General features: G+C 27.9%; 3 protein-coding genes across 22 annotated transcripts in view; all 3 read left to right on the forward strand.

Annotated features, from left to right (window-relative positions):
• Positions 1–21,842: 21,842 nt before the first annotated feature.
• LOC107164297 (Meiotic central spindle) lies at positions 21,843–28,085 on the forward strand. 13 transcript variants are annotated; one of them, XM_015512052.2, is made up of 6 exons: positions 21,844–22,133; positions 22,339–22,416; positions 22,525–22,614; positions 22,847–22,995; positions 25,672–25,773; positions 25,866–28,085. In XM_015512052.2, exon 6 carries the CDS (start codon positions 25,920–25,922, stop codon positions 27,198–27,200), a length of 1,281 nt encoding a protein of 426 aa, XP_015367538.2. In that variant the 5' UTR covers positions 21,844–22,133; positions 22,339–22,416; positions 22,525–22,614; positions 22,847–22,995; positions 25,672–25,773; positions 25,866–25,919; the 3' UTR covers positions 27,201–28,085. The 13 variants fall into 13 exon arrangements, with proteins under 13 accessions (XP_015367539.2, XP_015367538.2, XP_015367537.2 ...); XM_015512053.2 differs by having other exon boundaries at positions 21,843–22,133; positions 22,339–22,614; positions 25,672–25,800; XM_015512051.2 differs by having other exon boundaries at positions 22,339–22,614.
• On the forward strand, positions 27,061–48,286 carry RtGEF (Rho-type guanine nucleotide exchange factor). Of its 7 annotated transcripts, XM_089217080.1 has the most exons (12): positions 38,877–39,079; positions 39,768–39,861; positions 40,246–40,372; positions 40,432–40,603; positions 40,672–40,890; positions 40,963–41,161; positions 41,641–41,862; positions 42,763–42,841; positions 42,930–43,051; positions 45,032–45,140; positions 47,474–47,560; positions 48,012–48,286. In XM_089217080.1, the coding sequence occupies exons 2-12, from the start codon at positions 39,796–39,798 to the stop codon at positions 48,017–48,019; spliced, it is 1,410 nt and encodes a 469-aa protein (XP_089073206.1). In that variant the 5' UTR covers positions 38,877–39,079; positions 39,768–39,795; the 3' UTR covers positions 48,020–48,286. The 7 variants fall into 7 exon arrangements, with proteins under 7 accessions (XP_089073194.1, XP_089073202.1, XP_089073190.1 ...); XM_089217068.1 differs by lacking the exon at positions 38,877–39,079 and adding an exon at positions 27,061–27,202 and having other exon boundaries at positions 47,474–48,286; XM_089217076.1 differs by lacking the exon at positions 38,877–39,079 and adding an exon at positions 32,319–32,339 and having other exon boundaries at positions 47,474–48,286.
• Positions 48,287–66,343: 18,057 nt separating this feature from the next.
• LOC107172301 (ornithine decarboxylase 1-like) overlaps positions 66,344–72,089 on the forward strand; it is a 5,950-nt gene continuing 204 nt past the window's right edge. The window contains exons 1-8 of one of the 2 annotated variants that reach the window (XM_089215942.1): positions 66,344–66,567; positions 68,708–68,878; positions 68,960–69,056; positions 70,767–70,843; positions 70,923–71,095; positions 71,163–71,463; positions 71,531–71,773; positions 71,833–72,047. In XM_089215942.1, the coding sequence (XP_089072068.1) occupies positions 68,789–68,878; positions 68,960–69,056; positions 70,767–70,843; positions 70,923–71,095; positions 71,163–71,463; positions 71,531–71,773; positions 71,833–72,047 (1,196 nt within the window). In that variant the 5' untranslated portion in view covers positions 66,344–66,567; positions 68,708–68,788. Of the gene's footprint in view, positions 66,568–68,707; positions 68,879–68,959; positions 69,057–70,421; positions 70,617–70,766; positions 70,844–70,922; positions 71,096–71,162; positions 71,464–71,530; positions 71,774–71,832; positions 72,048–72,089 lie in introns of those variants that run through there. The other variant, XM_089215944.1, reaches the window with a different exon arrangement.

Below are 72,089 nucleotides of genomic sequence, written 5' to 3' on the forward strand. Positions count from 1 at the left end.
CTTGGGGGACCAGCGTGTAATACAGGAAGTCCAGTAACAAGTAGACCTGTTATAACGTTAACTAGGTACGATGCGTTTAAGACGTTTAAGTTAAACGGTGTTCCTCGTTAAATTTTCCTTTGACTATTCGAAAAAAAAAATATTCAATTTATTGCGTAAAATAATAAATTTATAATTATTTTTGGGGCATACTGCATGTATTGTTTTATATTATATACTATTCACATGATAAAAATGAAAAATATTCTTAATTTAAATAGAAACTGACATAATAATTTTTAGATAAAATATATTAATTTAAAAATCAAAATACTCAATTAGACAATGTTTTAAAGATTTACTATGTACAGTATACAGGATATATATATATACAGACATCCCGTAATAAGGATTAATCAATGGATTTTCACGGACAGGGCTGTTTCGTGGAAACATAACTATAATAACATTTAAAGGGAATATCATATTATTGTATTACTGCACATATCATGTATTCTTCATTACCTAGATGGTGAAATTAATGAATGAGTGAAAAAACAGCGAAATTTCAAAACAGTGTAAATGACGTTAACGCTGGGCGTGCGTGCAATTAACTTTTCACAAATTTTTCGTTACGTTTAATGTCGTGCGAATGTGCTATTATCAGATATAATATAATTATTATTTTTTGATTTATAAATATTAGTAAAAAAAAATCATTCACCATCGGTCAACACCTACATTATTAAATCACAAATATACGGTAAACAGATAATATTAACAACAGATACCTATTATAAAAAAATAAATGTAATTCTATAAATAAATAACATTTAAATTAACAATAATAACACGACGATGATGATTTTAAAATGGATAAGATATATTAAAAGCTCCATTTTTAAAGTGGACAATTTAGATGATGTTGAAAATAATGCTTAATATTGCAAGTTATAAGCTGTTAACACATTTTAAAAGGAATTTAAATGATGAATAATATTAAACAAAATATTCAATATTACCTATACAAGATAGATAGCGATAAAAATTAAAAATTAAAACTTATCCAATTAACTTAAATGATTCGGGAATAGGATGTTAGATGAAATACAAAACTACTTTAAAAACATCTTTTCATAAGAAGTCTCAATTAAAAAATAACGTTTTAATTAATAATTTATTAATTTATTATATAATTGCATTTAAACACGCATAATATTTATTTTGTTTGTGTAATCAGAATCACAAATATCAGTCTATGGAAATAATTATACGAGTAAATGCACTACTTGTATCATGCAGATATAACATTAAAAGTAATGCATAATTATATTTATATACTATAGTAAATATTATAATATTCCAGTATATAAAAAAGAAGGTAATCAATTAATTATCAATTCATGTTAATATTATTTGTGACATAAAACTTTTCCTCCACTTAACCACCTAACCTAGCTGGTTATGATACAACACATCTTTATGTTCCGATTCCATTTCATTTAAAAATTCTATAAATTGTCTATGTTTTAATCCGTACAATCTAATAAAGTTGACTGCTTTTGTAACAATATTCATCACATGTTCCAAATTCATAATTTTACCACACAGAGATTGTTCATGAATAATATAATGTGAAAATATAGGCATTGCAATCATTTTTGAAGTTGTTAACTCATCTATCCTTCAAACTAATCCGTTATTTCGACCAACCATATTTGGAGTTCCATCTGTTATGATACTATAAAGTTTTTCTCAGGTCAGTCCTAAATTTTCAATACAACAATTCACTTTTTCAAATTTCAAAAATATCAGCTCCTTTTGTAGTAGGTACCAGAAATACTTTCTAATGAAACAAGTGCTTCTGTTATATTATATTCTGTATCTATTCCTCGTATAAATATTAACAACTGTGCAGTATCTGACAAATCAGTGCTTTCGTCTAAAGCTAAAGAAAAAAATATAAACGCTTTCGATTTTATTTGTAACTGCGTCATTAAATTACCTCTAATGTCTTCTACATGCCTAGTAATAGTGTTTCGAGAAAAACTTATAATCTCGAATACAGACATTTTTTTCTGGAATAATTTCTTTTACACTTGCTAAGATACATTTTTTAACGAATTCACCATCACTAAAACTTTTATTTTCGTGAGATATCAGATTAGCTACTTCATAACTTGCTCGAATGATATCCTTCTTACCTCTGATATGTTTTTCAAATACATTTCTAACTCGTTCACTTTTGAAATTTTGTTTGAATTTTTCTAACAGAGAAATTCTAAGATTCCCTAAAAATATAAATTTAAGCATTTATTTCTACATTTACTTAGCGATATACCTAAATATCTCCTTCAAAAAAATAAAACAATTATGATAAATATATGTACCTTTACAACTGACGTATTTGCTTTGATGTTTACTTTCATAATGCCTTTTAATATTAAATTCTTTAAAGACCGTGAAAGTTTCGTAGCATAACAAGCACATGGGTTTAATACGATGCTTAATAAAAAAACAGCTGAGACTCCAAATATCATTGAAAACAAAGCATTCGGAATCAATTTTGCGCTTTTTATTTTGAGATATTTTAATAATTAAAATGTAATTTATTTTTTTTTTTGCAAACAAAAAAATGAACCTTTAATTTCTAATGACGAAAACGAACTAGCAACTAGCGTGGAAATATTCATTGCTTTAAACACATACAATTAGAGTCATAAATTTGATAAGTGAAAAAATATAATAATATCCCATAAAATGTACAATAAATATACCGAATGTCCTAATAATATAGCATTAACGAGAATATTATATGATTAGGAACTGGCCCCAAACGTTTTAATTGTGTTTGATTATTTATTGCGCTCAAATTGTTTGGCTTAACACATTAAAAAAATAGCTGCAATGAAGAATAATATTCTATCATTATTGTATTGGTATTTATATGCTCACTTGCCGCCTACTGCAGTCTACCTAACGCATTATAAAGATTGCTCGTTTGAGATGCGTTAAAAATCTGACAAGCATAATATTATTATTACCATTCATTTATAATTCGCTTTCGCCACTATCATAATAAAAGGTCAATAATCTTTAAATATTATATTATGTTCATACGATATAACATTATATACTTATTAGTTATTACCTATAATATATATAACTAATAAAACTATCGTAACCACGGGATTATAATAGAAAATATATTTTATGATTCGTATTACTATTCATTGTATTTACATTTATATTATAATACCTAAATGTATTCATAATTATATAGGACATATTTAAAACGTATATTTTAACTTCAAAAATCGTAGTTTTTACATTTTTAATTTATATAATGTATAATAATTAAGAATGTACAACATTTTATAAAAGTAAATTGAAATATCAAATGTTATGACTTATAAGTTATAAGGCTGAAAATCTATGAAATAAATCGTCTGAGTTGACTAAATTATTTGACAAATTTTAAATCACATGTTATAATATCATTTTTATAATGATATAGCCGGTATAGGTAAGCATGTATAAAACATGCGAGTAATTAATATGTAAAGAGTTTTTCAGTGCTTATCATAATGAAAATAAAATATGTAATATTTCATAGAAATTCAATTCTTGCGGGTCACATTCGAAATTTATATTTATACTGCGAACCGTATATACATATTACATATACATATATATTCGCGGTTTTATTTTTTTGTTCATTTCGATAAAATGTGCAGTAGATATATCATAACCGTCTACACGATGTAAGAATCAATGAGATTTAATATTTAATACCTATAAAATGGCGTACATTCATACATTTTTAGTAAGTTCCTATCTACTTATTACCACGTATATAAGGTTTTTTGTATGTCTACATTACATCAATATTCTTATACGGAGTATGTACGGTCGCGTCCGTTGACATTGATATAACTATTATTATAATTATTGGGTTTGGGACTCCCGAAAATTCCCAGGAACGATCCAGCGAATGTCAAAAACTGTCAAAAATCACATTTTTTTTTCAGCTATGAACTTTTGTTACTGTAAGCAGGCTCGTCTCTTGATTTATGTATTAGATAATATATTATTTACATCATAAGTGCAACTATATTTTTTATATATTTTAATTTATTTTGAAATGTATTTTAAAATTATACATACCTGCTACCATGGTAGTATAGAATACAGTGACGTACTTTGGATTTGGTTGCCCTGAGTACACTTTTTATTTAATGTCCTTTTCTTCCCTACATTTTGTTTTTTATGGTGGCAATTTTTTTCGACCATAAAAAAACTTATACAACACATGTGTACAATTAGCTGCCTGGGGAATTATTGTTTCTCGTGCCCCTCTTAAATACGCCACTTACATTATATCTAAGAGTTGGTAATTATTATTCATCATTTGGTACAGATAATATTTTTTAGCATTAAAATAGAGCACCTAAGTTGGTACCTAATTTTTTCTGAGTAAGTAAGGTACCTATTGTGATTTGTGACTATTACATAATATACTACTCAATTAGATACTGATGAAAAATTTTCAAATATTTTTTTACATTCTGAGAGGAATGAAGAAAAAAATTAAAAGAGATCACAAATTTTTTGTTGATTATTCATTATTATTATTACTTATAGTAACTTTATAGGAACGCCACCAAAATATTTACAAGACGTATAATTATTTAGTACCATAGGCACATCATTTATTTTCATTATTTTCTAGTTAAAAGATTTCATATATGGACGAATCTATTATGTCTTAACTCTTAAGGTGTCCAATCCGAGACGTGTCCCGAAAATCTTTATTGGGATTTTTACATGTCTAAGAAGCATTATTTTTTATTAAAAATTTGTACAGCATAATTTGATAAATTATATTACTTTTCTGCGGTATCACCAGTTTTTTTCCATAACTATTTATTTAACAATGAGATTTTGATTGTTAAAATTCTTTAAAATATTAAGAAATAAAAAAAGATTTATTTGTTTTATAAAATGTATTAAATTTAAATTTAATTATTATTAACAGTTATAAAAGATTACATGGGTTAAGTTGTTATATTGTACCTACCTACAATGTTAATATTGTTTGTTATAATATTTTTTTGTTTTTATAAAATAGAATATCAGTGAATTGTAATGGGACCCAATGAACCAATTTAGTTTACCAGTACAGGTACCTACATATTAACGTGGATCGCGGATAATTCACCGCGTTAAATATAGGTATTATTATATAAATTATTAAATATTATATGAATATATATTTTTATATTATTATATAATATATATTAATACTGAAACCCAATTAAAATTTTTAAGCAGTATAAGTGCTTTTAAAAGGAAAATTTAGCAAAAAACTTGAATATTTAAATGAAATACGCCAATGCGCCATTATTATTAGTCATGTGATGGCTATGATTCAGCAATATCTGTATAATGCATGCAAATTCCCACACGTTTCCAGGAATTGTCCATCCGTATATCTATATATATATATATATATATTAATATCTATGCTTGATGAAGTATAAAAATTAAAATGTTTCTATGTGATAATAGCCGTCTGAACTACAAAAAGAGCAATATTAAATATATAGTAGGTATAGCCGGTATAGGCTATTATTCGTAAAAAGTTAATGAATTTATCAATTATTTATTAGGTAATATATTTTGTATATTATTATTATTTAATTTTCTAATTAGGATAACGAACTTGAATATTATTGGATTTCAGATTTTAGATTATTATTTTTTCAGAAATATTCATCCAATAATAAAATTGTATTAATTAATCTATCGGAAACCATGAACCTTATAATCGGTAATTAAAATATAAAAAAACTCGTCGAAAACAATTAGTGGTTGTCTCACGGCGGTTGTTCGCTCTAGTATATTATGCTAGTATGTAACCACACGCCATCCTCTTTATTTATACTTCATAACATAATGTATGTGACTATATATAAATACCTAATTTATGGAAATTAGTATATTAAGATTTAAAAATAGTTACAAAATTGTAGATTTGTTTTAACTTGAAGATAATATGCTGCTGACAAAATCTATAAATATTTAATTATGTATGGACCACAAAACACTTTCAAAATTTTATAAGTGTACCTACATCTTTTTTATACGGTTATAATTAAAAATAATAATAATTAGGAATACTGCTGTTATTGACGGTTATAACTTACAAACACAGTGAGACACAGAGACACTGTGTATATTTTTATCAGGTTATGTAAGTTTTGGTGTCGCAAATTCTTTTCGTGTTAACTCCTATTAAGTTACGTCTGTATATGCGTGTACTCTTCGCAGTTGTCATAATATGGTTTTAGTTGTTAACATAATTTTAATTAGAAAAGGAAAATTAAAACTTTTTAAATCAATAAAAATTCTTTAAGTCTAAAGTATTAATTTATATATTTCCTTTTTGCTTTTAACATTTATAACTTTTTGTATATCTCTATTAACCCCGGCTTTTGTGAAATACGTTTGATAGAGACCTTATAAGATATAAGATCGTTTCAAGTGAAATTCTTTTGATAAAAATCGTTATAAATAATCAAATAATTGTATTTTACACAAATAAGAAAATAATAAATTTTTTAACCGTTGTATCTACGAAAAGTTTAAAAAAAACTACATTATCATTATACAGAAATAAGAATCTATAGTTGTAATCACGTATTTGTTTAGTATTTTAAATTTCAGTTTATTCAAACTTCATATAATTAAATAGATTATAGATGACATAATATTTTGTTACTTTAACCAGGGTCCATGAACAAAATGTTTAGAGCTTGTTTAGATTGTGTCTAAAAAATTTGTCCGAATAAAATATCAGACGATTTTTATTTGACCAAAATCCAAAATCCATTATTAGAGAAAGCTTGTATGTGTAGTTTGTAACCAAAGTCTTAAAATTAAAAATTAAAAATGTTGACTACCTACCTATATTGTAACTTGTAAATATAGTTACTAAAACTAAGTTATATGAGTTTAAATTCAATATATTTTTTTTTCGATTTCCATATTTAAGCGTAACTTGTAGGTGCGTGAAGCTAACGGGATCGTGAAAAGCTCTAATTCTCGGTATACTCGTACTGCCAATTTTTAGTGCTCAATTATATAGTGTTTGAAGGATATACAAAAATAAAAATTAATGCTCCATCCTAACATCGAATATTCACGGTTATAAAAACGTTCGACTAACTTCACGTTACGGGATCATGAAAAGCACTAATTTATATATTTTTGTATACTCTTTAGCACTAATTGAGGACTAAAATTTGGTAGTATAGCAGGAATTAGTGCTTTTCGTGATACCGCCAGGTTGAAAAACGAGGATTGCGATAATTCTGGTTTGGAGAAAACACTAATTTTTATTTTTGTATATTATTTAACAACTAATTTAGCACTAAACGTTAGTAGTATAGCGGAATTAGTGCTTTTCATGATCCCGATAACTTCATGCACCTGTAACTTGTGCCTTGTACAGCTGCGGTACACAAAGAGTTTAATAAGTATTAATACATACCTACAATAATTGTATGTAATGCGTAAGTTGGCGATAGCAGGATACAAAGCATATTTTATAGGTAACAATTAATTAAAATATATAATTTAATATTTATAACTTGGATCCAAGGCAATAGTAAGAAAAAAATAATATATTAATTAATACTTTAATAAAAAACAAGACAAAACATTTACCGATAAAGCGATAACAAATCTAATTATTAGGTATAGGTGGTAGAGCGAAAATATGAATTTTATGTTAGGTACCTAATACAATATACATTATAACATAAAACATATGTGTAAAATATAGTATTATATAAAAGCTTTTTATATTTATAATAATTATTCACGTAGTATAAAATAATTTTTTACAATGGTAAATTACCATAATATTACCTATTACAGAGGTTATTCTTATGTGCATTGTTTTGGATTAATTGATTTTTATTTGATTTGTAATTTATCGACGGGAATTATACTTAAAAAGATGTTGCAAATGTTATGTTTTAAATTCGTGACGGTTTCGTTTCTTTCAGATTTTTTTAAAAAACTATAATACATCACGCCATCTAGTTTGCCGTCCCACCGCGGCGGTCGAGTAGACAATAATATAATAGGTATAATTTCCAACTTCTCAATGATTGTGAAAATGATTTTGTTATGGTGAGGAGACTGATTTGTCAACATGCATTTTAATCACTAAAACACAATTTAAGAACTATAGATAAATCTATTTGTAAAAAACATAAATTAAAAAAAATAATAAATTAATAGGTCTAAATTAGTTAATTATAATATTCTTTGGTGCCGGTTTATCTAATATTTTACTTGAAGTTATATTTACATCTCAGGCTACAATGAATAGATATTGTAACCAATAAGTTATTAAGACGATTCTAGTATACAACATGATAATTACACAATGTATAAGTATTAAAGTTTGAAATTAAAATTTTAAACCTAAGAAAAAAATAAGAAATATTTAATAAGTTATAGAGAACACTTTACGATTGTATAAATGATTTATATTTGAATACTGTTTATTTAATACTTATTTTATTCACACATTTTTTTTTTTGCGTAAAACATATTTTAATAAATACATAGGGATAGTATTTACCTATATAGGCTATATATCTCTGTCTTGTATTAAAAATCATAATTTTGTTATGAAAAATTGTAATTTGTCAGATTATACCTTTAAGAAATTATTATTATTCATATATTATTTATAATTCACTTAATATAAATATTGAAAAATTATCAAGTGAATAAAATATATGTGTAACATATTCATATATAACATATACCATTTTAAATATAAATGATACGTGATACACAAGTAAATACCGTATACACCTACATGGGCGGATATGCCTACCGGGCAACCGGGCATTTCCCGGTGAGCCCCCTTTCGTATTTTGGTAATGGGGCCCTTTAATATCATGCATTATTAAATATTTTTTCATATGGGAGCCCTATTTTAAAATTTTCCGGTGAGCCAAAAATGGCCTATCCACCCATGTACACCTATATACAATATTGAATGTATGAATGTTGAATGTATTTAACTATAACGACGTAAAATAAAAATATTTAATAATTTTAACAAAAACAAACAGATTTAAGTACATCAACTATAATATATTTCATAGTATATCTGTACTCTGCAATTCCTAAGACAGAGTTATGTATATATTAGTATTTTTACTATCTACGTAAGACGTAACATTTCAATTTTACCACTGCAGTATAGGAACTAAAATATATATTTCAAGAATACCTACGAAGGAAATATAATATATATATATATATATATATATATATACAGGGTGATTCTTTTATCAAACAACACTTATATGGTATTCGTGTGTAAATACCACCTAACATACACCTATAACACACAAACACCACCCAAAACCACTCAACTTTGGGAGGCTATATCTTGTAAACGGATTAACGAAAATTGAAAATTTATACGTGAAAATTCATTGAAAAATGGCCTTTTTAGTTTATGACATTTTAAGTATAGGTTGTCATTTGAAAATCATAAGTTGATAATGGATCTAAAATTTTGAAAAAAAAAAATTGAAAAAAGTCAATAGTTTTTGAAATAATGAGTGTTGTTTGATAAAAGAATCACCCTGTATATATATGATTTACTTTTATATATTTTTCGTGACTAAACACAATACTATAAAAGATATGTGTAATAATTGGTTTATTGGCCTTAAAGTATAATAATGAGAGCAATTGGTAGGTACCTACGGTGTTCCTGAAAAAAAAAATTTGGTTCATAGGGGCAACTGGACCATGCACTGTATAGTGTATAACAGCGGTTCTCAAACTGTGGTACACGTACCACTAGTGGTATACGCGAAAGACTCCATGGTGGTACGTGAAAGGCCGCATGGTGATAGGTTGGAAAATTAAAAACAAATATTAGATTCTTAGCGTAGCGATGATTTTACAATGTCGTGTGTTTTTTTTAATATTCAGATAAAGGTTAGATTTCACGGAAAATATGTCAATAAATAAGATATCGTGTAGGTATAATCGTTGATATTGTCGATATTTTTAATCATCAGTGATACGCCACTGATTGATAATATACTTAAGTGGTACGCGAAAAAACAAGTTTGAGAACCGCTAGTGTATAATATATATATTATATATACCGATGACCTTTTCGGTCCAAATATTGTGTGATCGTTGTGTCGTTCCCTGCACTGCGCGATCATCGTTCGCGTACCGTGCGTTTTATACACTTTTATATTTACAGTTGCATTTCATGTGTGAGCAGTGCACATACCTAGTTGTTTTAATATTATACATATTATTTTATACCGACTTAATGCATGGCGTGTGTATTTGCGTGTGGGGCGGAGGAGAGGAAATAAATAAATTAACACGACGATGAACTGAAGCAGTATATTAGATTCTCACATTGCAGCACTTGCACCTGTTGCGGCCTTGCCAGGAATTATTGTCATGTGTTCGTCTGTAGAAAGCTTGTTCAATGTATATAGACGGGCATTTATATGTGAATATATTATGTACTCGCCAGCATTTCATTTTTCTCATGGGATATCTATACCTACCGACCTCCTATAAACACTTCTGGAACGGAAGCCATTGTGTGGGGCCGTTCCGCGTGTACATTGTGTGTTGTGGTGGCAAACACACACACACCATACTCGTTGTGGCGTGTAGTTTATACGTATATACGCCACCGGTAAACAGATGTCAAACGCACACGGCCGGTCGGACGAAGACCACGAGAAGAACTCGTCGGCTATAAGTATTATGTTTAAGTGTGCACATATAATATATACATATACGCATTCGTTTGTACATGTATAATTGTGTGAGTGTGTGTGTATGTTTCATACACTCTATATAGTCGACGGCGGAAACGCGGAAAACCCTACGGGTAACGCCCCGCTGCGGTGATGGTGGCGTGAACGCACACGAAACGGGAGAAGAAATTAATACTAATAACATGTCGATACACACACACACACACGCACGCGCGCGCACACACACACACTAACTCGCGTAATAACATAGCTATTAGTCACAATATGTTTGTATCATCTAATGAACCGCCGCCACAACAACCTTCGACACATGCACGGATCACGGACACCGTCTGTACGTGAAAAATTTACACACACACGTCATATATATACTAATATTATACATTCATACACCTGTAACTATGTATTATAATTATAATTATTATTATTATTGTTGTTGTTATACACCCGCAGTGGGTACCGCTGTATCTATATGTAGGTATTTATGGGGTGTGTACTGTGTATATATATATATATATATATGCACACCACTCATACATACGACAGACATAACGATATAACATAATAATATATATTACATAAATGGCCGAGTGTATATTTTGCCCAATCATTATTATTTTTTAAACGGCCCACAAACAGCTGATACACATGTTTAAGATGTGCCTAACCTACCTGCAACATTAATACCGTATGTGCCTACACTTACCTACCTATTCGTTATACCTGCGCGGCTACGTTTCGTGTACTTATCCATATGCTATATAATTTCCGAACCATAGCCACAAATAGTGTTTGAAATCTGGGGGGGGGGGGCTGAAGCCATGGGCGGATAGGCCATTTTTGGCATACTGGAAAATTTTAAAAAGGAGCCCCAAATGAAAAAGAATTTAATAATATACCTATGATATTAAAGGGCCCCATTACCGAAATACGAAAGGGGGGCCCACCGGGAAATGCCCGGTTGCCCGGTAGGCCTATTTGCCCATGGCTGAAGCTGTATCTCAGATCAGGATACTGAATACTCATATGATGCTGTTAAATAAAATAATGTGTAACATGTAGTAAAATCATTTTTTTTTTTGGGGGGGGGCTAAACCACCTAGCCCCCCTTCCCTATTTGCGCCTAAGTTCCGAACGTATGCGAAGACAAAATCTGCTTTATAATATATGGACAAAACAATAGAGATGTTAGACATTGTATGACACATATGATATATATGATATGTGATATTATGTGCGTGCGTTTGTGTACCTATATATATGAAAATAAAATCCGTAATAGATAAATCGTTATTACGCATAGGAACATTGTCGGTAGAATTATATTGTGTGCGACCATCTCGACAACAACAAAATCGATTATAATAATACACCTAATTCATATTTATAATATTATATTCCAATAATCATAGAATAATTTTTCAACAGTACCTATATAGAAACTAACATAAGCGCTTTCTTTTTTACCGTGTAGGAACTTACGAACATAATTTTTTCTCATTTTGATATTCGAGTAGGAATTAAAATATCACATTTGTAGGAACTAACAAATGTTATTGTTTACCTGCTATTCTCGTTCAGAAACGAACAATTCCCCATTTTATCAGCAATCTGGTATATCCCTTTGCTAGAGAGGTAGCCGCTGTGAAGTAAACATGTCTGTTTCTATTTAGGCGCCTTTTTTTAGTACGAAAAAAAATAAGGAAAAAACAATGTATGGTCAAATAATCAAATACAATAAGACAGATAATATCTCTGCGACCCTTCAGACTATACCCATTGAGACATATATATACACCTCCCTGAGAATTAATAATTTAATAATTATAAAGGATATTTAGATTTAAAAAGAATAATAATAACAATAATTCCATAATGGGATGTGAGATAAAATTGCATTTACGAAAATGTTTTTGAGAATGGTTCAAAAACCTTTTGTTACAACATTTTCATTTGGTCACCAGCGAAGTGTATATGTATATACCTATTATACGTAATATCATTTTCACGAACCATGTATAGCCAAAACAGAAATTAACATAATCACCTCGGTTTTTATTCTCCCCTTTATCTTCTAACATGAATAAAAAATATGAGAGGGCGAACAACCAAAGTCCTTTCATCCCATTTACTGTACACATACACATATATATTATATATGTATTGTTCGTGAATTATGGTAATGCCTATTCCGAGGCACCACCCGCAGTGATTGTATAATTTGTTTGTTTTTTTAACACATCGCTTAAATCAATTATCGCATTATAAATAGATTTTGTAAACATTTCAATTTCACGCGTTTTGTGTTCGGTTAGGTGTATATGATGTGCCACCTTTATAATAATATATTGCTTACAATTAGGTAGTATAGGTATATATGTGCATGCATCAGTTAGCAGTTATGAGTAAGAAAAATATACAACACACTTGTCTTGTGATATTTTACTGATGTATGAAATTACCTAAATGCCTATACGTATATACCATATACTTACACTCAGACTCGCGTGTGTATGTATTACTATGTTATGTAGGTGTATTATTTTATATGTCCCAAAATCGAGAATTTGGCATTATTTATTTACGTACGTATAAATGTGCTGCATATAATATTATATAATAAATCATTGAAATGTGCGTATAGCCCTGTTTCTTTTTTTTACTATATTATTATTTTTATTTTTGTTGTTCCTCCGAAGTTAATCGAAACGGAGAATAATAATGGCCGGACGATTTAGCGAAAGTCCCGCCATCCGGTGTCAGTGTCCGGAAACTTATTTCCCCATTTGTCCAGGGCCACGATAAATTTATAACGGGAAACATTTTCTCTCTCTCCGTCTCCCCCGTGCGCTTAGACACAGTCGCTCTCTCACTCTCGCATTTCCCACCCGGCCCTTTACCCCCCGGTTCACCAACGAGGGTGGGACCAGTATACGTATATATAGCGTGAGAGGCCGGTAATAAGACCCTCCTCTCCTTAATAAATATCAAGGATGGCCGCGCGGCAAATTTATAGTTTTAGGCTTACGCAGGAATTTAATTACGAAACATTTCACCGCATGAAATTATTATAATGTGCACAGTGCGTTTATGATACGACGATTCCCGTAGTGCTGTTATACGTTGGACCGAGCGATGTTTGTTTAATTCGTTTTGTGTCGACAACACGTAACCAGGCACCAATAACTACAGTAGCTGGGGCGTATTTAAAGGTGTAATACAAGAGAGGGGGGAGGCTAAAGCTTCAAGAAACATTTCATACCATACATTTACGAAGCAGAATGATAATATAAAATATAATTTATTTTTTAGCTTATAGTAATATTATAATTTTGTTAGTTATTATTTTGACATTTATATGCAATATAATATTATGTTAGCACAATAGTAGTATAATACCTAAACGTTAACTATTTGTTACTATACATAGAACATCAAACATCCATTAACCACCAAACATTATAAAAAATAATCACCATTTCAAAAAATGACTGACAATTTAAAAAATGAAAAACAAGTCATATCTATAATTGTTTTAAGTTTTCTGAAAAATATATAATCTATATAAGAGGCACCGGGTACACACCAATCGGATCCAAGTTTATTATAATATATCCGCTATCCTTTATGAATTTTTTAATGAACATAATTCTATTTTTAAATATGTATAGGTATTTTATGAATAAATTCATACTAATGTGGCTTATATGAGTTATTTTTGTGTTTAAACAATTATAATACTTTATAAATATTGTCGTCTAAACTTATCATAATATTATACAAAGGTAGGTATGTTACAATATTTCATTACAATTAGTGTCGATTATTTATATGTGTTAAAAATAAAACACACATAATATTAACATTTTAGTAGATAGAGGTACATTATTATTATTTATTTTACAGCCTTTAAAGTGTTTTATTGTTTTAGGATCACCAGTTAAATTATTCGTTTGTTTCAAATCGGGTTAAGCACCGGACTTGCCCGAATGATTTTTATATGAAACGTTGCAATGTTTATCGTTTTGACTGAAATGTTTTTGACCCAATATAATATATATATATATATATTATATATACTGTCAGGTAGTGTATATTTATTATGTTCTGCGATGCGTAATACGCGTGTATAGTTTTTTTTTTTTACAGCTACGGTAGCATGGTCCACGCCAGCAATATATATTAGGCGCAGAATTAATTACAGGCAAGGCGCTAGTGGAAAGAGGCAGGAAGTGTCATATCCTATATAGGCAGCAAATGCCGGATATCCGGTTCATCTAGTGAAATCCCCTAGTTTATATATATATACGTTGACAATGTGTATATGAGTATTACTGTTTACGCACGCGCTATGTGCGAGTGCACGTGTGTAATATATTATTTCCGATGCAGTAGTACAACAACAGTTTCGAATAACAGTTTTGCGTATAGCTATACTGCAGATCATATTATTATATCATAGGTAGTCTTTATAAAAAAAAAAACTCTCAAATATGATTAAAAATGAACTGCAAATATTAGTATTATATAGTGCTAAACCTAATTACATAATACGATTTTAGTATTTAGTTGTAAAAACATCCAAGTTTCCAGAGGAAAATCATTAAATCAACAATTTTATGATATATAATTTTTGTAAAAAACTCAAAGAATATAAACAATATATAAACATCATTATTATATTTTAAAACCTTATCCTGTATGGCTGCAGTATAAGTTATACATGAATACCCTATACAATAGATTCACAAACTATAATGTTTTGAGTTAAAGATAGGTATGACATGTAAATGTGTGCAAAACTTTACTGATTTTGTTTAACCAGAGATTAGGTAATATGTAAACATCTAGATAAAGTTATATTTGGACCATACAAAAATAACATATTGTTCATAGTTTCATACCTCATTTTCATACCAATCGGCAATCACATTATGTATCAGCATTTAAAAGCGAGAGGTATTGCAAATCACTTATGTCAGATAAAAACAAAAATGTTTTCATTATAGATTTAGTTTTTTAATGAAGTGTACTATATCTCGTAAAATTAATATAGCTTGTAAAAGATACGTATATACTACCTAAAAATTACCATATTGGTGCATAATAAATTGTACATGTGAAATGCTGCAGCATTTTCAGTTTTATTTTTAAAATAATATTTTATTAGTTGCACGTCATGACTCATGAGAAAAAATAATCAAGGTCTATCTAAAATTTTTCCATGAATTTTAAGTACTTGCAGAGTACTTAAATTTTCTTATATATTTTATATTGCTTCTACAATTATTTTATCAACATGAAAATATTTTGTTTGATTAGGTACTACCTACTTCACAATGAATGTATAACAAATAAAATAATTTTCTGTTAATGGTTTGTTTCAATTGGAATACAATATTTACGGTAAATTTTGAATAATATAAACTACAGTTTACATTGAATAATATAATTGTTAATTGTTATACCTTCGGCCGGCTGTACTGCAGCAGATATCTGATAATCATTGTACTCGTAAGTCACTTATTGTCAATTCAATTATAATTTAACAACTATAGCGAATCTATACCAAATTAAAAAAAATTATACAACTAATCCTGTGCCCATAAAGTTTAAATGTTATGAAAGTGAAGAAAACAGTATTTAGGAACTCATATACGATATAATATTATAATATTAACATGTATACGATGTATACTATACATATTAATTGTGTTACTTTCCTTTTGGTCGCATCTGCCGTCAACGGCAATATAACAATATATATTGTTGTATCACATCGTTACGCAGGTAATCAGCATTTAGAAGTACTTACTTCAACAAAAATGTATGCACTATATAGGTATACATAATATTAAACTATTATTAGATCATTGCGCAGTTTGCAATACTAGTAGATAGTATTATAACTGAATAATATAACGTATAATACCTACTATAAATTGTCATTTAAAACATTTTGTTATTGTTATGAACTATGAAAAATGATTAAATTTCAATAATGGCATAATAGTATGTTTATAATATCATCATTCATCATTATTATTAATATATAACATAAGTTGGTCGGTACTTCCTCGCACGCTCCCAGAATCCACTTGGGGCGAAATTAAAACTCAATGGACATATAAGTATATATTTAGGTTTATATTATACCTGACTAACATAATAACTTAGGTACTTTTTTTTTATACATTGCAATTTTGGTAGGTTTATCATTGACGTTCGTGCTGACGAAGGGCTGGTGATGGTTCAAAATGTTCAAATGCACCACCCGAGTAAATCATTTTTATTAATTGTTTGAATTTTTTAAATAAATAGTAAAATATAAAATTCATCTCCATAGTCATGACCAAAAAAAGTGAGATTTTGAGAAACTGTTATACTTTGGTACTGAAATTGGTTCAAGTCATAAAATAACGAAAATACAATGCAATTGGGATTTTCATTTTATTTACATTGAAATCATAATAAATAATAGGTAGTCGTGATTTGTGATAATTTATTATTATCATCATAAAATACTTTGTACCTACATTGCGGTTGATATCAAATGATCGAAATAATTTATATTTTATACCGTAACAATGTTTATATTGTGATTTGTAATTATTAAATTAATGACCAGTGTAATTTTTAATCAACCAAAATTAGTTGGTTATGTTTTAATGCTTCTTTTATTAGACTAATCACTGATGTGTAAATATTTCATATAAATTTACTATTGGACGGATGTGAAGGGGAAAGCCCTCCTCGGCATATATTGACAACAAAACAATAATTTTGCGTGCATCTAGTGAGCTAATTCTCTACGGGCGTCGCTGATAGGTATATATACTATATATACATACATACTTTTACCTACACATACAGCTTAAGAATCTAACATAGCATATTATACATCATAATTCAAAGTTGGGCAAATGAATGATAACAATCAAGTTGAGTTAGTTAAGTGAACACAAGATCGATAAGTTAAAAGTTAGAAGTAAACAGTTAATAAACCATACATTTTACTTGATAAGTTAAAATTTTATTGGGAAAAAATAATAATTTAATTCATTTTAAAAAAAAGCAAATTTAATTTTTTTAAATTTTTAAGTGGATGCCATAAACATACAGTGGCTGCGTTTTTTTCTAATTTCCTAAATTCTAATAAACAATTTTATTGAAAGTTTATTTTAATGTACTGCAGTATAAATATATCTTTTTTACTTAACATACGTATTATAAATTGTTAAATATTTAAACAATACACATCTCAATTAACAATTTAATAAATATTATTTGTTTTATATATCAATTACCAAGGCTGTAACTGGGGGTCCAGGGGTCCGCCAAAAACAATAAAATAATAAATCAATAAAAACATTAGTTAACATTATTAAAAATTTGAATATTTATATATTTAATAATTATTAACCCTAACCTGATATATCTTATATTAAACAAACATGTATATATATATACTGAATTTATGAATCATTTACGAACTTCTTCAACGTTTATTACTTACCCATTGGATTGGGAAGAACTGAAGTATCTAGAACTAGACGTCTATATCCTTTTCGTTTACCACCATACGATTAAAATAAAGAATACGTATGGTCGAAATAATGCCATTAGAATAAAAATTATTGACCTTTTTGACTTCGGCAGGTAACTATAGTATGCACCATAAATGAATAATAGTATAAATATTTGTTTCGTATAATAAACATTTATGGATAACAATACTAACAAATGATGATCAAATGATATCGTCAATTACCTGCAGAAGTGCAGCCTGCACTATATGCGCATTATACTGTGTAGTGTGTAGTTAAGGTTTTAACTATCCCAAATCATACCCTTTTGAGTATACTTATAAGCATACTATATATATAAGTATAATCATAATGTACATATTACACACGCATTATTTAAATATGAATTAAAATTGCAACTGCTATATTATTATTATGCTATTATCTCTAGAAGGATTTGAAAATAATAGCATGGTTGCCATTAAAAAAACGAAAGTTGCAGTCAATACATCCCAGTTCCAAACGCGTTAATATTATATATTATATATTTTTAAAAAAACACTCTTAAATAGTCAACAATCAATATAGGTTTATGTAATAAAAATATTCATTAGCTATTAACATTGATGATTCATCAATGATGAACACCCTAAATACATAGTAAATTTTACAAAATGCGTTATACATATTATATACATTATATTATATACCTACATATATACGCACATTTCGGGTGGATTCGTACGAAAATGACATGGACGTTTTTATGGATCGGGTCAACAAAAAGGTCAATAAAAAGGATCCGATGAACGAAATCCCGGAAGTTCCGGTCGCATGATACTGGGCGGGTAAAAATCCTAGTTCCGGTCTAGCGGATGTAATGACTTGCGGTGGACGCACCAAAGCTTTATAGATGACACGGTCCACTGAGGAGAGGCGACAGTCTCTACTGCGCCAGCCGTAGCAGCAACAGCAGTTTCCTGCGAAGCACTCTCTCTCTCTCTCTCTCTCACACACACACACACACACACACACACACACACACAAACGCTGGTGCACGAGAAGATATCGCGGACGGGCGACGACGGTTTTCGTTTGTGTGTGGTGGTAGTCTGGTTAACTGGTATAGTGGTATATGTATACATATATATAGGGCGAGGGATGCGATCGGATATAGAAAAGGACGAATCTGGTAAGGAATTCTCGTTTTTCTACCCCGCGGCTCTATTTACTCGTCCTTTCTAGTGCGCAAAAAATGTGTACGTTAAAGGGAAATATAATCGATTTTCGTTCAGCTGTCTTATATTTTTTCAATATGCGCATCCAATATTATATATACAATAAGCCCGGCCGCCATCCCTTAATATTATTATTATATTATAATAAATGTTATATGGTAAAATATACGTTATTGTTATTATTATTATTATGTTCTATGTTTGTGTGTAGGCGTTAGACGAACCACGTGCGTGTGTGTGAGTGTGTACATATTAAATCTAACGCACTTACCTATAAATGGCGAGTTACGGCGTATACATTCGATGGCGATTGCGTGTAAAATATTTCGAAAGACGTGTATATATAATAATACGTATATTAAATATTTCAATACTCGTGTACAATCTGCGCCGAAATTATGTGCGGTGCCCAGAAAAAAATAAATTACCGTGCGCACATTTTGCGGGATAATGCGTATATGTACCTATCTATTATATTATGTATTTCCCAAGTAGGTTTACACACCTTCTGCTGCAGTGCGGCTAATTCGTTTTCTATCGGTTTCAAACGTAATTTTTTGTTGAATTTTGACGGTGCCCGAAAAACCGTTCGTTGGCTCGACAGCCAACGTATATATTATATTATTATTTATTATGCTCACTTTTTAAGATATTCAACAGTGGGCACTGGGCGTTATAATACTAGTTACAAAGTTGATTTTTTAACTCGACTGTAAATCTACTGTAGTTATACTACGTGTCTTGCGGAAACAACTTATAATTTATAAAAATTATGTAGGTTTAAATAATTTGTTTGTATTTGTTTAATCTGTTTGTGACCGTTATTAGCTGCAGTTGGCTGCAGCTACCTATACTTATATGATATATTATGTTACGTTTAATTTGTTCTATTATCACAAATCACAATAATGAATAAGGTAGGTATACCTTATTGCAAATACGCTTGTACCTATGCATAATGATAATATTGTATGTTTTTTTTTTTTTATTGGTCTTGAAATTATTGATGATTTCTACTTCGACATTTGAGGCCATTAGCAAGTATGTACATACCTATTTCATGTTAGTACATTTTACATAATTAATTGTATCGTTTCTTAACTTTTAACTTTTAACTCGTGTTCCTCACTTTAAACTAGTTCTAAACAGGGAGGGGGGGTGATGGAGCCCTTATGCGAGTAAAGTATATGTAGCAAAATTAGTTTATATAAATTTGATTGTTTTAAAAATACAATTGTTTTATTTTGTTTTTGTTTTTATTTGTGGCTAGGTATGGATTACACTGTATGAAAATATCTTAGTAGAAAGTGGAACATAAAAAAGTACCTTTTTTTTGTATTCCTATATTTTTAGGATATTTCAACTATTACAGAATAAAAATATAAGATCAAAAACATCCCTGAACTTGTAACATAAAACCACATTGGGTAGGTCCCAGAGTTAAAACAAAATCGTTAAAAACACATAATATATGATCAGGTTAGGTACCTTGCAAAGATTATCATGAAGTGTCTGTAGCCCGAGTCACCAATATTATGTCATAATATTTCAATATTTTAATACGCTATAACTTCGATACTAAGACCGACCGATAAATTCTGATGACACTTCAATTTTTTCATCAAAAATTACATATAAAAAAATAAAAAAAAAAATAACAGCACTACAGGGCTAAATTAGAATAATTATGTTTATGTGTATAAGTGTTGGCAATAATAATTGGCATATGCGTCTGAACCACGAATATCAAGATATTATCGATGATAATAATATTGTTTTATTTCCTAGCGAAACTTACAGGTATCATAGCTATGATAATTTTATTATAATTCAATAAAAATATGTCTTTTTCAAATGACTGAATATATGAAATAACGTAAAAATTTATGAACAAAAACAAACCTCCCTAACCCCGGGGTGGCTGTGAAATTATATCAATAAACTCCTCTACTTAATAATTACCAATTCAACTACAAGTTATAACTATTCAAGCACTCGATATAACAATATTGTATTATGTTACTAGTGTTACTATTTACAACTTACAATATAATATGTATTAAAATTATATTGGTGGATGTTGTATTTTAAAGAAGTGTGGGAACATTATATTATATTTTTACGACGGAATAAATTATAGCACTGGTCACTGTGCAGTGATACTGATAACACTAAATTAGTGATAAATGATAATACACTATCATTATTATAATCGCTATATTATTATCTATCTCCTTTAAAAAATATTTGAACTTTTGAAAAAACAAAACATGATGTTATAATATAAAAAATTACATTTAATAATAATTAATCACATTTAACGATCAATACACTTGAATTATCAAAAGAAACATTTTTTTTATTTGTTCAGTACGACTATCAGTATGCTCTAGTTTTTATGATTTTCTTTTTTATTATTTGTGTTACTTGTTGGTTACTTCCCATCAACAACTTTTAATCATCTGTGTCTCTTGGATAGTTGGATACCTTATATGGTTCGTAATATGTACTACTCTGTTTCAATAATTCAGGTATATTATTAACAAATATTCATTTTTTTTTTTTTTTTTTATAACTGTATGAGATGAGACTAGGGCATTTGACATCTGCTAATATTTACTGCCGTCTGCAAATAGACCTTTGGCACAATTAAATCTCGTAGTATTTACATTTCATATTTGTTTTAAAAATAAATGACCACAGTAGTTTTAAATTGTATCCAACTATATTTTACAGCTACTGCGGTGACACCGCCAAGACAGTAGAAACGTACAGTCACCACATCAGTGATTGCAGATTACAATAAATTATTAAGTACACTAAACTTAATACTATTAGCTTTAAAGAGAAACTTAAATAACAATAAATACAAATAATATAACTATAATAATTATTGAACACATTTTTTTGTCTTGGAACAAGATTAAAAAGATATTTAAATCTCTACAATGGAATTACGAAGCAAGAAATTTCTAGAAGAAATTAAATATTTCAGCTTGATTTGACTAAAATGTATGTATAAACACATAATTTTTTCAGTCTTTATTCACAGTTCTACTAACTTCTAGTAAATCAAAATAAAATAACACAGTTATTAACATAATATCACTAATTTTTTTTATTAACCTTATAATATTCTTCAATAATGCTAATAATATACTACCATCTTTATGTACCTACTCAATGTCATGTTTTGCTAGTCATAGGCCATTTTGTTACTACCTTATTTTTATTTACATTCTAGGTATCTACTATACTCTGTTTCAAAAGAAAATAGACTTGGCGACGACTGGCTCCTATCCTGCATAAGGTACAATACAGCATTCAAATTATTTGGCAGAAATGCAAAAAAGTGTGCAGAATTGGTATATTCTTCTTTGGAACATAGTATATGTATGATTACTTAACTAAACAATATATTAATATTTTTACTAAATTGCTTTACATCTCCTACAAATTATACTTCTTGCTGCCATTTTCATTTACACTCATGATCTTTATGTAATAATTTTCAAATTCCATGTTTTAATACCTTTTAGTATTATAATTAATTCATAAAATTATGAATATATATATATATATATATATATATATATATTATATTTTATAAAAAATAAAAGGATTATTAAGAGTACCCAGTTTAACTTAAAATAATAAACAACTTCATCCTCTACTTTATTAGACTCTCGTTTTAATTTATAATCATACACCTGCCTACTCAAAATAATATTTTGTCTTTTTGTAACAGCTCTATCTCATCTAAAGTATTTAATACTAATAAGCTGTACATAAACTGTTAATGTAGTCTAATTAACATATCTTTATGTCTCGTTTGCTTCCTAAAACTTATATTTCATAAATATTTATATAATACAAATACCCATCTCTGTAACCATGATGCTGCTAATATCTATGTCAGTTTTGATAACTAAATATCTCTCTTAAAGCTGAACATAAGTCAAATTTATTTAAATATATTATATTAACTTGACGAAATTTTTTTATTTTTAATTCTATTGCTCTTGCTTCTCTATGCATTTAAAAATATTTTTGATCTGTAAGGTAATAAAACTAATTTTTCTACCCTATTAACCATTTGAGCCAAAATTATTCCTATACAATATTTTGGACTAAGAACTCAACGTTTTTTAAAATCTTCAATATTCAAAATAAGTAGTCTAAGTTTTTTAATTTTTTAATAAGTTTTTAATCAATATTTATTTTTTATTTAATTAAACAATTTTTAAATGTAATTGTAAGATTGCACAATTTTAAGTTTCTACGTGGAATTTTTATGGAAGAAATAATTATTTTATTTAGTTCTTTGTTGGTAATCTTGATTTTTACTTCTCACAAATTAGTTTGAAAATGTATGATTAATAATATTCAATTAGGTAAAAACTTTTTAAGAATGTTACCAAGTTACTTTTTTAAGCAAAATCTTAAAATTAATTTTTTTTTGTGGTAAGTGTCTCAAAACCCTAAAATGCTCTAAAAACTATTAAATGACCTTAAAATTGAAAATTGCCAAAAAAATATAAAATAAAAACTCCTTGATCTGATTCAAAATTTTTTTTTTTGATCATAAATCTCTAACATATAAAATTTTGTTTTTATAAATATTAATTTTTTTTCAAAGACTATCAAAACCTCTTACTCCAATAAAGATTAAACATCTGTCATTAATGATTTAATGAAAAATGTAAAAATCACAATATGTAATTCAATCATGATTCCTAGTAACCTTTAATTAGCTTGTAATTTTTTTAATGTTATTTGGTGTTCTAACTTATCTAACTGCTTCTAGGCTCTATTTTTTTTTATTGTATATGGATACCATAATATGATAATAAAATTTTGTGGTACCTATTTAATATTAATAATTGTATACAGTAATTGTTATTTTGTCTATTATTTGTAAGAATGCTATCAACATATCTCTTTTATTATTATTTATCTTATGCCAAATAATAATATTAATTGTTACTTTATTATCAACTCATATTTAAATACTATTATTATTATTTGGTTTTGGTATGATAATTATGTAATTAGCTCATTTGGCATTTACTTAACTTTGCTTATTCTATGACTTTTCTGATAACATATCTTTATATTTTTTTGATCACCTTGTCTCAGTTTAAAATTAAAATTTTAAACGATACTTTATATGCTTTATCAAAAATAAGTTTAACATTATTAGGAGTTATGCTTATGACTACCATTTTAAACTATTTTTTTAATTTTTTTTGGTACATTTCAAAATAATCTTAGAAATAATAATTTCAATAAAATCCTACGATATGCCCCAGATAATAATTTTATATACATATAATAATAATATTCTCGCTTTTAAATTTTATAAGATGTAAATTCAGAGTAAAACGTATTATTGTTAACGTTAAATTTCCCGTGAAATTCTCAGAATTTTTCAGACGTAGAAAACAAATGTGTCCTGTTAATTATATGAAAAATGTTTCAAACTTATATTTTGAATTATTTTCTTTATTTTAACTTCATATATTCTCATACTTAAAATAAAAAAAATGATCAAAATTCGACATACTAAAGAGGGGTGAGAGTATTTCCTATAAAGTCATTTTCGTTGACATAGTTCACCGTATTGACCTCTCTCTCCTTAATAGATATCGGGCAATAGATTAGTGGAAAAAAATGTATAATGAAAGTAGTAATTAAAATTTTAAATATAATTTTATAGAATCTTGAAAAATTGGAAAAACGGGCACTGATTTTAATCGTAAATGTAGAATAGATCTTGTAAAAACAGATAGGACATTCATAACTGAGGCTATTGTGTCTTTTATTAACTGATAATAATTTAAAATTATTTGTTTACATTTTTATATGACACATTGACACGAATATTCGAGTTTATTGCATAAAATTATATTTATAGTCGGTACTCAATATAGCTATACTTTTTTGGCCTTATATTGGAAACACTTGAATCACACGAATTCTTCAACGTTATCACTATGATCAACAGCTACACAGGCATTATATAAGTCTTATTAATTCTTAATTTTTTATTTCGTTTTATTTTATCAGGAATACATCAAATACGGGCTGCAAAATCCAGATAAATCAACCAACTCTTAATCACCAACTTCAAACCATTAATAATCTACATCATCTTGTTACCATGTAATGGTACGAAAAATAAATTTGAGTTGATATGTATATTTATTATTTACATAATATAAACATGATTAGTAAATTAAAGTACTGTTAAACTTTTTTAGGTGTGTTATTTTAGCAGAAGCCGAGAAAATACGTGATGCGTTATTTGCGGTAGGATGAACGACACCAAAAGGAGTGATCTTCCTGGTAGTTCGAAGACACGTGAAAGCGAACGCTTTGCATGCAATATTTGTAACATGTCATTCACTCAAAATAGTCATTTGACTAAACATGGACGAACACACGCAGTCGTGGAGCCGTATCCATGTGATATTTGCGACAAGTCGTTTGCTGACAACAGTCAGCTCATGAAGCACCGACGGAACCACATGGTTGAGAAACCCCACAAGTGTGATTTTTGTGAAATGTTTTTTGCTCAAGCCAGTCATCTAAACAAGCATCAACGGTCGCACATGGGTGATAAACCGTTCCCGTGTGACATATGTGACAAGGCGTTCGCTGATAAAAGCCATCTAAAAAGACACCGGCGAACTCACACAGGTGAGAAACCTTACCCATGCGGTGTGTGTGACAAATCGTTTGCAGATAGTGATGGTTTGACGAAGCACTGGCGATGGCACACGGGCGAAAGACCTTACCCTTGCAATATGTGTGAAAAGTCATACGCCGATAGCAGTAGTCTAACGAAGCACCGGCGGTCGCACACTGGCGAGAAGCCGTACTCGTGTGATGTTTGCGACAAATCCTATTCTCAAAGCAGTCATCTGACGAAGCACCGACGTACACACATAACCGATAAACCGTTTTTGTGCGATATATGTTTTAAAACGTTCACTGATGGCGATTTTCTTACAAAACATCGCCGGACGCACACAGGTGAAAAACCATACCCGTGCGATGAGTGTGAAATGTCGTTCGCTCAAAGCAGCAATCTTACAAAGCACCGGCGGACGCACACTGGTGAAAGACCTTACCCGTGTGATATCTGTGATCAGGCATTCGCCGTTAGCGCCAGTTTAACTAAACACCGTCGGACGCACACCGGCGAAAAACCGTACCCGTGTGAAGTGTGTGACAAATCATTTGCTGATAGTGGAAGTCTGACAAAGCATCGGAGGACACACACTGGTGAAAAACCCTATTTATGTGATGTGTGCGATAAATCATTCGCAATTAACGGTAATCTGACGAAACACCGCCGGATACACACGGGCGAGAAACCTTACTTATGTGATGTGTGCGATAAATCGTTTGCTGATAGCAGTGGTCTAACGAAACACAAGCGAACGCATACGGGTGAGAAACCTTACTTTTGTGAAGTTTGTGAAAAGTCGTTCAGTGATAGTGGTACCCTGAAGAAACACCGGCGAATAAAGCACACACAACCGGATCAGTCAAACATGGCAAAAGATGTCACTACCCTGCCCGACGTATGATGGTGACAAAAATTATACATTCAATTTTGTAATAGTATAGTTAATTATTTCGATATTATAGTCACATGACTGGTGGATACAAGAAGTCAAATAAATAGATTTGACGATTAAATGATCCATAGTTTTTAAAAATTTAATCATATATTATACTGAAACTTAAAAGTTAAGAGCTGTTATGGTTGCATAATTTATTATACTGTTATTCTAGATAATAATAAATGCGTTTTTATAAGAGATAGTTAATTGATTAATAATTGACTCGATAGCTGAGAGGCCAAAAGTTATAAAATGTTTAATTTTACTAAAAATCGTTTTGAAGTCCATTATGGCAATCTGGTTTGTCTTTGCATTCGACAAAACATCATCATAGTCAATATCAAAATTAAAACATGTTTAATAGATACTTTAAGTTTTATGATTTTAGAACATATTTATTACAATGTTTCTAAATTCGTAAGATATATAAATATTATATTGCGATCCAAAATATATTAAGTTAATAAATATAAGAAGTCCAGATTTGTTACTCATGTGAAAAACAATTCATTAAATTTTGCACGTGCAATGTTTTAGATAGTATTGTTTTAGTTAAATTATGAATGAAAATTCTAAACACATGTATAACTAAATTTTACCATAAACTGTATCTCATATTTTGTAAAATGTTTGCTTGTGACATGCAATAGCTTATGGTCTCTTAACCATTGATGAATTACTAAGAATTATGGTAGCTTATGTATCATTAACCATCTATCAATCATGTTGGGTAAATAAGCTCCCAACTCTAATATAAATGTTATAAACTTCCAAGATAACGTAGGTACCTAACCTACCTTACATATTGTATGACTGTTGATAATATATTTATCTAACTTAATGATTTAATCAGAGCCTTTATATTTTGTATACATTTAATGTATTTATAATTTTTAGCTTTTAATCTTCTTTTTTTTGTTTATTAAATCTAAAAAAAAAAAATCATGTTAAATATAACGAAATTCACTTCAAAAAATATAATATACGTTTTAAACACATTACAATATAGTAGAGCTCAAAATATGCCATTAAAATATGCAATTATATGCCATAAAATATATAAAATATATAAATAATACCTAATTTTTCAACAAAAATATGAAAAAAAGGTAAACATTAATTCAAGAAAAAAAAATTATATAAGTACACTTTTAAATGTGAATTTAAAATTACTTTATCATAAATACACAGCTATTAAGTATGAAAAAACTATTAATTAGTTTTAGATCTATTAAAATTAAATTTTACATGGGTTTAGTACTATAAGTATCAGGATATCAGTATATGTAACAATTATTTTTCTGATAATTTCAAATTTGAAAGATCTTCAATGATTTGACAATATTTTTTTATAAATCAAAAACGTCCACTCCACGTCTAAAGAGTTGTTTGGTGCTTACTTAAACTTAACAATGTTATCAATTTTCATAGCCATTGTGTCACTGGCTTATAAATATCTAATCTTCTAGTTTTATGATTGTGTTACTCATAAACACAATGATATTAGCGATGAATTTTTTATTTTTTTATTGAAGTTTAATAAATTACAATGATAAATGATGATAATTATGGAAAGTTTTTAATAGTATACTTATAATTTATAATATATATGCTAAATAATCTATACATGATCAATATACACGAATTTATATGCTAAATAGTGCCAAATATGCAAAATAAGTACATATTAATAATATAGGCTTCACAAATCAAATTTATATCATACTCAGGCATAAATTTGGTAGCTCTAGTTATTAGATGAATGAATACTATTCCAAATTTGAAAAATTTCACTGTGTGACTGATATTGATAAATTAATTATTTAAGCCTTGTTAAAAGATTCATTTGTTTATTTGATCCTATTTATTTTGATTATTGTTTATTGTATAGGCATTTGGATTATAAACATGGATCAATTATTATTAATAATTTACCCTTGAGTATGGTTTAAGGTTTATGGACAATGATCACAAATAAATATATATACACAAAAATTAAAGATGTTTCATTTGTATTAGAAATATATATTTATTTTTAATGAATAATGTGAGAAATGACAACTTCTGAATTATATGAGCATTTACTCTTTGAATAGGAAATAATAACAAATTCCAGTAACCTTCCTAATCAAAGTATAAATAAGAATGATACTATTTTTTTCTTATTTCGTCTTATTTTATTTAAAATTATATGCATACAATTATAATAGTTTTGTATTCTAACCAATATTCATAATCATTAAATGTGCTCACAATAGAAATAATACATTTAACTTTTTCATTCAGAAAAATACATAAATAATTACATGTTTACCTATGAAATATTAAAACTACTTAAATAATAATTAGATTGATAGGCCCCCCCTCACTTAGGCATGATAGAAACCTAAGGGTGCCCATTCGAAATTTTTCCAAAAAAACTTCCACGAGTACCAAACCTACAGTTCCCTCCCCCACAGTTCCACAGGTTAATGTTCCTTATTGTCAAAGCCTCAACCCCCCCCCCCTCACAAAAAAATTTTGAGGAGGAATCTTCTATTACAATTTCAAATTTGAAAACAGATATTTTTATGAATTTCCAACTTAAAAGTAATTTTCAAGATTTTGTTGAATTTTTCAAAATTATTACTTTAGACTATCATAAAAAATATATTGACTTAAAATATTTTATTTTAATGAAAACAAATAATAATACAGATTGGTAATTTGTAGTATTTGTTCTAAAAATAGACATATTATATAGTTGTCGAATGATCAAAATTAAATCATAAATTTTAAATGCATAAAATAATAATATAATAGTATCACATAGGTTGTTGGTAGTTCTTCATTTTAGTTTTTCGTTAATATAGGTAATCAAATTAATAATTAAATTGATCAAACCTATCATATCAAGTGGTGCATTTAGATATTTTGTGTCCCCAATGGAGAAAATATCACCTTGAACTTTTTAGATTTTAAGTAAAAAAAAAGAATCAATGGATTTACCCCAATGTGAGTAACACGTAATTGTATGAACCCACTCTTCTTTCCGAGCATAACATTGAGTGTTCCTATGCCACCAGACACCACGATTAAAGTGGGAGGGGGACACTGGGGGACTGAATACCCCTACGGCTCTACCTCTAATGGCGGTTAAAAACCGTTTCCTTTAACCAATTATTTTTAAAGTATGCAGGATCGGCGAACGCTCCAATTATAACCAAACATTAGTCAATACAATTGAAATAATTAATAATATAATAATTATTATGTATGTTATATTTTTATTTTTTATGAATTTATGTTAAAGAAAATACAATGTAAGTTATTTTACTTTAAAACAGTTCTTTATTGAATAATATAAAATTTAGTTTCATATATTCATATATATCTATTCATTTAGATAGGACTGCATTTTTATGATATGAATATTTTTTGTCTGAGTGATTTCTTCAGTTTTCTTAAAAGACAATCATTGCTTATAATTTAATAGGTATTGAGAAAAAATATTCTCTATCAAAATATTAAGTTTGCTTAAAATATTTGTTAGTCTTAAAAATGTAGTATTATTTGTGTTTTAAATTTATCATGAAATAAAATATAAATTACAAATTTGAAATTTATTCAGGGTTAAGAGTGGTATGGTATACAAACTGTGTTTATACATTTATTATACTCTGTGCATTTAGACATTCTACACAAAAAATTATGTATAGAACACTTAAGACTATATGGAGGCATTAGTACCTCCGAACATTTTTCCCACTTTAAGCTCTGTCTATAGTTATATTCATCATAAAAGTTTTTTTAAGGTTCTTAGTAGAGCAATATAAAAATGTATTGATTTAACATTGAAATGTGTTTTTTTTTTGTGAAATGCTTCGATTTTTTGATAAAAAAATTAATCTAGATGATACTGGTCAAAATTAAAAGTTCAATATAGCTTGGGAAAATATGTATTGGGAAAAACAAAATTAAAATTAAAGAAAAACAAAATTTTTATGTAAATTCAGTTTTCGCCTAATTCGATTTTGGTTTTCTGTTGTAATTTTAAACCAAATATATCTACACATAAAGGAAATTTTCACCAAATATTTATATTATTATATTATTTTGTATACTCCGTACAATTTTAAATATTTTGATTCTTTTTGAGAATGGTTTGGAATGATTGGATTCTTTTTTAGCAGTGGTTCTCAAGCTTTTTTGATTCACGGCACATTATTATACATCACAAGTTTTCGCGGCACACTCAACACAAATGTAATGAAATAAAGTAGGTATGTACCTACTGTACTCAATATTTTTTACCAGCATAATTACAAATATCAGAAAATTCTCGTGGTACACCTATAGTCAATCTCGCCGCACACCGGTTAAGAACCACTGATCTATAGGTAGGCATAAAAAATTTAGATTTGTATTAGTTTTTTAATTTTTTTTTATAAAATACTGTTGAAATTTTTACAAATAATTCATAGTTTAATACAAAGCTCCATATAAATTGCGTTAGTGGAAATTAGCATTAGCGTTAATTAGCATTAATAGGTGCACTATATTTTTGATGAGCGTCTGAAGTAAACATTTTGATGTGTTGTTCAATAATTTTGAAATTCTTAACAATTTAGATCTAAGATTTGAAAATTTAACACATCATTCCTTGTACGTTTCCTACCTTTAATAATACAAAAAAGTCTACCAGAAAGGCGTTTCAAATTAATTTGTTAGTGTTTGAAGTTCAAATATTGTTGAATGATAAGACTGATTTATAGATATTAAAGACTTTAATCAAAGTCTATGAAGAAATACGACGCCAGACGGTTTTGTTTATCACCAGGTTACTTCATTCGACGTTGACGTTGTATACGATTGTATGGATGTTACAGGAACGTTACGGAGGTCGATCTGAACACTTGTAACAGGAGTGTATGCCGTGTTGTGATTTTCTTTGAACGAGTGGCTAGTGGCTATTATAGTTGTAGCGGCAATCGCTTGTACTGGACGCCGCCGCCGTCGCCGAAATCGAAGAACAGTAACGACTAGAGCGTACGACCCTGGTACACGGAGTCCATAATATAAAATACAACGCGTATCTACTAAAATGTTGAGAAAATTATATAGGTAATAATAATATTATTCTTTCTTTCACCTTAAACTCGGCTTAAATCACTATTTGGACTCAATTTTTTTTTGCATTAGTTATTTTAGGCATTCTTAATTATTTTGAAAATTTTTTCCTGCTTAGTCGGTCATCGTTTTGTTTTTAAGGAAATGTCTATGGAAATTTTGGTTTATGTTAGCTTTTAGATTCTGAGCGGAGAGATGAATTTATTGATTTTACAATGTTGTGTTTTTTTTTTTTGTGTGTGTGTGTGTGTGTACACAATAAGTTCTTTCAGTAGCTTTTTTGGTTGGAAAGTGAATCTGTTGGTGCGCTGGGGAGATCAAATTTTGAAATTCCCAATAGTTTTCAAAAACACCGGGAAATATTTAAGGAAAAACAGGAATTTTACGCAAAATCAATTTTTGAGAAAATCGATTTTAGATATTGGTGTAACTCTAAAACAAATTACTGTAGACACAAGGCATTTAAACTGAATGTTTATACTGGCATTTTCTATACATGATTACATTTTCAAAATATTTTAAATCTTTTTAAGTTATTTATAGACATTTGAAATTCTGAATCTTTTTAGTTGTTTTTTTATAAATCATAATAAAATCTTATCCGTTGGGTCAAAAAACTTGAAAATGTGTAATACAAGGTTCCCTATAAGTTGATTTAATAGCAGCTGGAAAACAGTAAAAATCCATGGACACATTTTTTTAAATAATTATTTAAAATTAAATTTTTACAACATTTATTTAATGGAAAATATACAAATTCTTCAGTTATTAAAAATGTTTAAATTTAAAATTTAAAATAATGTTCCACGGGATTAGATAATTCTGATTTAATAAAATAAAATTTAAAAACTATTCAAACACTGTTTTTTTTTAGTTATTTTAAGTTCAAGTTTAGATGAAGCTACATATTGAATAATCAAGAATAAACATTTTAGTTATAGTTGTAATTCAATTTAAAAATAATTGGTGGGCATATTTTATACATTTCTAAAGTATACTGTGTATTATAATATGAAAAACTAATACCGTTAATAATTTATATTAATACATTATAATAAATTGTATACAAAAAATGACTGAGTGCAGAGTCGGGTACACAATGAATATGATTTGATTAATTTGGAATTTATTTTATAGATATCTAATTTTTTTTGTTTTTTGAAATAATAATAATAATATAATAAATTAATATTGAATGACAAATCCTATACTGATAAACCGTCTTCACTCAGAATTGTTTTTCGTATACAATGATAGGTATTATATCATTAAATTTAAATTTAATACCATCCACTACAGTATCCCACTTGTAACCTACTGTACAGCAGAGCGACATTTACATACTCGCTTTTTTAAAAATTAATTTCGATAGAAAAGTTTTCTCTAGGTCAAAAAACTTAAAATGTAAAAAAGCAGGTAAGTCGTGGATGTCGATCTGCTGTACAGTAGGTTACTGTAATGGATGGGATTAAATTTGAATGCAATGATAGGTATCATGGTATACGAAAAACGATTCTGAACGGAGATGATTTGTCAGTCTAGGATATATTATATTTAAATATTGTCATATATTCTATTTTGAAACACATATTTTATTTTTCAATTAAGACACATTTTGCATAAGGCACGGTTAATCAATTAGTATAGCTATCATATAGTTATCATAATTCATAATACCTTATATTATCATAGATATACGAATACCTGGTTTGAGGATAAATCGTTATCATTACGCGATTTCATAAAAATTTAAAACTCAAACGCTCAAAACATTTTTCCTATAATGACGCTTCAAATTTTCTCTATAGCTATTTGAAGCAAAACTTATGGAAAACTTGGTGTTAAATTGTATAACCTTAGATATAAATACAAACAATATTATGAATTTTGAACTACAAAATAATTTGCAAATATTCATGGTTTTGACGAATTTTTGTCAATATTTGAAATTCAAATGTTAATAAAAATTTAATTTGAATTTCCGGTGGACATTTTTTTTGTGATAAAGATTGAAGAACTTGTAAGGAGCCTTGTATTAAATTTTCAAATCTGAGGTATAAAAGGAAAATTTTTTATGAATTTCGATCTAAGATGATTTGAACATTGCCGTAATTTTTATGTATTTAGTCAAAATTTGAACTGTAAATGCTTATAAAAAAAATTTGTGACTATATATTTCTTTTATTTTTCAAATGATATTGTAAAACTATTTTAGGAGACTTGTATTAAATTTTCAAATCTTAGGTATAAAAGGAAAATTTTTTATGAATTTCTAGGATAAAATAATTTACGAATTTTTGTGATTTTTACGTATGTTGTCAAAATTAAAATTTGAATACATGTAAAAAAAAATTGTGGCTATACATTTATTTTATTTTTCAACTGCTATTGTAAAAATATATTATGAGTCTAGTATTAAATTCTCAAATCTTAGAATTAAAAAGAAAAACTTTTATGAATTTCGATCTAAGATAATTTGAAAATTGCCGTAATTTTTACGTATTAAGTCAGTATTTGAACTTCAAATACTAATAAAAAAAAATTGTGCCTATGTATTCTTATAATTTTTTAATCACTATAATAATAACTTATGAGGAACTTTTTATTAAATTTTCAAGTATTTTGATAGGGCCAAAAAATTTTTATCGACACTTAAAAAAAAAATTTTCAGACAAATTGAAAATTTCAGTCGTCTATAAATATCTCAAAAAAAGTCAAAATATTTTGAAAATTAAATTATGTAAGGAAAATGCCAATCCTAATAACTGGTAAAATTTTCAATTATCTAGGACTTATACTTTTTGAATAATAACAAATATTTAAAATCGTTTCAGGATAAATCGTTATCGTTACACTATTTCGTAAAAATTTAAAATTTAAACGCACTTAAAATTTGTCCTATAATGATGCTTCGAGTTTTCTCTATAGTCTATAGCTACTTGAAGGAAAACATAAGGAAAACTTAGTGTTGTATTTTTAATCTTTAGTTATAAATGCAAAAAATTTTATGATTTTTCAATTTCAAAATTACTTGCGAATTTTCGCGTTTTCGACAGATTTCGTAAAATTTTGAACTATAAACGCTTATTAAAAAAAAATCTTGACTTACGATTTTTAATTTTTTTTTAGCTACAATAAGAATAACTCATTAGGAACCTTGTATTAAATTTTCAAGTTTTTTTGGTCGTCCAACATTGGCAACATTTTTTTACCGACACTTCAAAAAAGTCGAAAATTTCAGTGGTCTATAAATAACTCAAAAAAAGTCAAAAGTTTTTGAAAATTAAACTGTATATAGATAGCACTACCATAAACATTTGGTGAAAATTTCAAGCATTTACAGTAGTATTTACAGTGATTTGTTTTTGAATTACAACCATATAAAAAAATCGATTTGGTCGAAAACAGATTTTGCGTAAAAATTCCCGTTTTTCTGTCATTTTTTTTTTGTTTTTCTCGATTTTTTAGAAAAATGTTGGAAAATGTTTACTTTTAACCTCTATAATGCACCAAGGATCTTCACTTTTACATCGGAAACCACCCCCAAAGTTTGAAATCGAAGCATTATTTCGACTAGTTATGCTGTACACAGACACAAAAACAAAAAAAAAAACAAAAAAAAAAACACACATCATTGTAAAATCAATACATTCTTCACTTCGTTCAGAATCTAATAGGTATATACTAGGTTTCTTTCAATTTGTTGTAAGTGAAAATTAAAATAAAAGTTTAGCCTTAACTCACAATATTTTTAAATTAATGGGTGGAGCTATAGAATATTTACTTAAATTAAGAAAAACGTAAAGAGGAAAATTATTTTATGTTAAAAATTCATAAATACCATTCTTTTTATATCTAAGATTTTAATAATTAATGCTAGATTTCTAATAAGTTTGTTCACCTTATTTAAAAAAAAAGTTATATTACATTTTCATGAGCACTTTAAGTTTTTAAACATTGGATATAGGTAATCATGAAGAACGCTTTTCTGATTTTATAGTAATTAAAAAACCATTAACCATAGATACTTGCAATTTACACCAAATATTTATTTTACCATTCATTAATTTATAATAAAATTTTAAAATATTTTGACTCGATCGAGTCGTATAACGTTTTTTCTTCATTTTTCTATATTTAATGTCAGTAAAATTTTATTTGGTGTTTATAAAACTTAATTCAAGCTCCCGATGGCTGATTTATTCTTACAATAGCAGTTGAAAAATATTGAAAATAAATGGGCATGATATTTTTTTTTACGAAATTCAAAATTTGTAAATTATTTTGAAGATACTTAAAATGTATAAAATGTATAAAATGTACAACTTTTATAGCTCGGGAATGAAAATTTAAGACAAGGTTGCATATAAGTATTTAATTCTGTAAGCTGTAATCGATAATCAAAAAATCTAATAGATAATATATTACATAAATAAAGATTTTTATATAGTTTTCTTAACTTCCAATTTTGACGAAATTACTTATTTAAACTAAGAATAATGGTTTTAGTTATTTTGTTGTAGGTAGGTAATCATAAAATATATTGGTTGTGGTACATGAAACTAATGAAATTTTGTATTGTAGGTATAGTATTTAATTTTATACACACAACGACTATGATATTTTAAAATATATTTTTTTATTTCCAAGGTTTTGCCTTGACAATAAATTATTATTTAAACTATTTAAAACAAGGTTGATTATATGTAGTATCATTGCAATTGTAACCAAAAAATTAATTTAAAAAATTTAAAAATTTATAATCACAGTATTTGTAATATAGTTCAAATTTGGTCGAAATTAGATATTATATTAAAACGGAGAAAATAGTTTTTGTTATTTTAAATATTATTAAATATTATTGGTGGCCGGTGGGTACTTGAAACTTTTGAAGTATATTAATTATTATTATATTATTAATATGAAATTTAATTTTGAAATGTAAATTTTTTGGCAGCTATTATTCCATCAACTTTAATGAATTCTAATTTTTAATATTCAAATAGATGACTCGAAAAGCAAAAATATCATATGAAATTGATATAGTAATATGAATCGTTTTTCGTATACAATGATTTTATAACATTGAATTCAAACTTAATCCGTTTGTTCATCAGTATTTGTGTTCGTAAATAATTATGTATAAAAAAAGCCGCCGAACGGTTTGGCTCAGTTGGCTACAATGAGAACGCGTTTTAAACGGTATTATTTCGCTAAACATCAGTGTACAAGTAATAGGATATCATGTTGTAGTGGTTGTTGTCTTGTTGAATGAATAGAATATTGTCGAATATTCATTTGAATATGGAATTATAGACTGCTGTGACTCTGCCGCCGACGTCAAAACCGAAGAACGATTTCTGCTATTTCATGCGATCCTGGTACCACTGAGTCAGTTTCGACTACATTTCGAAATTCGTTGGCCACGTCCGCCGGCGTCCGGAATATCCGTGGGTTTCGTAGCCAAATTACTAAATGATAAACTATACCACAATAAAATATAATAATATCATGTTAGCATTGTTAGCTACCACTTAATTTATTTTATTCATTAGGTACGTCATTAACATTTAAGATACTACATTACCTTGATATTTTTATTTTAGTTAAATTTTCGTAAGTTTTATATTAGTCTAGTTTGTGATATTTTAGATTGTGCATATATTATATTATAATTATTTAAAAAAATGTTTTCTTGTGTGGGAAGATAAATAGTATCGAAAAAAATATCATAAATTATGCCATTATTCGTGATATTACTAAATCCTTAAAAGTCTATTAAAGATGTATAGGAAATCGTTGGAAGTTGTAACTAGTTTGACAATACAATAGGTATATAATATATATAATATTATTTTTTTATGGGCGTGGATTTAAATGTCATAAAAACTAGATAAATGCTTCGTCCGTAAAAAAGATGATACACTGATTAATTCACTGATGTCATCAAGTAAATTTTAAAAAAAATGACCTTAAAATTTTTTCTTAACATAACATTAAATAAAAATAATATATTTGTATATTATTGACTATTGTATAGTTTAATAAGTTAGTAATTCATTCCTTTTTTTTCGATAAGATAATTTATGTACTCAAAATACAAGCACTGCCTTTAAAATTCCAAAAAGTTCTCTAATAATAAAAACATGTAAAATAAATATTTCATACTTAGGTTCTTTGATGTCTGTAATGAATTTTGTGCTTGGTGCGCTGGGAATAAATACTTCAGGGCATTGAGAAAAAAAAGTGCAATTTGCATACCTTAATAGGTATATTTTAAATTTGCATCATAGTAAGGCGCGTCTGCCGAGCATAACTTTGTTTATATATAACTTCTTTGGACATATTTCTGTAATCACTTAGCCACATTTATTATTGATAAGCTGTTATCTGTGCATTTTGACTGTTGATAATATTATTACGAACATAGGAATATTTTATCTGCTTGTTTACATTTTGCAACAAGTAATATATCATTAGGTAATTATTAATACTTACATTCTTTAAAATAATTTAGAATTTAAAACAATTTTTTTAATATTAATTAATCCAAGTTTCGTGTTTACAGTATTACAGCAATAGAAATTATGATAAAACATACGAGATAAAATATAATATCATTACTTACCTAAATTTTTCATGAAATATACTTTAACATATAGTTATTTTAGGGTTTACATTTTATTGATCCACATATTTTGAATAAATAGAATATTAAGTTCAAGTATTTACGAGTGAGTTTGTATAATTATTTGTTACACTGACAATAATATAGTTTGTTTGATATAGGTGGTAATGTTTGATTACAATAGTAAGTACTTAGGTGCATATATAATCTAATAGATTCTTTCACACATATAGGCATTTCATAAATAGTTTTGATACATTATTAATATTAATATAAAAACACTATAAGTAGCTAAAAATTAAATGCTTTTTGTATTTGTATACTACAAGGGTTTTAAATATTTTTTACTACAATGACAATATGTTTTAAAATCAATATTTTATTGACATATAATTTAATATAAGATTAAACTACTATTTTTGTTGATGTTAATCAATTTATTATTGCGTGGTCTAATGTCTAAATATATATTATTTTCCACCTAACTTATTATGTTAATACTTACGGTAAAAATTAAACCCAAATGTTACATTCTCAACCATAAATTGGCATTAGTCCAACATTCCTAACACACTCATACAGTCATACCATATTTTATTTTGTCATTACTGTAACTTTGCCAAAATACATATTCCTAGGTATGCTTATTTATAACAAGCACTATGAAGTTCACAATCACTTTTATCAATATTTTTTTTTTTTTGTTTCTGAGTAATATGAGGCATAGTTTTATTTCTCAGTTTAAACATATAAAAGTTGATATTTATAATTTGTTTTATTTTATTTTGTTATAGTTCATGAAGTTTTTATAGTGAATCCAAAATGACTTCTAATGAGCCATTACTCGTTCAAGCTGTATATTCATTTAAAGGGAAAAATAATGACGAGGTAAAATAATTTGTTGAAATCATTGAGCTTGTGCTTATATTATTCAATGTTATTTTGATATTTTTAATACTGCTTATTTAATCTTATTTTATATTCGTATGAATCATCAATGATAATAATTTGCTTCTATATTCATTGAATTGTGATATTATATTTTCATGTCTTTAATCATTTTATATCCCTTAGAGGAGACCTTGAACCAACGTAATGGTATGATTTTTTTTTTTATATAATTTATAATTATTAACTGTTATTTATTAAATGTGTGTTAAGCATGAAGGCGTATATACAAATGCATGGAAGTCCAGATATATTATCAAAACAGTTATATTTTATTTTATATTGAAATTTTTCACCCAAATAATTCTAATATTTTGCATCTAGCTGTGTTTGAATAAACACGATATTGTGATTGTCACTCAAAAAGAAGATGGTGGCTGGTGGGAAGGAACTCTTAAAGATAAAACTGGTTGGTTTCCATCAAATTATGTTAAAGAATATAAACCTCAAGGTAAAATATTAATAAATTAAAGTTAAATTATGGCTTTAATACTCTAAATTTTTTTATAGGAGAAAACATTACAAATAATAAAGTGCCAAACATACCGTTGGATTTAACAGAACAATTAAGAGCTAACCGAGCTGTGGTTGTAATGGATATTGTGGAATCTGAAAGAGCTCATGTCACTGAATTAAAGACACTTATTCAGAGTTTTTTAATTCCTTTGAAAAACTCAAATATGTACTACATTTTACAATAATTAAATTTAAATATAAATAATAATAATAATAATAAAAAATTTATTTTAGAATGTCTATTGATGAATATAATCAATTAGTAAATAATATTGAAGAAGTTTCAAAAATTCATGAAGGGCTTCTAGAATCATTAGAACAAGTCTCTGGGTTACCGCAATCCGATCAAAGAATTGGCAAACTGTTTCTAAATAAAGCATCTTTTATTCGGACTGTTCATTTGAAATATTGTGCTTCTCATCCCAGAGCAGTTAATATTATTGATAAATATAAGTATGTACTATAAATATTTTAATTTTATGTAAATGATTAATTAATTTATAAATTATAAAATTATAATTTTAGAGATGAATTAAATCAAATAATGGAAACACAAGGTGCAGTTAGTCCTGGTATTTTAGTGCTCACTGTATCATTAAGCAAACCATTCCGAAGATTAGACAAGTATAGTGGGATGCTTCAAGAACTTGAACGACACCTCGAAGAAAGTCATGTTGATAGAGGAGATACTCAGCGGTCCATCAGCATCTACAAAGAAATTGCGGTTTGTAGATTTTTGCATCACTTAAAATATTTTTTTCTCTTTGTGTCAATATTATTTAAAACAAAATACAGTTAAATAATATCAGCTACTATAACATTTTAACATAAGTTTGTTCAATCGTTTTTTTTAATAGTTTAACTAAAAGTATTGAATTAATTCATATAATAGTCAATTCTCTATCATTAAGAGTTTAAACAAATTACATTCTATGACTCTTAAATTCTGAGAAAAATATCATCACAAAACTTTTTGAGAATTTTTATTGTTAAAAGTGTTTTCAAAATAAGTTACTTAAAAGCTGAAAGTTAAAATCATTATTTTGCTTCTTTAACTAAGTAAAGAAATACCCAATTAAAATTATTTGATAAAATACAATTTTTTATTTAAGTAGGTACATATTGATTTGCTAAACTTGTTAATTTATTTATAACAGAATTATTCTAAAATAAATGACAATTTATTATATATTTAATTTTCAGACTGTATGCTTATCAACGAGAAAACAAAAAGAATTGGAACTATCAATATTAAGTGGAGTTGTACAAGGATGGGAAGGAGCTGATGCATTAAGTTTAGGCGATGCAATTAAAATTGGTTCTGTTGCTTTTGGTTCAGAACATAAAGATAGATATTTAATGTTATTTTCTACCCAACTAGTTATTTTATCGGTGTCCCAAAGACTAAGTTCATTTATTTATGAAGTAAGCCAAGGGTTTATTATTATAGTAGTTGCTGCTTATTATAATCATGGTTAATGTTAAAAATGTTATTAATCGTGTAGTGTTATCGAAAAGTGTAAGTACAGCCCTTAGATCATATATTATTGATGGAGCCACATTCGACTTGGTCATGTGAACTATTTGAAGCACATATAAGCAACGAGTCTCTGACAGAGATACTTGATATGCACATGTTTGAAGCGAAGTGTTACATATGGTTTTATGTGCTTCAAGTTATTGGGACATGGGTCCATCCATAATATATGACCTAAAGACTGTGTTATATACATACTTTAATTTGTATTTAATGTTATCAGTCAGTTAATGTTATCTGTTTTATCCAGTTCCTAAGTGATTATTTTAAGCCACGGATATTGTATTTTATTATGAAAACACTTAAATGTCATTTACTGCCTCTATTTGTCCATGGGTTATGTATGTTTCAGTAAATGTCCATAGTCTGATGGTTCTTAATTCTAAACGTTGACTGATTATAAATACCAATTTTAGTTAATTATTTATTAAAGTAACTTTCAATTATTTCTACATAAACTGTCCATATATTTTGTGGATTAATATGTATAAATCGTATGAAAACTGTTGTTTAAAAATTAATATTAATGCTTAATTTATTAACATTTAGTTGTTGATGATTATTATTTTCAAACTTTTGGTCGTTGTCATTTAATAACAGCCAGCTATATCGACTTGATATGATTTATCGGTTGATAATTATTATATATGTATATTTAATAATTATGAGTTTTTAAAATTAAAAAAATATATATTTTCTTATTTATTGAATCATCAAAATTTAATTATATTTGTTAAGTAAAATGTAAATAGACTCAACTTTATCTAGTTTATGTTGTTGATTTTTAGGGTACACTACCATTAAGCGGAATTTGTGTCAAGAAATTAGATAATAATGGTGCCATTAAAAATGCTTTTGAAATATCTGGTAAAAATATGTATTTAGTAATCATTGATTAATAATATTGTAATATTTGGAATTCATGATTAAAAATTATGATTTATATTTTCTATAGGCCCTTTAATTGATCAAATTGTTGCTGTTTGTCAGTCAAAAGAAGAGCAAATTGATTGGATACAAAAAATTAACAAGCAATTAGGAAATAAGAGTGTCATTAATACTACATCTAGCAAATCAGTAAGTCTAAGCCTTGGTCGCCTTAGTGATTATTTTGCACATTTAGTATGCAAAGGTGTCATAACTCGATCACTTTTGAAATTAATTCTTTACCCACAATACATAAATAATATTGATACATCAAAAGTTGTTAGGCGTTATGCTAATCAACATAGTGAATTTTATTCTCCTTGTAAAACTAAACAACACCGTCTCGAAGAAACTCAATACCATGAAAAATCTAATGTATCAAATAGTTTTAATGTTTCATCACCAAGACATTGCTCATCAATGGTTCTTAAAGAAGATGGACAAGTTGTGTATGGAAAAAAGCTGTTTTTCACTCCATTTCAAACTAAAGCTTGTCAAGATTTAACTATGTCAACATTGTACAAAGAAGATATGAATGATAATTATAAACAATATTTTTTGAACTGTGAATCTAATATTGAAAATTTAAAACCAAAACATTTGACGATTCCGTTGCTAAACACTGATAACAAAGATGAAATTTACTTATCAGATAATCAGGATAGTACGTTTTCTTTGTGCGATTTAAAAACGTCTTACTGTTATGACAACAATTGCGATGATGAAAAAGATACAGAAATAAGTCAAGATTTTCAATATTATTATTTTAAAGATCATAACAGTTTGAGGTCATCTGATTCTGGGTTGGCGGATATCACAATTCCTGTTACACAACAATCGCCATTACCACCTACTGAAACATCTAGTAGTAATTCTGAAAACTTGTGTAAATATTCTTCGTCGTTACATATCAATTCTTGTATTTTTGAAGATGATTCAATGTTATTGAATAATAAAGCATCTATGCCACTCGACAAAGGTTTTACATTTCGCTCTGAACTTTATGCACATTGGTGGCTCAAAAAAAAGCTACAGGGACCTCTTGACAGTTGTGATTCAGGCAAGATATTAATTTATATTTGACTGTGATTGTGTTGCTAGTTGTGTCACACAAATTATACAGTTTGAAACTAACATCTGACATTTGCCGAGTTGATTTTTTTCTTTACAAATGTCCTTTTATTATACACCGATGGACAATAAGATAATTGATTGTATACAGTGGCGGCTTGTGTTGGTTCGACTTTGTAGTGCAAACAAATATATGTACCTCCTCATCTCATTGTCACAACAAAAAATCTATTACATAAAGAACAATTTTTGCATAATCTGGCTAATTTAGTCAAGTAATCACCACTGCAACCAAATTATTCATACATAATACATATACCAAAAGGGATTGACCATTATATACAATTTAATTATATGATAAATAACTTGAGTATAGAACACTATAATATTATAAATTTATTCTATACAAATATTGCGTTCCCCTTAAAATTAATTAAAATTCCAAATCAAATATTTTTATTTGAACCTATTTAATAAATATAAAGTTTTTAAAATTAAAATCCTCCATTTTTCATGTTAACCAAAAGAGTGAGACTATAGTATTTTACAAAAACTCAAGCTGCTACTAATTGTTGTTATACTATGTAAAGATCAAAATATCCTCTCTTTTTTTGATTTTGTCATTACGGTGATATTTAATAATTTAGCTTTTCAAAACTTTAAATATTATAGATACCCAGAATCATATAGCTGATTATTACAGATTTAACCATTCCACCAATGTGTATTAAATTATTTAGATAGTGATTTCTATGCCATCATACATGATGCTATTAGTTTACATTTTAACATAATTGTCTATGCTTATACAAACCTATTTTTTATAATGGACTAACAATAATAGTTTAATATTTAAAAATAAAATGAATAATGAATATTTACTATTTAAATTTGTTATGCTAATTGCCGTGGTTAATAATTTTTTATTTAACTGTAAAAGAAAAATATTTTAAATTATTATTTGTATTAATTATTATACATAATTATTATAACTATAATGCAACGATCAGTACTGTATACAAATTTTCAAGGTTTTTGATTTATAATATTTTATTTTAGGTGGAAAAAGTTAATAGATTAGCTTGGGATGTGACAAGACTTAGACCCATTCCACCACTTCAATTTTATCACAACATTAATGATAAAAATATTTGTGTAGCAAAACGATGTAAGTATATATTTCTATTGACTAATAAATTTATGAATATTGTATTCTCTATTCACCGTTTTAAGTTTTTATATAAATATGTCGTATCTATCACCGTTTAATCATAGTTTTGCATAGATTTTAATCACAGAATAAAGCAGCCCATTTTCTTATAATCGACCAAATGCATTTTGAACAGCCAAAATTATTAATTGTATATTACACAGGTGGATTGTGTTATTGTTACTACAGTGGTTTCAATAATATAATAAGCAGGGCTCGAGACTTAAAGCATTTGCTTATTTTTATAGATTGACTTAAAATGTAGCATAGTGCTATGGAAGTGTATATCATGTTATAATACGTTTAATTATGAAGTTTGAAAGTGCTTTTTTTGCTTGTTTCAGCGATTTTTCAAAAAAATGCTTATTTCCAGTTTTTCTGATAGTTTTTGGTTATTTGACTAGTATATCTACATTTTTATAATGTTTTCAACTATTATAAATATCATTTACATTTCATTTTTCAGAAAATCCTTTGGAAAATCCAAAAAATCCTTAGTCTCGAAAGTGAAGTTAAATTTATTTTATAGTATTAAGACAAAGATTTAATTTGATTTTTTTGTTTTTTGTTTTTTGATAAATATTTTTCCAAAAATTTAAGTTTTTTAAATGCTTATTTGAGTGTTTATAATTATGTTTTTAAGAGCTTTTTTAAGCGCTTATTTTAATGATTTTAAGTGCTATAAGTCCCGAAACCCTGATAATAAGTAATTTTAGATATAGTTATCTAATAGCTGTAAAACAGGCATATTTGTTTTATGTATCAATTATATCTAATCAAAATATTAGTTCAGATCCATTTTATCTGTTTACATTAAATAATGAATTTATCTGGTCGACTGCCGAATGGGACTAAGTGAATATAATTAGTAATGTCGCAGTCCACGGGCAAATCAATCATCAAAAAATATGTTGCAGGTTGCACCCATGCAGGTTAAGTTAAGTTAGGCGTATGTGGTATTAGGATTGTGTGTACTCGTATAATCTGTAATATCAACATGTGATGAAAATACATTATAACTAAAACTCTTTAAGACATTTTATGATTATCATAATATTATTTCAAACACTATCTATTAATAACTATAATAATACACTTTTTTGTGCATTATTTAACTGTTTTAATTTTTGGAGGCTTATTAAAACTTAACATGTACACTTGCCTTTTTGTTAATTTATCTACAGTGGTTTTACAATATTCAATAATTAACTTATACAATATACATAGTATATTATGCACCTCAAAATTGAAATTTCAGTATGCAATTAACAAACATTGATGTGATAATGACACTGAAATTAATTAAATTAAGTAATAAGCACAGTGGTAAAATTAGTGTGATCATATTAAATATAGGAATCATTGAAAAAGCCCATAGAAAAACACCTCACAGAACAAATTCGCACACACATAAAAAATATAATAATAATAATCTGCAAGAAAATAAGCCTGTAATTATTGTAATGTATTATGTAGGTTGATAATTGATATATTATTATAGCCTAAGACAGAGCGGGGGTATTCTAAGTAATTCATCATCCTTTATCGCTTAATAATATTTTGATGGCTCTAAAACTATTAAGAATAAAGGGAGATAATATTTCAATGTTTCATTTTTTCTATTTTATAAGTTATTTTCCTCTTCAGTGCTACACTTCTCTGACAAATACTCGCAATGCGCCTTGAGGCTACTAAGCTCAGTTTGAATACTTCTGGTTTATGAAAATTTAATCAATTGCCCTATAAAATAGATTAAGTATTATTTTTTTAATACATTTAGTCGATTTTAAATTTCTTTTTGCTGACTACTTTTGTAGAATCCTTAATGAGCTTAGTTGTATATTTTGTTGGTATTAGTGTTATTTCATTACAACAGTCCATTTATTTATGGCTCAATCAATATTTATTTTATTATTACTGATTATAGTTGAGGCTATTAGCATGATATTACCTTTTTAAATCAAATTTTAAACTATAAGTCAGTGGCGCCGAAGTCCTAAAAATCTAGTAGGGCGAAAAATATTTCAAGAGGCCCAACATCTTAATATCGGATAAAATAGCATACCGTGGAGAGGAAAATGATCCATATGAAGCGGCCCTATCTTAAATTTTCAAAATATGTCGGGCCATGACCCAACCTTAACATAGGGTTTGGCGCCACTGCTATAAGTAGTGTTATTCTTTTCAACCTAAATTTAGATTTTGTAGAGTGAATAATTAAATTGTTGTAGAAGTTTTAATTATAAATGTCAAATAATAATGAAATAATTTATTTTTTCTCTTTTATTTAGCGGAAAGAACATTTGAAGATGATGGGAAGGTGTTGAGAGTGTTTGAAGCATTTTGTTCAAATACAAAATCACGTCATGCTAGTTCAGGTGATCATTCTTTGTTATAGTTGTAAATTATGATAAGAAACAACTTAAGTAGTTGAATATATTTAAATTCAATGTTATTATAATTTTTGTAACAGTAATAATGCTGTAAGGCTGTGAATAATAATATTTTTTGGACAATTAATAGTATTACATTACGTAATTATAACTGATATGTTAACGATATTCACTAAAAATCATTTTCCTGTCAAATACAATTTTGAAAATTTGAAAATTATTGCTTGATACTAATTTTAATGTATTTTTATGAATGTATAAATAATAGTTATAAACTATAACGTACCTACACAATTATATTAATTCAACAAGTTAATGTTTAGTATAGATAAATATTAAATTCCGATGTAGTTAAATGAAAGTTTATTGTTGCATGCACTGTTCCATTGTAACTATTAGTGAGAACATGTAAATTTATAACAGTATTGCATTGCAGGAATTTAAATTGAAAATGTGCTGTTGACTGTAACTTCTCATACATTAAGTAAATCCAAAAGGACTTGAATACTATTTGTTAATGAATATGTAAATTATAATAATTGTAAGTTATCATTTTATACTATATTACTGTATTGTAAATTTTTATAAATTGTTTAAATAATTAAATATTTATCTGTATTATAATGAATTATTTAAAAAAAATTATAATATATTATGTTATATCTTAAAGAAAATTATAAAAATACATAATAACATTTGTAATGATTGTAACATTGACTAGTTTTTACTCGTATACCAAATGATGATCAATAGCATTCAGTAGCTTAAGAAAGTTACTCATTGAAATTCACTGCTCATAAGTGGTGTAAGTATGTAACCATTAGGCATTAAGGCACCTTAATGTAAAAATAAAAAATGCATTACTACCATAGATAAAAAGGATAGAACATTCCTAAGTACATTTTTTATGGGATAGCTTGGCAGAAGAGCCCCATAGATACTTTATTTCTGGTTAAAATTATTAAATTGGTATCAAAATATATGAAGACAAAAACAAATTTTTATTTGACCAATATTACAATAATACATTTTTAATAATAACGCTGTAATAGGTAACACTGAATACTGGATTTATGTATTATCAATAAATATTATATTATTACCTAATAACCTAAGTCAACCAAGTTATACCATATAGTTACCATTATGTTTAACTTTATGCTTTTTTACATTAAATTTGGAGTTGAATCATTCACCTTGAATTTCCTATTCTTTAAGTATTATCTATGGTTAATTCATCTTGTTTCTCGAAGAAATATACGGCTACCTCAAATATTTGATTTGAAATTGTGGAACCAATATGATTCTACACAAGCAGATTTACCAAAAACAAACAATAATATTGAAGGTGGCATAGAGCATTCTCATCTGTTAGCTGCGTCTCATCCTACTATAATGGCGACTTATTGAGGTTCTTAAAAAAGAACAACATTTAACTGAAGTAAAAATTAATCAATTTATTGCTGGACAGGAACCTTCAGCAAAAAAATAAAAATATCGAGATATTGATAGGCGTATAGAAAATATTGTGTCTACATATGATGAACGTGATCTAGATGAGTACTTAATTGGAATCGCTCATAATTTAGAACTATACAACATTAAAATATTTTATGATAATTTTATTGTATTTTTATTACTTATATTTTATTAATTATATTTACACGATCTCGGTATAGTTTGAATATTTCAGAAATAAATACAATATGGACGGAGAAATGTCGTACGCGTTGGGAAACGTATTGGGCGGGGAAATTATCTTACGGGGATGTGACCAGATACCGCATTTAACAGCTCTATATTATATTTTTGACGAAATAACAATCGTGTGTACCAGTGAAGAAGCCAAAAGTTGTGTATGGGGGAAGGGGCTATAGGGCTTTTGTAAAATTGTTTTTTTATATAAAGTATTTTAATATAAGCTAAAATACAGACGGCCATTGGGGTGTATAATTCTAGTTTGTATGCATTATCGCTGGACTGTCGTCGAATTACAACTGCAGGCGATATTACTTTCTTTAAACAGCCGCTCTCGGATCAACGAATAACCGTAATAATTAGTTAGTCGTGTGACAGCACATCTCCAAACAAATATTTGATAAATATTTGATGTCCCGATCAAGCGGTCCTTTTGTAAGGGTTTATCTACTTCTGCTACTTACAACAGTCTAATAACTCTTTATGAACCTTCTATACAGTTATATTTCACCAATATACACCTTGATACTTATAATTGTACTTAATGTTATTTACTACTATTAACACTGCAAAATAGTTGATACAGTTCGTCGTGCAAGTGAGATTATATATTCGTTCCGCTATATACCTACCTACTACTTACTAGGCTATACTTACGCTTTGTTATCTTTTTTTAAATTGTTGTCCATCGTGGTATTCTGATCGGTACAACGCCAAGTTTAGCCATTCGCGACCATATGCCATACCATCAAACCGTCTTTCCCCCCTACATATCATTACCGGTTCTCATTAGAGCCCATTAGTGATTTTAATATTAATGGTCTTGGTAACTATTGTAAATTGTAATGATTATTATTTACTTTTAATTATAAAGAAAAAAAAATTGAGCGGATGTCAACATAGGCAGTTAGCACACATATTGGTGTGTCAATCAATGTATTAACATAAAAGATCATTTAATATCAGTAATGGGTCTTCACGCTTATAAAAGTGAAGATCCGGTATTTCATAAATACCTAATTCCATAGATTATAAATTATAAATTATAACTTATAATTTATAACATAAGACTAAAAATATTAGATATATTCGTGGATATTTTTTGTCCGATCGGCCTATTTTCTATCGAAATGTTCTTGCCTACGGGTATATAATATATAGCTAAACAATTTTATGTTGTATAAAATATACTAAAATATACAAACATTTGCTGGAAATTTCAAGTATCTACGGTCATTTTTTTAACATCAAAAACCAAAATCGAATTTGTCGAAATATTCTAAATAAATCTAGTTTCATTTAAAATATTTAAACAATAAAATCTATGTAAATAATGTAAATTCAATCTACTAATATTATAATAATACTAATACTAAGAAGATACTAATATAATATACATAATAATAGATACACGATTAAATTAGTATAATATAATATATCTTAATCTTACTGTCAATCTCCAGTCAGTGGCGCCAAAGTCCAAAATGTTACCTATGACATCAGACACCTCCACATAAAATTTTGACACCCACCTATTTCATATAATTACCTTACCTTTAGTTTTTATGAAATATTATCAACTTTTAGTTTACAATTGACAGTAATGTCTAATACATGCAATTATCCATATCGTAATATATTTAGAATGACAAACGTAACTCTCCTACCTACTAAAATCACCTATGACAGCTGTCATAGGTAAATATATATTTTGGCGCCACTGCCAGTCAAAATTGGTTTTTGCACACAATGATTTGATTATGATTTCTTATAGGAAATTAATTGTATATAATTGTGCCAGTTGGGGGTTAAAATTAAATATATTTTTATACTTTTCATAATAATTAGAAAAAACAAACTAAAAATATGGAAAGTTTTAAATTTTACTCAAAACTACTTTTCGGTAAAATAGAATTTGTATTTTCATTGTAACTCAACGAAATAATAATAGTAGACTTGATAAAAAAGAGTAAACATATTTTTAAAATGTTATGCAGTGTAGAAAATAATTATATTAATAATATTCGATGAACATTTTAAGCATCTACGGCTATTAGTTTATTGATTACATACAAATAATATTGAATCGATATTGTCTAAAACTCGTTTTGCTTAAGACCCTAGTTTTTCATTAAGTTTTTTTGTTTTTCCGAAAGATTTTGAATACTACAGTGAATACTTAATTTTGATTTCTCAAATATATTAATTAGCTCAGTTTAACCACAAGTCTTTGTAAAATCCATAAACTTATCGTTTCGTTCAGAATCTATAAAAGCTATTTTTAATCTATTTTAAAATAATTTAAAAATGCATACTTTACTTTCATTTAATAATGATTTGAAAATTATTGGTAGAGTTTTACTGCACATTTTATTATGTTTGTAAAATTTTAAATTGATATTTTACTATCAAATATATTATAGGTACATGGACGTCCATAGGTAATTTTTCAGGTGGGAACATGCTAACAAAATTTTAAATTAAAGATAAAAGATATCTAAAGGTTTAATGTAATTTCAACGTATAAATATAAATATGCTATTGTTCATAAAACTGATATTTTTATAGGATATAGTAATTTAGTAAGTACATACAGGTACTATTCAAAATATAGAAAAATATAATTAATTGTATAATTAGGAATAGATAAATAAAAACTGCAAATCTCTTTGGTTCATTCCAAAAATATTAATGTCATCTTGAATAAAACTACTTTTGTTCAAGTACACTTTTTCAGGATGAACGCTCGTCGGCTGTGAATGAGTTGCGGCCCGACTTGTCGTTTCCGGTGTTATCATTATTAGGGTTCGGAAGTTATTGGAGCAAAAGTAAAATATGCAAGAAAAATTATAAAATATACATAAAAAAATGTGAAATACGCAAAAAAAATGTATTTATGTGTTAAATGTGTGTTACTTATTTATTAATATACACAAAAAGTTCTAAAAACATATATTTAAAAATAATAAAAATATGGCGTACCTATTACCGGTTGGCGTTTGAGATTTTATTGTACTGAAAAAATAATTGAATACATTTTCATTATGTGTGAAATAAATTTTTGTAGAAAATATTAAATATGCATACAAATATGCGAAAATCAATGAAAATTGACGAAATATGCACTTTTTCTCTAAAATTATCGAAATATGCATTTTTAATTTTCAATTTTTAAACTCATTATTGTATAGCTCAGATTTCTAGTTCGGTCTGCTATAATTTGACAGCACACAGAACAATATGCAACTCTTATAACTTCCGAACCCTAATCATTACCTATGTACTTTGCCTATATTATGTATATACCTATTACTTATAGTTACTTATTTACTTATTATTATCATGGCAGATGCGATTTTGGGTATACATAGCAATAAACGAAATGTTCAATACGCATGGGAAGTTATATTTTTGTATAATATGATAAAGATAATATAGATCGTTTTATCATATTATCTGTAGTATGACTTAACGATGATCGGATAATTTCAAATGTCAAAATGAAAATTGTCAATGCGTATTCAGTCCGAAATCAATCGTTGTTTCGTTTGTATAATACGAGTATACTCGTATAACAGTAATCTACGCCCTACCAAATATAAAATGTTGGTAGAAAAATAAAATTTCTTTTGCGGGATCAATTCCCCTCGCCCACCTTAATGACGTCCCTGCCTATTTCATAATCTAAAATTTAATAATTTTATTTATGTTGTCAATATCATGCTAATATTTATTAAATTATAAGTTCATATAATTTTTAAGGGAGGGACAAGTGTCCGTCTTGCTCCCCTCCTCCAAATGGGTGTCCATGTATAGTTACACAAATGCAAATTTTAAATACACTATAACACCATTAAGTATACTATTTAACATTAAATACATTATATAGTATGCTTATTGTAATCATTGTTATTTCAATTATTTATGTTGGCATTGTTAATTATAATGGTTATCATTAACCTTACTCTTTATTATAAAGGAAAATACAAAATTGGGGCGGATGTACCATAACAATAAATGTATAGTGTATACAGATCCATTAAGCACCACTGATGACTCTCAAACTCATAAAAATGAAAAACAGCTACTTAATTTCTATAAAATATAGCAATATTATGTACGTAAAATTGAGTAGGTTACCTCTTTCGAGATAGCTACCAATAACGGCATAATAGGGAATAAACCTTCAGTAGGTATAAAGTCTTCGCTTAGTTCAGACGAGTTTATAGAGTCAGTAGATTACTAGGTACTAAGTCAAAAATATGTTTACGTTCATATGTGTCTAGAGCCGTAAATTCATCGGTGTCTTGTTTTATTTTTAAAATAAAAGGTGTGATTTATGTTTAAACTATTTAAGTTTTTAATGTATCTACTTCAAAACTTATAAAAGAGTTCGCATTATATTTACAATTCATAAATAACAGTAAGTACCTACCTATATAAACATTATTATGTTATTTATGTATTAAGCATAATGTATTGAAAAGTATGAGGGATTGGAAGCGGTGATTTTCTGTCTTTGTCCAACACACGTGAAACAAACAATACGCCTAATAAAAATTAAAGTGCTTCTAGTTGTTCGATTTAAAATATTCAAAGATTTTTGAATTGGTATACAAGTTTACTTCGCATCGGCCGAAGCATATTTTTAATATATTTAATAAAAAAAATTGACAAATTTATAAAATTTTAAATATTTATTCTTATTAAAATATTGCTACAATCGAAAAAGTGCTTCAATCGATGCAAAGTAAACTTGTATACCAATTAACACATCTTTACATATTTTAAATCGAACAACTAGAAGTACCTTAATTTTTATCAGGCGTATTGTATGCCCCACGTGTGTTAGACAAAGACAGAAAATCACCGCTTCCAATCCCCTTAAGAATATTTGGAAATATAGAATCTTCTATTAAAGTCATTACAATAGTATAGTTACTATCCTCACAAGGTAATATGTTGCAAATCATTATCAGACGTTTTGTTAGGGTTTTTAATGTTTTTATACCTTTACATTTTTTAAATCATAACAAATTAAAAGATTTTAAATTTTAAGCATGATATTTATTTTACCATCCTATTTTACATGAAAAATATAATGAAATTATAATAAACGAAAATAAATTAATGTATAATATTTCATTATCAAAGGTCAAGGTAATTGTAATCTTTGACATGAATTCCTATCCCATGTACTTAGGACTCATACCTGGCTGGTCATATATACAGGGTGATTCTTTTAAGTGGGTACACTAATTATCTCGAAAAGTATTTACTTTTTTCAAAATATTTTTTTACATGGTTTCAAGTCGTTAAAAAACCAACGTTTTTATTAAAAAAATATTATTTTTTAATATTTTTTATCCTTATCATTTTTTAAGTTTTTTACTTTTTTGAATGACAACAGAGTTTTAATATCATATTCCAAAGCAGAATATTTTTCTAAGTATTTTGATTCATAAAAATCGAATTTAGTACGAGTAGTTTATGAGTTATATGTATTTAATGTTATGACAAGCGGAGTAGTGGACAATCATTTTGCGGGGTAACCCCGCCGTATACCACTCCACTCTGCCAATCTAAACTTTAAATACTTATAACTCAAAAACTACTAGCCCTAAATTCGATTTTTATGAATCAAAATACTTAGAAAAATATTCTGCTTTGGAATATGAAATTAAAACTCTATGCTGTCATTCAAAAAAGTAAAAAACTTAAAAAATGATAAGGATAAAAAATATTTATAAATATAATTTTTTAATAAAAACGTTGGTTTTTTAACAACTTGAAATCATGTAAAAAAATATTTTGAAAAAAGTAAATACTTTTCGAGATAATTAGTGTACCCACTTAAAATAATCACCCTGTACCTATATAAATATATAATAATTTTAGGAAGTATATTAGGGACTTACCTACTTTATACTTATAACTAAAGAGAAGGACTTCGCTAGCATTGGACAATTCACAATGTTTGTGATAAAAAAAATATTCGGAGTATTCAGTGCATATTTTTGCAAGTTTAAACATTTTAAGATATAAAAGATATAAAAGATTTTGATTTTGAGAGGACATATTTTAGAATTGTTAGTGCATATTATTTTGAATGTTTATCAAAAATATTGTGTGATATATAAAATGAATTATTCAAAATAATGCAAATATTTTCCAAAGTATGATTAACCTCTATCTATATGTATGGGTATCACCCAGGTATACTATCAACCTTTGGGACCGATACGCAGCCTGTGGTAGTTGAATCGTAAGAGTGTGGGACTCATCACAGCCTTAAGACATTTGCTTGAGTGTATCTATGTAAGAGTTCGATTAGTTTAATACAACATAATCATAAATTATAGATAGTAGAACTTATACTGCTTATTGTACTCAGGGACCAACTGGCTAAGTGGCTATAAACAAATTGAGATTTGGACCATTATTCGTATTTATAGAATTCTAACCTAATTTTAGTAAGTTTATAAAAAATGTATGGGCTTCAATTTTGTTCCCTGGACCAAAAGTAGCCAGTGCTTGTACTGAGTATAAGATATAATATAATAATAGTTTGTTGTTTTTTTATATATGGAAATATTGTTTTTTTTACACAACTATGACCTATGACATATAAAAATATACAATATAAAATGATAGTTTTTCGGGAATTGGTGATAGAATGTGATAATCTGTTACGGGGTCATTGTGTATCTTTTATAATAGGCAGGTTTAATACTTTTTTTTATAATTTATATATTTAATAATTTAGCATCACCTTCTAAAAAATGTAACGAATAAAACAGGGATTTTATTTTAAAATGTTAAATTCCATAAAAGGATTAAGATTTCATTATTGTAAAACTCAGAGTGAAACTAATTATTAGTATATTTACCACTCAACTCAGCATCAAAAATTAAAATTAAACAATTAATACATAAAAAGTTTTAGAAAAATATTTTTTTTTTTATTTGGATGATAATATTATATTTTACTGAAAATTTAGTACTTTAGAGAATTAAAAAATAGTCGATTGTCAAATGATAACGAAAATAATATACAATATGGTTTAAAGATCAAAATTGAGGAATTGCAACTATAGGCTTTGTACTGAGAAATTGTTCACTTGGCTAACCATGATAGTATTATTTACCTCAGTATATTATTATTGTAATATGTCATAAATTATAATTGTAATGAAGCACATGACTACCGTTGTAGTAGGTACTTTAACATTTGAACAAACGATGATAATATTATCAAACGGGCTTAAAATAATACTAATGGTAAGTTTACACTGTTCAAAATAATATTATTATCTTTATTATTCATGTATAAAGTTTTGTATCAATGTATTAATCAATTGTAATAATTATAATAATGGTTAGGAGATAAATGAATTGTTCACAATAGAGTTACTCATACTTGACATTTAGATTTTGACAGTTAGACATATAATACGAAATCCAATCTAGTGTACAAAATATCTAAATAATTAATTACGATCAAACAATTTTTAATCAATTCAGTCTTTCGTGTTTGAGTTCAGTCGTGTTTGGCCGATATCATGTAGCTTTGTAAATTTGTCTCCAAATCTCGTAACGTAAAACGTTTTGCTAATTTAAAAGAAAGTATTTTTATTCCATTTTGTACGTGTTTTATGAATATTTATCTTAAAGTTTGAACTACTTCAATAAGAAGAATACAATGATCATAAATAAGGTACCTAGGTTTCTAAATAAAATAAACATACAATTTAATTTAATTATCAGTAATTAATACAAAAATAACGATTAAAAAATTTCGTTATAAATTCATGGCAGTAATAACAGGGTGGATTTACTAATTTATTTACATATCTTTGAGAAAATAATATATTCAATCTGTAATGTATTTTTTTTTTACAAAACTATTGTTTTAGACGTATTTATAATATGTGTGTTTATTAGGATTAATATAAAATACAAACATAGAAACATGACTTGTGTGTATGAAAAACATATAATAAGTAATATGATAATGTGTGTGCGTACTCTAATAATTATATAATCTCAAGGAGTATGAAATTACAGTGTTAACAACATTACAACACTATTATTGATATATGTGTCGTATATGAACTAAATATTATTTTAAACTTATTTCTTTCCAATTTTCTGTCAAAATATTTGATACATATGGTAAAATACACGTATTTATACATTAAAAGTATACTTAAAGTTCAGTGGCGTTATTCATATTAACTTTTTTTTAAACGCTTTTTTGGCCTGCTAAAAATAAAATACAATCGCCAATTAACGTACAATTTACCTTAAATATGGAATCAATATTTTCATTTAAAAATGTCAGATGTGGTCAAATAATTTTAATCAACCGACAACCAATAGATAATGGATTACAGAAACATCGTATCATTCGTATCTTATTACAAGAATAAGTTGAGTGCATAAACTGACAGATGAGCACTTCGGAACTGGAGGACAATAATGGCCAACTCTACAAGGTGAATAGTTTAGGTTAGATTTAAAGAGGTATTTTCCTCCCTTGTCATCCCCCTAGAAAAAATGGTGTCATGATTTTAGCGTGATGATGAATTCAAAAGTTTAAATGTCCTGCGAACATTTTTGCACCCAAAAAAAAAACCGATATTAAGCCCCTGATATAGTACAACCTATAAATAAATAAATACTTATTAAAATTATAATATTAATTGTTTAACATTTTCGATACCTAATACAAACGGAAAAAAATATTTACATACCATGTATACATTTCTATTAAGTATTTTTATTTTTAGAGAATCTTAAGAAATTTAAGCATCATGGTTAACAACAGACGTCCAGAAAAAAATCGAACTCATTGGAATAATGTTTCTATTAAGGGATTTGTATTCATAGTGGTATGTATTGTACATATTGAATTTGACATAATATTATGTTTATAGTATATATATAAATTTAAATAGGTAATAGTTTCAAAAATTAAGTCAATTTAATTTTAATATTAATACATTTCTTTATCATCTTAAACATGTATAACATTAATCAGGTAATTTTTAGTTTGAGAAATCTACCTAAAACTTATTTATCTAAATATCCATTGCCGCTGTCTCAAATAAAATATTATTTGTATTATCAATGGTATTATTTATATTAGAGTTGGGTCGAAATGTTAGAATCTCGAACCGAACTAAACTCTAGATGAACTTTTTCTCATTCATAGTAACTAAAATGTAAGTATCATAATGTTATTATTACACTTATTACTATTAGCTATTATTTATATATTACCTATTGTGAATAAGTATGATAAATAATAGAATAAAATGTCGAGTTAAACCTACTTATTTAGTGGACATCATAAATTACGATTTATGAACTCTCTTTAAAAAAAACTAAACAATATGCTAAGTGACCTTTATGCGTTTCTATTTTGAGCTTTACGTTTTAAACATTTAACTATAATAGGTACATTAACAGATAACGAATAATTTCTTATATTTTATTAAAATAAACATCTAATAATACGCAAGCCTAATAAAAATATTTCATTTTTCATTGTAGTAAACTTAAAATTTTTACATATCCAGATACGTATATTTGTAATTAATGGGTTTTAGTTGAATTTATATTGGAATTTGTTGGTTTTCTTAACGTATTGCAGATCGTTTTGATATGTGCCCCCGTGACGTCATATGCCGATCCAACGGATACCGAAGCTAATAATACGATTACAATAAATTGCTCGGGCCTGAAGACGTGCAAAAAGTGCACCGAACAGGAATCGTGTCTTTGGTCGCTGGAACGTCAAACGTGCTTTACCGACTATGGAACGCCACTATTGTTGACCGTACGTACAGAGACTGAATGTCCATGTATTTTGGTGATCTCGACGGTGACATACGCGTCTGATTTGCCTTATGTTTACGCCGTGAAGGTGTCCAACGACGTGACCGGGTTCATGGAATTTCTTGAGCAGACACGAGTGTCGTGCGTCACGTTGGACGTAACGCGTCCCGCTAAAGTGTTTGGTGACGTGATCAGTTGCGCGCCGGTGAACCGGTCCGATCTAGGCTTTGACCAGCAGACGTTGATGACCTACCACTGTTACGTGATTTTCGGCGAAGGCGACACAATACTGCGGCTGGACGATGGTACACACAGTTACTTCACGGTGTACGACGAATACCACAACGGATACCGGCCGGACGAAAGTTGTGTGACCTGTCTCTGGGACGTGGGCCACTTCGCATACTATTACAAGTGGTGTTCTAGCAAGAACTTGGTTACGGGCCGGTATAGGTTCTTCGTTGGTTACAGCGACACCGACCACAAAGCCGTTATGCCGGTCAGCGACCACCTTTCGGCCACGGTGCCGGCGTCGTCCAATTGCAACGACGTGCGTATCCAGTCGGTGGAACCGTTGTCCGCACTGTGGACGGGAGGCCAGCAAGTGAAATTTACGGTCAACAACCATTTGATCTTGGCTGACAGCGTTAACGAAGTAGTCACTGTGACCGTGGCCGGGCGTGACTGCGTGCGACCGACGATAGTGGATCGCAAGAATAGCCAAGTCACGTGCCTGCTGACCGCACCCCACCACGGTGTCGTAAGACCACAAGCTGATGTGCAAGGCCCGGTGCTAATCACTTATCAGCTATCTTCGCTTACGGTCGAGTCGGCGCAAACATTTCGGTTTGTCTACCCAGAGATCACGGACATCAGCCCATTGTGCGGCCCGCTGACCGGCGGCACGCTGCTCACAGTTCGTGGACGACACTTGGATGCTGGCAGTCTAGTGACCATAGTGATGGCCGTTGGTAACGGAATACCATCGTCGGTGCCGTGTGAAGTGATTGCCCGGCACAACAACCGCATACTGTGCCTGACCGGTCCATCAAACAAGCCCGCGGCCGGAACAATTAACGTGGTGTTCGATAAAATTCTTAGCGTACAGGATGGTACAAATGGTCCACTAATGTTTATCTACACCACTGGGCCCGTATTGGCCGCTGGTCAACAGTTTGGAGGCATCGCGTCCGGTGGTACGATCGTGCCGGTCCGTGGAACTGGTTTTGCCTGTGTCAGTGATGCAACGATGTATGTGGACCGTGACGGCATCCGCCGAGTTGCCATTGGTCACTGCCACCTAGTTAACGATACGTATATGGATTGCAGTACTCCGAAACTGGACGGGCCGAAAGCCGGTGCCTTGCCGGAACGGCTAAGTTTTGGGTTCCACGTTTGGCACGCCTACGGTCACGTTTCCGATATGCCACCGTCGCCGGACACTGATGGGTATATGGCTCACCCCGACCCTGTGTTAACAGACTTTTTCGTGGTACCCGCTAGCAGGTCCGTACTGATCAATGGACTAAATTTGGGCCGCGGTTACCGAACTACCGACGTTGTGGTTGTCCAGTTTTCGAAGAACCTGACCGAAGCTGCTTGTAATGTGACCTCTATTACCTCGAGCCACATCATATGTGACTCGGAATCACCGGCTAGACTGAATCGCGCCCCTTTTCTAGTCGTCACCATTGGCGACCAGTTGGACTACACGGTCAATAGAAGAACGAACATCAATCAGCCTAAGTCGTTTGGATTTCTTTTCGTCATATGGATTCTCGTGTCCATCACCTTGATGTTCTGCTACTATAAGCTTAAATCCATGAACATTGCACATTTAGCAAATACTATTTAATGTTACGTTCCATTTTATACCTATATTTGTGCTATCATAATTAACAATTAATTATTTTTGTTACTATTATTATTTATTTCCACTTATTATTATTATTGTTACATAGGTAGTTTACTAGTGTCATTTTAATCATTTTAGTTATTTTTCATTTTTTTTTAATTAGTTATTATGTTTAACTACTAGGTTTAACTATGTATTGCCTATTAATAGAAGACTATAGTAATTATACAGTATAACTAGAAGTTGGCGCCTACTAAAAGTATTTTAATATCTTAAGTACTTATCAATTTAAGTATACACACTATAAACGCTACCTATTAAATAACAAAGTGTAATAATTAATTATTATTATTTTTATAATATAGAAATTAGAAATAGGTACAACTATGTAACATACATAGTAATCCTCATTGATTCTTATCTTAATTTTTGTTTAAATTTTGATTATTAAGATTAAAATATTTTAATTTTATTCTTATTGGTAATTTCTACACAATAGCAAATAAAAATGTGTAATCTACGTTAAAAAAATAAAGATAATATTTTAAATAATTCAATTAATTTTTAATTTATATAACATGTTTGCGTAATGTATTGTACGATCTTTGCCTATACAACTGTAATTATTATTTATAATACACTTACATACCTTAAAAAATATCAATGTTTCATGCATGCCATTTTGTTTTAAAGTCAATTATGCTTATAAAATAATAAACTTATTATTTAAAATTATCAGAAAAAATTGATTAACAACATTGCACTTAAAAAAAAATTAGCTACCATCAGTCATCAAGTACTAATTGGGATACCTACTAATAAAATGTTCAAGTTATAAATTGCTAATTTTGCAGAACTACTTTTTTTGATTCATTCTTTACATCCTAGGCATTTAATTTAGTAGTACCTATATACATTTCTATCATCCAATTCTATGCCACTGGATAATTTTCTCAGTTCTTTCTTTTTACTATCCGTGTAAATATCAATTTTAAACCCTTTTTTAGAAAAACATACTTTGTGTGTTTAATTATATCTGCATTGTGACTTGTGACAAGATTCCTGTATCATTGATAGAGGCGGAAAAACCTTAAATACGCCACTGTGTATCAAACGTATTTATAACGTCGATATATTTCGTTGTGTCGTTATAGTAATACTTAAAACAAACTGCGCTTCAATTTGTGCGAAGCATATGGCTGGATCACCTTTTCAAATCAGTAGTGGTTTTATTGTTATACGATTTTTTGTGGTCGTATTCAGAATTACTGTTTTCATACATCGTGTTATGTATTGTTGAGGTCACCTATTGTATAAGTTGATGTAAGATAATATAAAAACTGACACGGTTCTTGTACTTTTGGAACTCAAGTGTATCTTATATGCTTAGAAATCTCATGAAAAAGATTAACATTAAAACGGTATAGGTAATGTAATTAACAGCGCAAAGAATAAGAGATTATATTATATGTGTGTGTGACTCAAGTGTGGAACAATGGCGGTGGCGGTGTTGGGCTAAAATGCACTTTACCACGACCCTAAAGTATTTTGATTTTTTTATAAAGGCGTGTTTTTCAATGCTGCATGATTTTGAAACTGTTTGAATTTTTTTGCAGAAACTATTATTCAGAAAGTTATAGTCCTCCAAAGTTTGCGATTTTACGTTTATATGCATGCCTGCAAAATTATTTTATTGCTAAGCGGAAGAGTTTGATAACCAGAACAGGTAGGCGAAGGGATCCACTATAGGTACTTGAGTTACTTTAACTAAGAAGGTTAAGTTTATTTGTTAGATAATCCATCAATCCGAAAAGCAGGTATGCTTTCTCTCACGGCTCCAAAGGAATTGTCCCTTCATCTTACCCTCAGGTAGGCTATTTTAGTCCCAAAGGATTTGGTATCTGAATCTATATCTAACTCTTTTATGAATGGAGTCGTTAGGTGAAGGGAGCTATTATAATATACTTATGTTACATTTATTCAGCGATACAAATGATGATAAAGAAACTGATAATATAATTTTTCAATACAGTGGTCGCCACTTATAGTGATCACATTCGTTCAAGGGTATTTTGATCACTATAAGCGGCGACTAGAAAAACAGGTAGAAAATAACCAAAAAATAATTAAATATTAAAATAATATTTATTATTATTTTTTATTTATTATATTTTAATATTTTTAGTAATTTTTTAAACACTTATTATTTTGTACACAACATTAAATATACTTTGCAGTATGTAAAAATAGTGATTTAACAAACTTAGATTTTTTCAAAAAGTCGGTAATGTGTCCCTGTTTTTTTGGTATGGAAACCATCATAATGTGCTCCAAGTTGTTCAACGTAGCAAAGTAGTCTGGGCCTATGTCATGCTCTTCTACAGCTCTTCTGAGTGTATTAATTGCTTTAAGTACTTCACTCCTAGTAAATGGTACTTGTTTTTCTGCATGTTCGTCTTGTTTTTCTCCATGAAGTTTTTTTGTAAACAATATCGTAGCGATCTTTCCACCTACACCTAATCAACTAACTATCTGTACCAGTAAAATTCATTTCTCCCATTTTGTTTGCCAAATCATTGGCTTTCGCCATTAATATAATACGATTTATTAGAGCATTCGTAGCACTAGCTTACATAAACCACACGAAAAGAGTTTCATCGGTTGTCTTACTTTTACTCTCACGTTTACGTTTTCTACTTTGTGATTCGGAGCAGTCACTTATTTCGTTACGGAATTTCAATAACTTGTTAAATCTTGATTGCGAAATGCCCAATTTTTGTGCAGCTAATCTCTGATTTGTCTTCTCGGGGAGTTTATCGTATTCGGCTAAAATACATTTTTTTTTAACTATAATTGAAAGCGCACTTTTATTAGCAATAATATTGTATACACTTTACACACTATACAAACGATAGATGAAAACAAACTGCATATTAAGTGTAAAAATATTGGTACTTGTGAGAACAAAAACGGTTTCAAATATGCACGATATGAATTATTGCTCATTACGTGGGTTATATTAAATAAGATTAACTCGGCTAAAGTTCACGATTAAGTCATTCGTAATCGTTCTTCTTGTGCACAAGGTAATATTATTGTAAAGTATATTTATATTTTATATTTATGACATGATTATATTTTCTGATCACAACAACCGAAAAAGTGAGCGACGAAAAATGCACGTATAACGGTTGTTTGTTCTGTTTTTGGCATTTTTGATCACTATAACTATAACCAGTGAACACTATAAGCGGTGACCGCTGTATATATTAATTACAGGCACGTACACAGAATAAAATTTCGGGGGGGGGGGGGGGGTTACAAACTATAGCAATACAAATTGTACAACAACATGATAAAACAATTTCTTCCTACTTACTCGTTATTTATTATGTAATAATTATTATGCTAAATAATCAAACTTTATAATGTATGTCATTTGTTCAGTGATCAGAAGTAAGTATATATTTAGGAAATAGGAATATTAGGAATAATAATAAATAAAACTTTAAATAATATGTATTATGAACAGAACAGAAATGTATTTGATTATTATATGCACATACAATTACCTAGGTATATTAAAATTTATATACCTACTTTATATGAAAATGTAAATAACCATAACACTATCGCACTCGTTACTCGTATATCGTAACCTAACCTAACCGTTCAAATACCGAACACGGACTAAAACTAAACGATCGTAATCGTTTTATGATTTTATTATTGTAGTTTAGCAATTTAATAGAAATTTTTGGTGACCGATCGAGTACGGAAATAAGATAACTGATAAGATAAGATTATCCACAAAATATGAGTTTTCTAGGTATATCGCAAATCGCAACTATATAGTTCTGTGTTCGTGCGTAGTTCTCAGTAACCACCTCGATCATTCAACTATAATACTATATAGGTAAAAACTTGAATTTCATACCCGACTAATAAACAGATAACCAGTCAACAGCAAATTATAAAAATATTTTATAATAATAGGAATATAATAAATTTGACTAAATTTTTAAAGAAATTATTTCGGGGGAGGGGGGGGGGTGAACCCCCCCTGTATATGGCCATGATTAATTGTATTGACTGTTAGGTTATTCTTGTGCAAAGGTACAATAAACAACAATTTAAAAATTTAATTTCAAATTTCAATTTTTATAACTCAGACTTTCGATCGTGTTATCTTTATAAATTATCTGCATGATCCTAACTTGTTAAAATGGGTGAGATAAAAATAAAAATTTATACTGCACGTGGCAGTAGTGTTACGAGCTTGCGTAGAAAAGTAAAATCTAAAACTTTGAAAGGCTATAAATTTCAAAATAATGGTTTCTGTAAAAAAAATCAGCGTTGAAAATGAGTCTTTAAAAAAAAAATCGAAATTCGTGAGGGGCGTGTATTTGTTTTCTAGTGTTATCACAGTTTCATTTTTCATCACAATGTTGGACTGTTTTTAAGTAAGGGGATAATATCATAGATAATATATACATGGATAGGACATCCCTATACTTAATACACACGGTATAATATGACCGAAGAGAAAATATGTTACCACACTGGTCACATGTGGTTATATTAGTGGTTTATGATAAAACTATGTTATCAACACAGAGTATAAACATAGATAATAATTTGCGAAATCAAAAAAAAAACGAAAAATTAATAATTAGTTCAACATTTACTAAACTAATTCTTTTTAAAAACCAGTAATAACAAATTGACAAATGAATAAATGATAGTATAATAACTATAGTCTATAATATAATTTTACTAATAAAAAATGAATTTATTTTTACTTTTTAAATTGTGACGTAATCAATTATCAATGTAGGCTATTGAGGATAACACAAGTGTTAACCAGACATAACCATTGTGGTAACATATAATCACTTTGACACATACCAAACCACCTAATGTCCTATCCATGTATATATTATATATGGATAATATGATCCCTATACGGTTATTCTGTGGTATATAGTAAAACTTCTGTCATAGTTCGGATCTGTACAACGCGACGCTAATATATTATCGTATTTTTTTTTATTTTTTTTTTTTTTTTTTTAGGCTTATTCCGGGCCTTGAAGGTCATATAATTATTATATTATTATGATCAATAAAAATTATATGTTCACTCGTTGCATGTACGCATCACTTATAGATCTAACGGTTACGATAAGTAACATCCATTGTATTATATGAGAGGTATGGCACTGTGTAGTGTGTGAATATTGGCCGAATCGGGCCTTCAACACGATATCCGGACGTGGTGGGGGCATAGCATACGTGAAATATTGTGTATGGTAAACAAATAGACAACTAAACGTTTTTTGAATCCGGGTAAACAAGGATCTAACATCATGTTGGTGTATGGGCTTGTTTCTTAGGTTCAGACTTCAGATCACAGGTAAAAACGAACTCGATCAACTAAACCATAATCGCTTTTATATTGTTCTGTAATAAATAATAATACAATGTCATTGTTATAATATGCTACTTGGCGTCTTAAATTCTGATAATCTAACCTAATTTTCATCCGGTCACCGGTCACCGGTGCTCATATTATAATATTCAGCAGTAATTTAAACGCGTGAGTATATATTATTTGTTGAAATAAGCATTAATTAAATTTTGGTCCTATATTAGTTTTTTAATACTTTATGACTAAATTTAAAATTTAAATAAACAACAATTTAGAGGAAAATCAAAAAATGTATTTTTATATATTACTATCTAGTATCATTAAAGATTCAATAGATATAACATTTTACAATTGGTGCTGTGTACAACTTATTGAATAAATTGAATAATGCCCTTTGATATTCATTTTTAATAGCTGATTAGATAAATTAATCTCATATATTGAAGAATTACCATTAGTTGTCATCTTTAGTTTATAGATTGATGTACTACATATTTCTTCCTATTTTATTTGGTGATTTATTTTGTCAAGCAAATAAATTTATTTTCTATAACAGTAGACTTGGGTATTGAGAAATAGATTCAAGATTTTTGTATCTCAATTGTTGATGTTAAAAATAAAATGTAATGTACCGGGCTACAGCATCAGCTACAAGTGGTATACAACCGTAATCACTTAGAGTATACTAGATTGGCAATACGGACTTAACATAGAACCACAGTGGTATCACTGTGATTGAACATTACACTATAGAATAAAAGATTTCTAGGTATAGAGCCACCTCGTAATTAATATCTTAACTAGAAAAAAAAAATATATATACTTGTTGATTCCTTTTAAAATACAACAAAACTATTTTTAATAAGATTAATGTAAGTTTCCAATTTATTAGGTAGGTAAATAGAAATCAAATATAATTTTTAGTGATAGGAAATCAAATAATATAATACAATATATGTAATATGTGTTAATTGATTTGCAAATTAAATCAATGTTTATTATTATAGGTAGGTATTTGATAAATACAATTTTGCTTTTTTAATTTGATTGACTTTTTTTATTTAGTTAAATAATATGAAATAACTACAAAATGATTAATCACAATTTTTTTAATGCATGTTATTTACTTATCTATGTGTTATGCCGAAGAAAAAATATGTTAGAAATTTTGATTATAAATATCATTATGTTGGATTACAAAATTATTCTTTTCTTGAAAATTGTATAATTCATTTCAAGATACATAATAATCACACTACACAGATATTCAAAATTACTTTAATACTTGTAATGACCAAGTTATGTTTAGTAGATATTTTAATGACCAAATACGAGTAATGATAATTAGCTGTATCACCACATATTCATTAATAATACATATATTTTATTATTATTTATTTGTTGAATAAAGTAGGTTAAAGCATACTATATAGGTCTGTGATTTAAGAAGATTTAAATTTATTTTTAAGTAAAATAAAATAATTATGTGATACTGAATTATTATACAGTATAATATGATTTAACCTCTTATGATTGTTATCACTCATTGTATTTGGACAAAAAAAAAAAAATATATATATATATATATATGTATGTATTTATATAAATTAGTTAAAACTTTAAATCAGTATTGTAATTTTTATAAAATTATTGAATATTTAAAATAGTTATTAAATAAACATGTTAGATTATATCCAAAATATTGATATAGTCAACTCTCGAATATCTACTGAGTAGAATGCCGTAACATCCATGGGGATAATCAAATATTGTAGTTAATCCGTAAAATATCAATTAAAATAAAAATGATATTATTTTATTATTAAATAATTATTACACATACTATTAAATAATATTTATAAATAATTAGATAAGTTCTCATTGTGTTGTTTTTTTTATTTAAATATTCATATGATACGCATACACATAATTTGTACATTTATTTTTCCACAAATACATATATTGTTCCACGGTTCACCTCAAATAAACTGTCAGTGAACAATAATATAAGGTTTACTCTAATGACATCTTAACATTTAATACTTCTAGCATTTCAATAATAATTAAATAATTAAGTATGTAGGTACCTATATATTTTTATGAATTGCATCTTAATGTTTTGAATTAAATATATTTAATATGTATAAATTCAATGCGTTTTTGAAATATGTACTCATAAAAAAAGTTTACCTAATATCTTTATTGATTTTATTTGGTTAAAAATTTGTATAATTAACTTACTAAATAATAAAAATGAAATATTTAATGAAGATGTTTTAGTATTAATCATTTTTTTTTATTATTACAGCTTACATTTTCAATTCAATAAACATTTTTAGTGATTAAATTTGGTACCTAAATTCACTGCTTAATTACAACCAGAATAAACATGAGGATGCTATTACCAGATAAACAAATTCATGTAATTGATAATAATGGGACTGTTGAAAAAATCATCAAGGATATAGTTAGAACAAACGTAATTATTACATACTTTATTATTTTTTGATGGTACATTAAATTGTATTTAATTCTATTATTATTATTATTATTTTTGTAGAAAATATCAGATCCATTTTACATATTTGATGTCGGTGATCTTGTGAATAAAGCAGTAGTTTGGCAGGAAACGTTTCCACGTATAAAACCTTTTTACGGTGAGCATCCAAAATAAGTACTTAGAATGTCAATAATAATATAATAGTAAAAATATACAAATATATATTTACATATATTATGAGACATACATATTTTTACCAACTAAATTCACTTAACAATTATGTGAACAAAAATATTGTAGGTTATTTATAGTACAATGTTTTAATTTATGTTACATTAGAATGTTCCCAAAGTGTAATGTATATCTATCAAATCTGGGAATTAATGAGTTTAAAAGTTAAAATTAAGTTAAGTTACTTAACTAAGTTAAATAACAAACAAGTTACTTTTTTTTTAAAAGTAATTTCTAACTTAACGAGTTAAATTTTTTTTACATGTTATTCAGTAATTTATGAGTTAATTTATTTTATTGACATGTTAAGTTAATTTTATTCCTAAACAATATGAACATTTTTTCAATTTTATAAAAATTAGTTATATGAAAATAAAAATGTAAAATAATTAATCCAAAATATTAAATATATTAATAAATAAATAAGAATCTATATTAATAGTTAATTATATTGCATATTTACAGAAATTAATACACACCAATATTATAAACAGAAATTCATGCATGATTGAAAAATCATTACTTATTAGTCATTACCTAGTACCTACCTATCATTATTAATATTAGTACTTATTATTATATTTTTATTCATTCTTGGAATTCAAGCGATCACTTGATCGTAGTAGCGGCGTAGTGTCATGTCATTCATAAGCTCTTTGTATTTACTATTACTTAAGCTATTAAATGTTTTATTCTTACTATTAATTGAATAATATTTGATATTATAAATTGTGTCACCAATTAGTTATTACCAACTAATTATATTCTAATAAGTAATAATTAATTGCATTATTATGATATTTAATATAGTTGTGGACCTTTATTTAAACAAATACACAAAAATAATTTAATTTTTTTATGGATTTCATTGGATGAAAGTATAATATAAATTCCTACAGTAATTAATTTTAATAAATATATTTATTTAAAAATGGTAAGACATTTATTAAATTACTATGTTATTTGTTAGCTTTAAAAAAGATAAGTATAATTATTAATTTTATATGAAAAAAAATCGATTTTTAAGTAAGTTAGGTAATTTTTATTTTCTATTTAACTTAACGAGTTAAAAAAAAAATAGTAAACTTGCCCAGCTTTGAATAATATATCACCTGTATTTCAAATACAATGTTTTATAAATAATAATAATGGACTAGTTGTATTCTTCAAGTTATTTTATTTAATATAGCAGTCAAATTGTGTTTTGTAATTAAATGGAGTGATAACTATTTCACTAGATTTTTCAAAATCATAATTATCTTAATATGAAAATGTTTTAAAATATTGATTTTATGCTGGTTATATAGGACATAAACTTGTTTAGTTTCCCATTATTAATAGAAAGCTATTATGAATTATTCACACCCTTTTTTTCTAAAAATGATTTATTTATAAAAATGTTGTTATTATTTAACATTTTTTTTTGGGAGGGGGGCAAAACCCCACTTACCATCCTTAGATATGTCACTGTTATTCAAATTACTAGGTATGTCTTTTATTAAACTAATTAAAATATGCATAATAACATAAACATAATATTATGAATGCTTAATTTATTTCAATGATGCCATTATTTAAATTTTAAATTTTATAGTAAGTTATTAATGTGTAAAAATAATTTAAAAATACTTTTCAGCTGTGAAATGCAACGACAATTTCCTCGTGCTAGAAATTTTGGCAGCGCTTGGAATAAATTTTGATTGTGCTTCTAAAGTAAGAATATTGGAAAAATTAAATTTAACTATAATATTAATTTAAGGATTGTGTATTTTGATTAAATTATTTTTTTAAGGCTGAAATAAAAAAAGTTTTGGACTTGGGAGTAAATCCATCTCGTATAATATATGCTAATCCAGCAAAAATGGCTTCACATATAAAATATGCCTTGAGCAAATGCGTTAACCTGACAACATTTGATAATAAAATGGAACTGTATAAAATTAAATCCATACATCCATCCTGCAAGTAAGTTATAAATAGCTTAGTTTTGTAAGTATTTAACATAAAGTTAATATTTTGTTTCTTTTTTTAGCTTGGTTATACGGATTTGCTGTGATGCTACTGAAATAGAGCGTCCCCTTGGTATCAAATTTGGGTGTGATCCTTTAACAGAAGCACCATCATTATTAGCATTGGCTCATAGTTTAGGTTTGTCTGTAGTTGGAGTAAGCTTTCATCTTGGTTCAGGATGCAATGAACCAACTGCCTTTCAAAGAGCAATTGCTGCTTCAGCAAACATTTTCCGTCTTGCTCAAAACTTAGGTTTTATGAATATGTACTTGTTAAACATTGGTGGAGGATTTCCAGGAAATAAAAATTCTTTATTGAACAAAGTATACATATTATCAAAATGAAAATTTATAATTTTATTTTAAATTCAATTTTAAACATATATTTTAGATCGCTGACATAGTGAATGATTCACTTAATGAATGGTTCCCTCCAAATAATGGAGTGACCATCATAGCAGAACCTGGTCGATATTTTGTGGCTTCAGCATTTACACTCTCTACAAAAATCCATTCCATTAAAAAAAGTTCAAATGATAAAAATCATATCATGTATTTCATTAACGATGGAGTGTATGGTTCTTTCAATTGTATTCTTTATGATCATTCGGTTGTTGTGCCAAAAACTTTTTATGTGAGTTGGAAATGATTGAATTGTTTATGAAAAACTTATTTAATCTTTACTACCTTTAGGATTATTCAAAAAATCGTCCAATTCATGAGAGTTCCATCTGGGGCCCTACTTATAATGGTTTAGATAAAGTAGTTGATTTTGTGAATATGCCACTGTTGGATATGGGTGATTGGATTACTTTTGAAGACATGGGAGCTTATACAATACCTGTAGCTAGTACATTTAATGGATTCTCACTTCCCAAGGTTTTTGCTATCGCTAATCAAATAACTCGGTTAGTTTAAGTTTTAAATTTTAAATTTTTTAGTGTTATAGA

This window comes from Diuraphis noxia, unplaced genomic scaffold (assembly GCF_037042655.1).
Source record: "Diuraphis noxia isolate RWA-SAM2 unplaced genomic scaffold, SU_Dnox_SAM2 contig0001, whole genome shotgun sequence".
In the NCBI taxonomy this organism is placed as follows: domain Eukaryota; kingdom Metazoa; phylum Arthropoda; class Insecta; order Hemiptera; family Aphididae; genus Diuraphis; species Diuraphis noxia.

Bases quoted from the DNA above. Each gene is read 5' to 3' on its own strand.
- RtGEF (XM_089217068.1), top strand. From the start codon at position 39,796: ATGACTTCTAATGAGCCATTACTCGTTCAAGCTGTATATTCATTTAAA. The intron at 40,891-40,962 runs GTATGTACTATA...TTATAATTTTAG, and splicing joins AATATTATTGATAAATATAA to AGATGAATTAAATCAAATAA. The intron at 45,141-47,473 runs GTAAGTATATAT...TCTTTTATTTAG, and splicing joins TATTTGTGTAGCAAAACGAT to CGGAAAGAACATTTGAAGAT.
- LOC107164297 (XM_015512053.2), top strand. From the start codon at position 25,920: ATGAACGACACCAAAAGGAGTGATCTTCCTGGTAGTTCGAAGACACGT.